This window comes from Sorghum bicolor, chromosome 1, assembly GCF_000003195.3.
Source record: "Sorghum bicolor cultivar BTx623 chromosome 1, Sorghum_bicolor_NCBIv3, whole genome shotgun sequence".
Lineage (NCBI taxonomy): Eukaryota > Viridiplantae > Streptophyta > Magnoliopsida > Poales > Poaceae > Sorghum > Sorghum bicolor.
The window spans coordinates 23,726,954-23,799,042 of record NC_012870.2 but is presented as its reverse complement, the minus strand read 5'-3'; the positions used below and the strand labels follow the sequence as shown (position 1 = coordinate 23,799,042).

Below are 72,089 nucleotides of genomic sequence, written 5' to 3'. Positions count from 1 at the left end.
GGATCATGGCGGGGTACGTACCAAGCAATGCAATGCACACGAGGCAGAGAGCTGGACTTGTTTAGTTCCAAAAAATTTTGGAAAAGTCGATACTGTAGTACTTTCGTTTGTATTTTAAAAATATTATCCAATTATGGACTAACTAGGGTCAAAAGATTCGTCTCGTTAATTTCGACTAAACTGTATAATTAGTTTTTATTTTTATCTATATTTAATACTTCATACAAACGTCTAAGATTCGATGTGACTGGGAATCTGAAAAATTTTGCAAATTTTTTTGGAAATTAAACAAGGCTGACAGGACATGTTTGTCCTCTCGTACGAATTGAGCACATCATGGAGTCTAGTCTAGGGTCTTGTTTAAGTTGCGAAATTTTTTTGGTTTTGGTACTGTAACATTTTCATTTTTATTTGACAAACATTGTCCAATCATAGAGTAACTAGACTCAAAAGATTCATCTCGCAATTTACTGGCAAACTGTGTAATTAGTTTTTGTTTTTATCTATATTTAATATTCCATATATGTGCTGCAAGATTTAATGTTATAAAAAATCTTGAAAAGTTTTTGAGTTTTAAGGTCATCATGTCGCTTTGGACAAAGCCTAGCTCTAGCAGCAGCCGTAGTCATCATCATGTCCATAAAGCTGCGCCCATAGTTCAGGCATTGTTTAGTTCCCAAAACTTTTTAGATTTCCCGTCACATTGAGTATAGTGGCATATGCATAATACATTAAATATAGACAAAAATAAAAACTAATTATACAATTTATCTGTAAATCGCGAGATGAATCTTTTGATACTAGTTAGTTCATAATTAGATAATATTTGTCAAATAAAAACGAAAGTGCTACAGTAGCAAAATCCGAAATTTTTTCATAACTAAACAAGGCCTGAGTGGTCAGTTCGGCCACTTTTCCCGAGTCGGTCGTGCATGTTCACGTGACCACACCACCAAGTCTTGTCAGCCTTGTTTAGTTCCAAAAAATTTTGCAAAATTTTTTAGATTTTCCGTCACATCGAATCTTTAGACATATGTATAAAGTATTAAATATAAACAAAAATAAAAACTAATTGTACAGTTTGATCGAAATTGACGAGACAAATCTTTTGACCCTAGTTAGTCCATAATTGGACAATATTTGTCAAATACAAACGAAAGTGCTACAGTACCGATTTTTCAAATTTTTTTAAACTAAACAAGATGCGGGCGCGGGTAGGGTAGGACAGAGGGAGAGAAAGAGCTTTTGGTGGTGCTGGGCGTGCCCCGCCATGATCCACGGCGGGGTGCGCAAACCCGCCATCAGTCACGGCGGGGTACACGTCAGCGTACTCTGCCAGCCATGCGCCACGTCACCAGTGCACCCCGCCGCCATGCATGGCGGGGTCATGTGTATTTGCCCCGCCATGCATGGTGGCGGGGCCAAACGGCCTAGTTTTGAAATTTTTTTCGTAAACGGCCTAAATTTGAAATTTGTTTTAAAAATGGGCTAAAAATAAAAAAATATTCTCTCAGCAAGGTTGCCAAGATCAGCACAGTTGCCAAAATCTATATCATTTTTTACATCATCAATGAATACAAGAAGGTCACTTCTTAGCTTCTCACAATCATAATCACTGAAGTCATCTTTATAGATCTTAGCAAGCTGAACCAATTTCTCCATCTCAAAGTTGGCAAAAGAACCATTCGGATCAAGACAAGCAACACATCTCAAGAGTTCAGTTGATCTTTCTGGAAACCGATTATTTAGCTCACAAAGAATCTGATCAATCACAGCAATGAAAATTCCATGATGAAAATGATGGTAGTATGTCACTAATTTGGCACCACGGAATTTGGAACGACCTCTAACTGGTATCATATCTTCCATATTAGGAATGTCTATCTTCTTTTGGACACAAAAGCTTTTTACCTCTTCAAAAAGATCATCCCAACCATTTTCTCTCATGGCATTCATATTTCTCATCACAGAACCAATCAATCCTATTGCACGAACAATGTTCTGATTTTTCCTTTGCAAACATTGTGAGAGTTCTTGAGTCACCCCCAATACTCTAATCATAAGATGTAATATGAACACAAATTCAAATGACTCCATTTTTGTGATCAATCCTGAAGCAATAGTTTTCTTTTCCCCATCGGTTCCATCTTCACTAACATTCTCTAACACCTCAAGTACAGAACCCCACATGAGCATAAGACGTACCAATGTTTTGTGATGTGTTCCCCATCGTGTATCACCAGGCCTAGCAAGACTAGTTTCTTGGTTTTTCCCTCTCCCAGGAAAAATAGCACCACTATCTAATTGTTGAACAATTTGGTCATGATGATTTTGGAGGAGTTGATCTTTTCTTTTGCAAGAAGCACTAACATTATTGAAAATTGAAGTGACATAATTGAAGAAATCAAAAGTTGAAGTGCAACACTTGGCTACAGAAACTACCACAAGCTGCAATTGATGAGCAAAACAGTGGATGTAAAAGGCATATGGGTTTTCATTCAATACTAGCCTTTGCAATCCATGAAATTGTCCTCTCATGTTTGAAGCTCCATCATATCCTTGTCCTCTAATCTTGGAAATAGATAGACCATACCTTCTAAGCATAGTATCCAATGCTTCTTTTAGTGAATGTGACGTGGTGTCAGAAACATGTTCAATGCCAAGGAACCTCTCAATGACATTTCCTTTGTCATTGACAAACCTACATGAGAAAAGAAAAAATATAGTTACTTGACAACAACAAGACAAGATCAATGAAATACTCAAATTATTAAGAAATGATGTATACCTCACAACCACAGCCATTTGTTCCTTAATAGATGCATCACGAGCCTCGTCAACAAGTACTGCAAAGCAACGATCTCCTATTTCATTCTTAATTAACTCACTTGTCTCCTCTGCACAAGCCCTAACCAAATCTTTTTGAACTGTTGGGCAACTCATTTGATTATTGGCTGGAGCATTTTCACCGGTCACAAGTGCGGCCTTTGGATCCTTCTTCCTGTACCATTCAAGCATCTCTAAAAAATTCCCTTTGTTTCTTGATGTTTTAGACTCATCATGTCCACGAAAGGCTAGAGCTTGTAAAAGGAGAAATCTAGCAATGCCTAACATAATTTTTAAACGAGATTTATATGCCTCCTCTTCTGCTGTGCTTGTCACATGCCACACATGTTGAACACTTTGTCTCTGATTTTTAAAATCAAGTGCACGCTTCCTTGCATTAGCATGAAAGCCATCAATTGACTGAGCATGCTCTTTCAAAGAAGCCTTTGCATTCTTCCAATTTCTGAACCCAACTCTAGTGAATGTATCATTGCTATTGAACCCAGTTTGTTGTGGCTTAAAGAGATAGCAATAAAAACAATAGGCTGCATCCTTGGCTACACTGTACTCTAACCAATCAAATTGATCAAACCATGATCCAACAAATCCTCTTGCTTGACCTGTACCATTGAATTTTGTTTTGGGAAATTTATGACCAGTTGGCCTATATGGACCTTTCTGTAGATATGCTCTCCTAGCCTCATCCCTAATGTCATGATGAAACTCATCAATTGGCTTCCTATTCCCTGGATCATCAACTATCTCTCTCAAATCAAGTTCAATCCGTGGTCTTTTCTGCTCAACTGTGCTATTTGATGCATCTTTCTTACCAAAGTATCTTTCCATCCTAAGCAATTGGATATGAATTAAAAAAATATGAAATTTTGTAGACAGTAAAGAGAAGGAATTAGGTAGATTTGGATCTTCTTACCTTCAACTGCAACTCTGCAAGGGCAGCCAGTGCCCGGCGGCCGGCTGGGAGGTGTGCAAGAACACAAATTTAAATCGGCTGTTCGGCAGAACCTGGATGGTGACGATTAGCAGCCGATGGCATCGAGGCTTCAGGCTTCAGTGCTTCATGACTTGATCTCAATCGCGAGCAGGCTTCAGTGGAGTCGATGAGTCGCAGGCAAGTTAATAATTACGAGCAGGCGAAGGGTCTAGCCGCCGGCTGCTCAATGCCTCGATTGCTCCTGATGGCCAGGGCTAAGCAAACTAATAGATGGGCTGTATTCTTCTCAGGGGGGGCTATTGGGCTTCAAATGTTTTTTATGCCATTTTTATGAAACATGTTTCACTTGCTACTGGGCCTCGGCCCGTGCTGCAGCCCGGGCAGCACGGGCCGTGAATCCGCCCCTGCTCATACTCATGTGATGCACAAATATATTTTTTGTTAGACTTGGGATTAATGCCCAAGATGTATTCTTGCCTTACTGAGGAACATTTTCTAGCAACATTTTATTGCATATAAACTAATACTCTTTGATCCATAAAACTATAAAAGTATTATCTAGCTGGAAATTGATGGCTAATGCGTCACCAATATTATTCTAATTTCACTTGAAAATAGGATTTATGAATTATTCTCATTGTAATGCTTGGATGTGTAATATATCTTTATCACATATTTCTCTTAATTGTTGCCAAGGATGTTTCATTATTTAATTATGTTTTTCTAACGATACTCCTTTTGTACTTCTGATCTTCTTTGCAGGCTATCTTGGGCTTTGTTTTGCTACTGGTGTACAACTGCTCTGGCCTATTCATTTCACTTCAAGTAAAAATGTCATCTAGATCTCGTAAAAAGGCTGCAAAAAGGGCAGATAAATCAGCCGCAGCACGTGAAAGATGGAAATTAGCAAAAGAACTTGTACTACGGCATGAGGTAAGAAATGCCTAAGTCTTTCAATACACCTGAGCAATCGGCTACATCATCCACTGGAGTTCTAAATGGCACTGAAGCTAATGCTAACAGATCCAAAAATCATGAAAATCTAACTCAGGTTCCCACTGAAAGGTTCGGGCATGCATATAATCAGGCAGACACGGATAGAGCTATGAAGATAAACAATGATAAATTAACATTCTCTGGAGTGGTGTCTCTTGCTACTGAAATTAGGCCACAAAGGCCAACACTTGAAGTGGCTTTCAGAGGTCTAACACTATCTATTGGAAAAAAGAAACTTCTGCAATGTGTTACAGGAAAACTTTCACCAGGTAGGGTAACAGCTATCATGGGCCCTTCTGGAGCAGGAAAGACTACTTTTCTCAATGCTGTATTAGGTAAAACGTCTGGGTACAAGAAGGATGGGATAGTCCTTATAAATGGGTTACCTGGATTAATGCAGTCATATAAGAAGATCATTGGTTTTGTGCCTCAAGATGATATTGTCCATGGGAACCTGACTGTCGAGGAAAATATGTGGTTTAGTTCATGTTGCAGGTATTTGATAGAAAACACAAAGTTTAATTGCTTTCTGAGTCTATTCCTTTTTCTGTTCCACTAATCTGTTTTAGCACAACCTTTATCAAATAAATTATTACTATTACCTTTGTCAGTGCCAAGAAGTACAGCTAGTTTTAATTAATTTTTACCTGTAAGGGAGTTTTTAACATGCAATGTTCTTCTTAATGAAAAACCGCCTAGTTCATCCTAGGTTGGATCTTGTTTTTTTTAACCTGCAATGTTCATTTTTTAAACTTGCCATAAGAAACAATGAAATTGCATTTCAAGGCTTATCAACAGAGAGAAGACCTAATGTGCTGTTATGGTAGGAAATACCTACCAGAGGAGGCCACGGGTATAGTCCCGTGCTGCCGTGTCGTAGTGGCCACGGTCACCAGGAGTCCCGCGCCGTGGTGACTACGGTCACCAGGAGTCTAGATTAGTTTTGGAAATCTTGGAAGTCCTAGAGTTTATTTCCTATTCCGTATTTTAGTAAGAGTCGGTTTGTAATTGCCTTTATAAGGCCATCCTATTCTGTCAATAAAGATTAGCCTGGGATTGTGATTATTATAATCACCCTTGGGCGCCCAGCGCCTAAATCCATCTGCTCGCCACGCTCCAGCATCGATCACGGCAAGAGCACGCCGAGATCGACTCCGCTCCCTTGCTACGCACTCTCCTCCCTATCTCCTACGAAGCAAGGCTCGACGGCGTAACATGTGCATGCTATAATAATATTGTTTCTCATGGTTCATCCATGCCACATGTTAAACACAATATTCATTTGTTTTAGATATATCATAATTTTTTTTAAAAAGGTTTATGATCAGTATTTAAATTTCATTTCCTGTCTTTAGATGCATAAAGTAGTCATGCTACATAGCTCTAAGCTTGAATTGATTACTACCTCCACCAGATATAGTTGATGTTTCCGACAGCACATTTTCACTAATTGCAGGTCAAATTAGCTGTCCAAAATGTCATCTAATTCTGACCTGAATAGCCTATGTGATGACCAGCCTTATGTGTTTGCTTTGCCAGTATAAAAGAAATGCAATGTAGTTTATCTCTCTTGGAGCAGGGCATCTGTACAACTGTACCTGCATCAGGGGTCTCTCTTGGAGCAGGCTTTGCCTCTCCTTTGTACTTCTTTCTCTCTTAATGAAATGACAGCTCTGTGTTGTTCAAGAAAAAAAATGCAATGTAGTTGATCCCAGTAACCCTTTCCATATATATTGTTCATAAAGTAAATCGTTTATTATAACAATCAGTATTATTTTGTGGAATAGGTTAAGCAAAGGCATGTCAAGATCTGATAAGGTTAGGGTTCTTGAACGGGTTATTGAATCATTAGGGCTTCAAGAAATTAGAAATTCCCTTGTTGGGACAGTGGAGAAGCGGGGCATTTCCGGAGGACAAAGGAAGCGTGTTAATGTTGGGATTGAAATGGTTATGGAACCATCTCTTCTGATATTAGACGAGCCAACTACTGGCTTAGACAGTGCTTCTTCTCAGCTACTTCTAAGGGCACTTCGACATGAAGCACTTGAAGGTGTAAATGTTTGTGCAGTGGTTCACCAACCAAGGTATGTCGCAAACATTAAATCATCAATTTGTCTCCTTTCTGTATGAATTGATGTGCTCCCTATCTTCAACTAAACTCGATTCTGCTTGCATGCAAAGCTTTCCAATAAATATGTGTAACATCCATTGGTCAATGGGCCTGAAAAAAAGCTTGCATTCCTTGTCTGAGATCACCTATTAGTTCGTGCTAACACCTTGTGATCAGATACCCAAAAAGGGCTGAATTAAAAACTTAAATAATATTTTCTTTGCTTCCTTTTGTATTTATTGACATATAAGCTTGACAATTGTTAATGTTGTACACAGCTATACTTTGTTCAACATGTTTGATGACTTTGTCCTTTTGGCAAGAGGTGGCCTTATTGCTTATCATGGACCTATATATGAAGTTGAAACGTACTTCGCAGGTCTGGGGATCAAGGTGCCAGACCGTGAGAATCCTCCAGACTATTACATTGACATTTTAGAGGGAATAGTAAAGACAAAAATGAGGGGAAATGTCACTCCTAAACACTTTCCACTCCTTTGGATGCTACGTAATGGTTATGAAGTTCCAGATGATTTGCAGAAGGACCTTGAGAATATCAATACAATTCGTGAATTATATACTGTTCGGTCCATTAGCGAACAGTCTTCAGAAGAACAGTCAGAAAATACAGTTTCTGTGCACCGTAATCTGAGTCCATCAAATGAATTACTGGAAAGGAAAACACCTGGTGTGTTTGCACAATATGGATACTATTTGGGGAGGTAAATTGTTTTCTGTGATATTTCCTGCATGTTTTGTGAATCAATCTGTGACTATACTGTCAAAATGTTTCAGGGTAGCAAAGCAACGGTTGCGTGAAGCTACACAGCAGGCCGTTGATTACCTAATATTGTGTATTGCTGGCGTATGCATTGGGACAATTGCTAGAGTTCGAGATGATTCATTCGGTGTAGCTTCTTATGGATATACCATAATGGCAGTTTGTAAGTCAGCGTCTTTTGTTGTTTCTAGATTAGTAAATTTAAATAAACTATCAAAGGAACAAAAAAAAAACTGCTTTGTTGTGAAAAAAAGTGGTTACGATAGACTTATGGAGATCCTATAAAATTATCAATAGCTTTTAGTAAATATAAACTAACTTATATCACAGGACTTAATCTTTCTTTCATGATATATCAATATCATTGTAATTATGCTTCTCTAATTTGGATTTAAATTGAAAAAATATGTGTCTCCTGTTGCATCTTTGCTTGTCATATTTACTTGAGGTGGTTGGAGAGCGAAGATATTGTAGAAGTTGATTTTTTTTTTCAACTAACTAATGTTATGCTTTTTGTTCAGTATAGACTAGCCAGGGTCCAAAAGTGAACTTTTTTCCCTAGCAAACAATACAACACTGAAACAGGAACTATAAGATATGTATATATTTTCTCAAGCACGCAGGAGAATTGTGCATTATTATATTAAGAAGAAAAAATGGGAAAGGAACCCATACGAGACACACCCACTCACCAAGATATGTATATTTCACGAGCTGATGGTGGCTATAACACTTTTAAATGCACGTTTTTCAGGATAATATGTTTATCAGATATAATACAAGCACAAGCGAAAAAGGACAAAATAATACCTTTTTTCTGTCCATGGCTGTGTATCCTCTGTTCTTTCCTTTTCCAATATGTGCCTCTATTCACTGTCTTTATTAACTATAACAACTCATCAATTAGCAATAGGCAAGTCAGCCAAACTCATGTTCATAACAGTGCACTGTCTGTCAATGGGAATCCTACCATAACCCCATAAGTGTTAATTGTTAATTCAGTCACAGAAAATTTTAGCAAAGTTTATCCCTTTTTCCAATCTATTGGTTATAATTACAATGGAATTTTTTTACCCTGCAACTGTAAGATATGTTACAGTAACATGTTAGCTAATGCTAATGTGCTTGTTGCAGCACTGTTATGCCAGCTTGCGTCATTGCGGTCATTTTCACCTGAAAAATTGCAATATTGGAGGGAGAGACAATCCGGCATGAGCTCTCTAGCTTACTTTCTTGCAAGAGATACTATTGATCATTTCAATACTGCCGTTAAGCCAATCATCTTTCTCTCAACATTTTATTTCTTCAACAACCCACGGTCGACTCTTAGAGACAATTATTTGGTTTTGCTGGCCCTAATTTATTGTGTAACCGGCGTAGGTTACACTTTTGCTATTTGGTTTGAACTCGGATTAGCGCAGTTGGTAAGTAGGGCATCTTTTTTTTTTTTGGTAATCATGATATTAACTCTACAGAAGGTGGCTAATGACTACACTGTTGCAGAGTTCTGCAATAGTACCTGTTGTGCTGGTCCTGGTGGGCACTAAACCAGACCTTCCGCGGGTTATAAGGGAATTGTGCTATACAAAGTGGGCTCTACAAGCATTCATCATTGCAGGAGCAAAAGAGTTAGTATTCTGTTTCTTTAATCAGAAGTAATCCTGTTATCCTGTAGTTAAAGAACTTGTTTATGGCATTGTTAATCAAATGTGTGCATAGCAGGAAAACTATTATGATCGCCTTGTTTATTCATGCACAAGAAAAAAGTCCAGAATTCTCACATTCAAAATACACTACTACATCCATTTTTTTACATGTCGCATTAGGTTTGTCCTAAGTGAAACATTCCTAACTTTGACCATCAGTTTTAAAAAATCCATGTAGTTTCACAACATGTGAACTGTATATTATGGTATTTCTTATAGTGAATCTAAAAACATAAATCTTATGTTTAAACTATACAATATTTTAAAAATTTATTGTAAAATATAGAAATGTTTGACTTAGGACATAACTAATACGACATGTAAACAAACAGAGGGAGTAGCTATGAACCACTTCATTTAGCCAAGATCTCATGTTTGTGAACTTCAGGTGTTACACAGCCTATATTTTGACTCAACTGTCATCATCATATAACCTGAAATTATTGAACTAGTTCTCAAAATGTCTACGGGTCATTCAGTGTATGTATGTTTGTCTTTGGTGAAAAAAAATTGGAGTTAGAGTTTCTCGAAAAAGAAAATTGTTAAATTACTCCCCCCATTCAAAATTATAAGACGTTTTGGCTTTTCTAGTTACATAGCTTTTGCTATGCACTTAGATATACACTATGTCTAGATATATAGTAAAAATAATGTATATTGAAAAGTCAAAACGTTTTATAATTTGGAACGAAGGGAGTGCAATATTTTTTTGAAGTTCTATGATTTCCTTACTCAACCACCATTACTAAACTTGTATAAGCAATGTCAAGCTTTCCCATCTTTTTCCTAACTCAGTTTTGTCTTCAGGTATTCAGGTGTGTGGCTGATCACTAGATGTGGAGCATTGCTCCAAGGGGGCTATGATATCAACGAATTTAATCTTTGCATCACCATTATTATGCTCCACGGTGTGCTCTTCCGGCTTGTTGCGTTTCTTAGTATGTTAAAGTTGAAATAGATGTAAGTGTACATATGTTTTTTTTTCTTTTCACTTCACATCTATGTTACTGCTCCCTCAATTTCAAACTATAAGACGTTTAGGCTTTTCTAGACACATTACTTTTATTGTATATTTAGACACAATATATATATCTAAGTGTATATTAAAATCTATGTATTTAGAAAAGCCAAAACTTCTTATAATTGGGATAGAGGGAATAATACATATTTTAACGATGTTTTTTTGATCGAAATATGTGCACTGTGTAGGTGTTGCCATCTTATGGACAAGAGGGATAACGTACACCTTTGATTATTTTATTTGGTATATATTGATGAAAGAAGGCTATATCTCATGTAGGAAGCTGCACTCAGGAGTAGAGCAAAACAGATATATACTGATTTTTTTGTACCTACCGTTGTTGTCCATAAGCCCGTTGGAATGGAATATGAAGCAATATTTTTCCTACTGTATATATGGACACGTAATTTTTTTTATACATTTATTAAAATTTACCCCCACCCCCTCTAAGTGGTACTCCCTCCATCTCAAAATAATTGTCGTTCTTGTTTCTCGATAAATAACTTTGATGAAATATATATTAAAAAATATTAATATAACATAAATAGTATTATTGGAAACATTTTTAAATCTAGTTTTTTAACAAATTTATTTGAGGATATAAATATTATATGTATTTTCTACAAATCAGGTCAAATTTATGATACGGAAACTGAAACGACACCGACTGAAAACAACATTTAATTTAGGACAGAAAGTAGTAGTGGGAGTAGCAGTCTTAGCCTGAGTCGTGTAATCTCTGAATTCGCGCTTACTGGATCGAAGTCTGCTTTTTGAGAATCCATTTCAGTGGTGTTTTTATTATTTTTATTTCATTTGTTTGGGAGAAAGGTAGTCGGGTACCCCAGAACTGCAAAAGTAGACCCCTTCGCCCAAAAAAGAGTAAAATCCGCCACCTATCTCTAAACTTGTACTGCAGTGTCATCTCGCTCTCTAAACTTGTAATCGACCGTTTAGGTTCTCAAATTTGCGTTTAGGTTCTCAAATTTGTTCGTTTGTGTCGTTTTGGTTCCTAAATTTATTCAGCTGTGTCATTTCAGTTCGTAAACTTAGAAATTATCTGTCTAGGTTCTCAAATTTGTTCAGTTATGTCATTGCGGTTTCTAAACTTAGTTTTGAGTCTCATCTGAATTAAAACAAAACGATCTAAAAATTCTATATTAAAAATAATTCATAACTTTTTCATATGAAGTTGAATAAAGATAAACTTTATATCAAAATTGTAACCCTCAATCCGATCTACAACTTTATAGTTAAATTTTTTTTATTTGAAGCTGTTTAGTATCACAAAATTTAATTTTAAAATTTAAAATCTATAAAGTTTTAAAAAATATTTTAGGACCCTAAATGATTTTATTCTAAAAAAATTTTAACTAAAAGTTGTAGATCGCGTTGTTGGCTACAATTTTGATATAAAGTTTATCTGCATTTGAATTCATATGAAAAAATTTTGAGTTATTATTTGATAGAGAGTTTTTTAGATTCGCCATGTTTTGACTTAGATGAGACTTTAAAACATGTTTAGGGACCGGAATGACATAACTGAACAAATTTAAGGATCTATATGGGAGATTTCCAAGTTGAAGGACCAGGATGATACGACCGAACAAGTTTAGATACATAAACGGTCATTTTGCGAGTTTAGAAACCGAGATAACACAACGGAACAAGTTTAGAGACCGATAATAGACTTTACTCCCCTAAAAATAAGGAGAGCTACATGTAGATGTAGACAACCTGCCAAAAATAATTGGACCGAGCATGGCTGACATGAGGGAGAGGACACGCGGCAGGACAGAGGGGAATTTGATCCACCATTCTCATGGCCGCACCCACCTTGGCTGACCACGAGGTCCTAGCGAGGAGCAAGGTTCAAGTGTTAGCAGAGGTCGTCGTCTTTCTCTCAATCTGTGGGGGGTATAAACCCCTATATTTTCATGGCTAAATATGGGCTGCACCATCGGAGGTGGCCCGGCCCACAATATGAAGGTGTGCAGCATATGACGCTGGTCGGTGTGCACCGCAAGGCTACAAGAAGGTATTGTACCAAATATGACTCTTTACTTATAACTCTAGTCCTTCATAGTATATAAGGAGGGGCAGAGGTCCCCTTGAGAACAAGTCAGAGATCACATTACATCTCATATCAATACAATCAGACGTAGGACGTAGGTATTACTCCCTGACGGCAGCCGAACCTGGATAAATCCTTGTCTGTGTCTTACGTCACCATCTAGTTCGTAGCTTGCGCACCTGTCTACCGACAATCTACTACCTTGGGCATACCCCTAGGTAGACTGTCAACCAGCTTTCGTCGACAGTGGAGCGTCAGGTAGGGGTTTGCGTACAGCTTCCCAGGCGAACCAGATGGTCATCATCTCTGACTCCGCGATCGTGGCGAGCGGTCTCATGTTCACCGTCGGCCAGATCATTTGGACCACTGGCTTCAACGGTTTCACCGCCACGACCATGGAGGAGGTACAGATCCAATCTGCGCTGATCACTTCTTCACCGACGTAGGTTGCGGCTCCAACCACGCTGGCTACGGTTCCGACCACTCCAGCAATGTCTTTGACCACACCAACAACGTGTAATAATGATTGCCTGTTCGGTTGCTTGGCCTACTTGCTCTGACCATCTGTCATGTCGTAATAATGATTGCCGTGAAGAACGACGCTACGACAATCGTGACCACCTTTATGACAACACGTCAGAAAGCTTGAGGACCAGACAATTTTGTCGCCACCGAACAGGCTTTCGTCCAAGGATAAGTGCACTTCTAATATTTTATTTATTTTTAGCATAATACTTTTAACATTATTATCCTTCAAAATAACTTTTTGATTAGCTGACTAGTTTTTTCTCCTACACGAGTTTTCTAGGGCCGGCACTGTCTCTGACTCTCCCCACACGTGCACGAGATCTACCCTCTACGTTATGGGTGGTTGGCACTAGCTCTCTGTCGAGGCTGGCAATCCTACGCGTGCCTAGGTTCCGTACCTCATGCTCCAGATTGTTGACCAGACTAGAGCTGGTACAAGCTCTAGGATAAATTAACTACTCATGTTAACTTTAAATTTAACAAAAAAAGCTAAAATCTTACACTAGTGCTGATTTTTTATCTAGAGTTTATTTATACATCATATACTACATATTCCCTATATTTATTTTCAGGAGTTTGGCCCAGTCAACAAGCTACGCTCGAGGACTCATCGATCATTCCCTACGCTGAGCTCGGGGACTGCTCCGACCATCAAACACATTTACGTTCCCAACCACGCTCAGAGATTTGTCGACTAGTCTCTATGCTATGCTCGAAGACTGTGCCGACCACCGAGCATGTTTACGTTCTCAACCACGCTTGGAGACTTGTTGACCAGCCTCTACATTGTGCTTGGGATCTGTGCCGACCACCGGGCATATTTACGTTCTCAACCACGCTTGAGGACTTGTCGACCAGTCTCTACGCTATAGTCAGGGCTTGCTTCGATCACTCTCCGACCACAGCTTGGGGACTACTCTTCTCAGTTACATATAAATTAGACTCATATACAACTGAGGGGCAATTTTAATTTTTAGACTTTGCTACAAGGCTCATACTTCGTATTCCAATAAGCTCGGGGACTACATCGGTACGATGCACCTGACAATGCATCTCAATATTAGAATTTCTACACGGACTTTTCTTTTTAGACCCTGGTACCACGTGTCTACGTCACCTACTACCAGGCTCGGGGACTAAGTGGGCACACTTCACCTTACGGTGAATATACTTGTTTTTTCGAACTATTCACTTTTCGTAAAAGTAGAGTGGACACACTTCATCAAGAAGGAAATCTTTTTTCTCAAGAGCATCATGCATTATTCGGACAACCTGCTTCTTCGGTGTCAATGGTGGCTGACTGTCTTCCGAACTACTGTCGCAACTATTCGAGCGACTTTCCGTGCTGGTCGAAGACGTCAAGCCTCACTGGTCGAAGAAGCTCAAGATGGCGTTGAAAGCCCTAGTTTGGTTTTGGATAATTGATGAAACCCTAGTACTAACCTCTATGCTAAGTATGTGTAGACTTAATGAGGTTGGTATATGCTAAGTGATGGAGCAAGAGATGATCATGGTGAAGATGGTGATGACCTCAAGATGATCAAGTGCTCAACTTGGAAAAGAAGAAAGAGAAAAACAAAACCCTATGGAGATCAAGACAAAGGTATTGCTTAGGGTTTTGGTTTTGGTGATCAAGACATCATAGAGGGTGTGATCACACTTAGGATAGACAACCGTACTATTAAGAGGGGTAATCTCGTTGTGAAAACGGTTGTCTAAGTGCCACTAGGTGATTGGATTTCTTGCATGAGCATTAGGACCTAGTGAGCTAACTAAGTAACCCTTGAAAAATGTTTTGAAATATGCTAACACACGTGCACAAGTGTGGAAACACTTTGGTGTTGGCACATGGAAGCAAGAGAAGTAGTTGAAATCGTTTCGTGCAGCGCTTTCAAGCCGGACGCGTCCGGTATGAGGTCGGACGCGTCCGAGTTGAGGCACCGGACGCGGAAACAGTTTTCGCGTAGAGTCCGGTGTGCTCCGTCCGGTGAGGTCGCTTTCTCGGTGAAACTCTCTGAGTTTGCGTCCGGTGTGACACCGGACGCGTCCAGGTTAGCGTCCGGTGCAAACTCTTCGTGCAGAGCTCCCTGGGTTTACGTCCGGTGCACACCAGACGCGTCCGGTGTGTGAGTCCAGTGGTGTGACCGTTTGCGTCGCTCCCTGAGTTTTGGTCCGGTGCACACCGGACACGTCCGGTATTTTCAAAAGCGAGCGTCCGGTGCCTTGTCAGCGTCAGAGGCAACGGCTACTTTTCTAACGGTCAGGAGCACCGGACGCTGGTCTAGCTCATACCGGACGCGTCCGGTGTGAACTAGGACGCGTCCGGTGTGAACGCTGACTGTGGGGTAAACTGCTAACGGCTAGTTGAAGCTTGGGACTTCTATTTATATGCCTTGGCTGGTTCTTGCTCACTCTCTTGACTCTCTAACTTGTTGATACACCTTGTGAGCATACTCCCACACTTCCCACTCACCTTGTCCAAGATTTGTTCATCCAAAGTGAGATTGGGAGATATCCTAGTTGCATTTCCTTAGAGTTTGAGCATCTAGTGGCACTAGTGATCGTTGAGCAGCGGGTTTGCTTGTTTCTCTTGGTGGTTGCCGCCACCTAGACGGCTTGGAGCTGTGGAGAAGCTTTGGCACGAGTTGGTGATTGTTCGTGGCCATCTCCCGGTGATTGTGAGAGGTTTGTGCCTACCTCGGTGGAGAGCCAAAGGCAACATTAGTGGATTGCTCGTGTCATTGAGCTACCTCACTTGTGGGTAGGTTCTTGTGGTGTCCTAGTGAGGACGAGGTTCGTGCTACACCTCTTAGCCACCGAACCACCAAGTGTTGGTCGACACAACGGGGACATAGCGTGCCGCCAAGCACGTGAACCTCGGGAGAAAAATTGTTTGTCTCCATTGTGTTTGTTCATTGGATTTCTCCCGGTGATTGGACTTCATATTATTGATTGGTTCATCCCCTCTACGTGGCGGTATAAAGATCAAACCATCTCTCTTACATTCCCGCAAACTAGAGTAGCTTACTTTCTTGTATAGAAACTTTAATTAGCTCTCTAGTGTAAGTATTGACATAGCTCTTGTGTGCCTAGTGATCATATCAACTAGAATTGTTAGATAGGTGGCTTGCAAACACCCCATTAGAGCTAGAGCAAAAAGCTACGCTTTGTTATTTACTAACCACTTGCTCTAGGGAGTTTTGTATAATTTTTAAATAGGCTATTCACCCCCCTCTAGCCATATTAGGACCTTTCAAGTGGTATAAGAGCCGTGGTCACCGTTTTGTGAAGGCTTAACAACCTCGGTGCTCAAATTATGGCTCAAATAGTGTTCAACCATGTTGGGGGCAAACCACCGTTCTTTGATGGCACAAGATCTTTTGACTATTGGAAGAGAAAGATGAAAATGTATCTTGGATCAATAAATGATAGAGTGTGGGAAGTCACCGAAAATGACTTTGTGATTCTTGATCCGGCTAACCCCATCGACAATGAGAGAGCCAACAAGCAATGCAATACTATGGCTCTCAACACAATATACAATAGCATTAATTCAAAGGTGTTTGAGCAAGTCAAAGATCTTGAGAAGGCTAGTGAAGTGTGGACAAGGCTTGAAGAAACATATGAGGGCACTACAACGGTAAAAAGTGCCAAGTTGTACATGCTCAAGGATAAGCTTTCAAACTTCAAGATGAAGGATGATGAATCAATACCGGAGATGTTCTATAGGCTCCAAGTCATCATCAATGATCTCAAGGGCCTTGGTGAGAAAGTAAAAGATGAGGACTTTATTCACAAGTTCTTGATGTGCTTGCCTAAGAGGTTCAAGACATTGAGAACCATCATATTTAGAGGAGGATTGACGGGTGTATCTCCCAATGAGGTACTTGGAGATGTCATGACCGAAGATCAATACAATGACAATGATGATGATGAGGTCATGAAGAAGGACGACGATGATAAGAATAAGAAGAGTGTAGCATTCAAAGCTAGTTCTTCATCCAAGAGCAAGAACAAGGGCAAGGCCAAGAAGGAAGAATCAAGTGATGAGGAGTGCTCCAATGATGATAGTGATGATGAAGCACTAGCACTCTTTGTCCGCAAGTTTGGCAAAATGATGAAGAAGAAGGGCTATCACACAAAAAAGAGAAGAGATCACTTCAAGAACAAAGAGCATGTGAGGCTATGCTACAAGTGCAAGAGCTCCGATCATATTATGGCGGATTGTCCTTACAATAGTGACAATGATGAGCATGACAAGAAGAACAAGAAGGAGAAGAAAGAAAAGAAAGAGAAGAAGATGGTCTTCAAGAAGAAGAAGGGTGGATCCTATGTTGTGACATGGGATAGTGATGCTTCTTCGGATGATGATTCTAGTGATGATGACAAGGCATCCAAGAAGAAGGCGCTTGCAAGCATTACTATCAACAAGCCATCACTCTTCGACACTCCTTCATGCTTCATGGCCAAGGGCCACAAGGTACAATATGATAAGAGTGAAAGTGAAAGTGAACATGAACATGATAGTGATAGTGATGATGAAAATGAATTCACTAATGAACAACTCATGGACATGCTAGAGCAAGCCGATTCACTTATTCACTCTAAAAACAAGAAGTGCAAAGAATTAGCCAAGAAATTAAAAGCTCTTGAGCAATCCTTTGATGAGCTCAATGCTAATCATGAGAGGCTAGTGGAAGCCCATGAGAAGCTTGGCAAGGCTCACACCAAGCTTGAAAAAGCTCACTCCTTGTTATTAGAAGAGAACAAGGAAAAGGTTGTTGTATCATGCGATGTGGGCACAACATGTGACTTAATTAAAGAATCACCCAACCCACCTATTGTTGTTGCCACCAAACATGTGAAAAATTGTTTGTCTCCATTGTGTTTGTTCATTGGATTTCTCCCGGTGATTGGACTTCATATTATTGATTGGTTCATCCCCTCTACACGGCGGTATAAAGATCAAACCATCTCTCTTACATTCCCGCAAACTAGAGTAGCTTACTTTCTTGTATAGAAACTTTAATTAGCTCTCTAGTGTAAGTAGTGACATAGCTCTTGTGTGCCTAGTGATCATATCAACTAGAATTGTTGGATAGGTGGCTTGCAAACACCCCATTAGAGCTAGAGCAAAAAGCTACGCTTTGTTATTTACTAACCACTTGCTCTAGTGAGTTTTGTAGAATTTAGGCTATTCACCCCCCCTCTAGCCATATTAGGACCTTTCAGGCGTGTCGCATCACAATACATGGAGCTGGAGGACTAGCTATGGAGGTATAAACCCCTATACCCTCATGGCTAAATATGGGCCGCACCATCGGAGGTGGCCCGGCCCATAATATGAAGGCGTGTGACACATGACGCTGGTCGGTGTGCACCGCAAGGCTACAAGAAGATATTGTACCAAATAGGATACTTTACTTGTAACTCTATCCCTTCATAGTATATTAGGAGGGGCATGGGTCCCCTAGAGGACAAGTCAGAGATCACATTACATCTCATATCAATACAATCAGACACAGAACATAGGTATTACGCCCTCACGGCGGCCGAACCTGGATAAAATTCTTATTTGTGTCTTGCGTCACTATCTAGTTCGTAGCTTGCACACCTGTCTACCGACAATCTACTACCTTGGGCATATCCTTAGGTAGACTGCCGACCAGCTTTCGTCGACAGTGGCGCGCCATGTAGGGGACAACTAAAGATGGGGTAAGGTCCGAATCTTACCCTCGATCAGGATAGCGGGTTGGGGTGGGCGATAGCTAAATCCATGAAGATGAGGTGATTGAGCAATTCTTCGAGCAACTATGGGCAATTGACTCACCGCCACCTCCCGGTAGGGTTAGGGTTCCTTCCCCTAGCACCACCACCTTAGGTTCACCACAATCCCTAACGGCTAGCTTTACTAGGTTCGGAAGGATTTGATTGAAACAAAGCATATCGGACCGGAGGATCACTTCCTAGTGCACAAGTCAGATAGATTTGAGAAATCATTGGTGATCATTAGCTTTGCAAAGGGTATTTAGGGCAGAGGAGGCGAGAGGGAGACTTAGGCAGTGTTTGGTTGGGGGCATTAAAATTTAACATGTATTGTAGTATTTTTGTTTTATTTGACAATTAGTGTTCAACCATGGACTAATTACTAGCTCAAAAGATTCATCTTGTAAAGTTTTGTAAATAGTATATATTAGTACTCTATGCATGTGTCCAAATATTGGATGTGATGGGAGTTAAAAAAATCAGGAGGAACCAAATAGGGCCTTATGCAGATTTGCTTCATGAATCAATGGTAGATGGAGGTAGATGGGTGTGGCAACCTAAGCCGCGGCGCCACCATCCTCCATAGCGGCATCCGCCACCGCCGCATTAGGCTAGGAATCATGGATGGCAGGTAACACCTCAATAGCAATCTCCTCCCCCTCCTTAGCAACAACCTACTCTCCCTCCTCAAAGAGGTGCGCAGCAAGGTCAAGGATAAAGTATCCAGATTCCTAAGAATGCCCATTTCATCAGTTGACCTGAGATATCACTCTTTGACTTGCTACAATTGCAAGGAATCAGTGCACAAAATCCAAGGTGTGCTTTATCTATGGAATTGCTAGACATCACATATATAACGTGTGTCCTATGTGAAAAGTTGATCATATGTGGTAGTGCCAATCAAGCTCTAGGTTTCTACCATATAGAGGTTTCTCTAGTGGAATCAACTCAGTGGTTGAATTTGAATAACAATGGAGTTGTGAGAGTGAAGTCTGATCAGGTGTCTCCAGCAGAGTTGGAAGCTAGGTTATGTCCTTACTCAAGTAGTCAAGTGTAGAGCTAAAAGCCTACCGAGTGCTCAGCATTGGAGGGAAGAAAAGAGAAAGGAGATGTAAGCAAGCCCAAAGGCAAATATAATAATCTACGAGTTTCTAATTTGCTGGAAAAGGTGCAATTGAGTGCACGAGTCGATTTTATTATAGATAGCCAACATCTTTCAGCAAATCCTTCTGCCATAGTTTGACGAGACTTTGACTAAGCCAAGACTGTGGGATGCTTTGAAGTCCCATCTGTTATCGTCTTATGTTGTTGTCTGTCCATTTTTGTTTTGTTAGCTAACAGTGGAGTGGTATTTTATTCTACGGTTTGCCGGTTTGCCTATCTAAATCTAATGTTTGTCAGGGGTGAGGAGTGTTTTGGGAGGAAGGAAGCAATGGACATAGCCCTGCTATGTGATTGTTTCTAGTTGCGTACGTGGTAGTGTGGTAGACAACTTGAATGGATGTTTGTTTAGTTCGCGAATTTTTTTGGCATTAAGGACTATAGCATTCGTTTGTATTTGACAATTATTATTCAATCACGGACTAACTAGGCTTAAAAATTTCGTCTCGCAAATTATAGATAAACCGTGCAATTAGTTTTTGTTTTCGTCTATATTTAATGTTCCATGCATATGTCTAAAGATTCGATGTGACGGGAAATCTTGAAAATTTTTGGAAACTAAACGAGACCTTGTTGCTTCGGGTAATGAATTTTGGGCTCGCAATTATTGATGGAAAAAGTCTGTGGCTGACTTTTTTTCCTGTCATTTTAATAGAGAGTAATACAACATGTATTTGGTACTAACAACGGCACGTGGGGCATTTCATCCAAGGTTTTCTTTTTCGATAGGAAAAAAATTCGGCACCTACCAATAAATAAGATATTTTAGAAATTTTGGAAATTTCAAACTAAATTTAAATAAATTTAAATTTATTTTTTAAAAAAATTGGCGTCATTTTACTAAAAAATCTTTCTAATCTATCACTTATCATAAATTTATATAATATCAACAAAATAACATAATCTATCGCTACGGTAATACAACAGGTTGACGGTGGGCAAGCTACATATGCTAGTGCCATGGAATATGTGAGTGAGAAAACTAAATAAATTTAAAGAAATTTAGGGCTTTGATAAGAGTAGGAGATATGATGGGTCATTTTAGTGTGGTTTGAAGTAATTTTGAAGCGAAAGATGAATTTGACCGAAAAATTTAACCAATATATTTTTTTCTGAACCTTAGCAAAAAATGCGAAATTTTGGAAATTCCAGCAAAATTTCGCTGAAAAAGAAAACCCTGATTTCATCCCGGTAACATTTTCAAATTTCCATTTTTCACTAAAAAAGAAAACTGTGTTTGACACTTGGGACCAATTTGGAAGTGTTCAGTCCTTATTATTCATCTTCTTAAGCATGTAGCTGCTTAACGTTGCACCTATAAACCTTACATAGGTGCCTTCACACAGTTCACACAAACAAGAAACAACAGTGAATGACTGAAATCAGCTGATCGTCACTTGTTATTAGTTCGCTACTCTGCAGTTCTTGCGGATCTCCCCGTCGTTGGCCGTGAGCGGGATGTTCCCCATCTTGATCATGGACCAGACGAAGTCACAGAAGAACTGTTCGCTATTACTGCTGTAGGTCTCCACCAAATCCTTTGTGTTGGCGACGCCTTCAGGGCTGGAGAAGAGACCCTGATCGGAGGACAGGAGGCCCTTCTCCGTCAGGAGGTTCTTGTAGTAGTTGTTGTCGAACACGTAGGGGGACGTGACGTCGAGCGCAGAGGTCTGGTTGCCGTCGCCGCCTGCGCAGAGGCTCTCGAGGCTGTCGGCGAGGCTGGCCTCCAGCGTCGGGTCAACTGACTCCGTGGTCGAGAAGTTGGACAGCCGGTTGCTGAACAGCGCGCACCGGGCTCGCCCGATAGTGTGGGCTCCTGTTCATTTTCAAGTTTCAGATTCAGATCATGTGAGTTGTGCAGAATCACATCACAATGAAGGAGCTTCATCTCTGTCTCCCCCACAAAAAAGATGCATTTCTGGGCAACTCGGCGAGACTTTCACCTGATAAGACCACGACGTCGGTCGTGTTCAGGCCCACATCGTCGAACTTCTGAATAATCAAATCAATGGGTTCGAACGGCGAAGGCAAACCGTTGTCAGCTCCAGACTGATTGGCCACCAGCCCGTCCTTTCTCCCCAGAAGAACATTGTAGTAAGGCCCTCCACTCTGAACAACAGCCGTCGCACGCAGTGTTAGCCTTTTGTCTGAAACAACTGAATGTTCCGACAGAGTAAGGGGTAGAAGGAGGAGCTTACAAAGAGTACTCCATAGCTGGCTGCAAGGGCTACAATGTCAGCGCATGACACCACCTCGGGGCAGACGCGCTCGAGATCAGCCTTTATCGCGTCAATGACCTCGTACCCTCTGACTGAGTTCAGGTTGGGTCTTGCAAACTTCTCGCCATCGGAGCCATCCAAAAGGATCGAACCGTCACACCCCTGCATGCATGCATACACCATTTCAGTAACTTCATCATCATGAATTTATGGAGAAGAAGATTACTAGAAATAATAATTCAGTCTTGAGGGATGTAGAATTCAGCCGATCGAGTGTGACAGTTACATTGACAAAGCAGTCATGGAAATGTAGCCTGAGGAGGGAGGCACCCATCCTCATCTCAGCTCTCATGGCAACGAACACATGATGCCGCACAATATAGTACAGCTGAGGGCAAGTGCTGTGGTAGAAATTTGGTGTTAGCTCACACCTCGCACCCCGGCTACCGAGGCACAGCGCAAGAACCGAACATACAAGCACCCAACGGCAGTAAGAGTTCTCCATTTCGATCTTACTCAGTTATTGCTTGTTGTCTTGTGTCTTGTCTACACACTATATTGGGCTCTTTGCACACTCCACAGTTTCTTGCCATGTTCTTATATAGGCGGTAAAAAGTGATCCATCACGGAATATACTACCTCCCCGGGTAGGCTAATTCGGCGCGATAGTGGATGACTGCTGGCGGATGCACAACATGCATGCAATGCAATGGTCTCCAATCTCCGGCGGCTAGAAAGTTTTTTTTAAAAAAACAATGATTGGCCTGCACACTGGGAAGGTGGCAATTGGGCTATTGGAGCACTGACAAGGGCTCTTTTGCTCCGTTTTCTGATTCTGAATGGTGAAGTCACTAGTGTGATGACTAACTGATGGTGCTGCACTTAGCATGCTTCCCAGTGCTTTTTGTCTCAAGTCCAAAGTGGTAGTCGGGAGTGGAGACCCAACCAGTGCATGTAATCTTATTGTAAAATGCATGCAGTTTCGTGCAGGATTTGGATCTTGGAGATGACTGCCACAGCCCACGGTAGAGATGAGATGATAGTTGGTGTACTATTGATCAATTATCTAGCAGCCAGCAATAGTGCCATGTTTGCATTGTGGGGAAATTAATCTGGACTCTGCAGTGTTTCAGATGACGTTTCCTATTGTAGATATGCATAGGTGCTGTGAGTTGGATCTGCATTACCAGTTAATTGATGTACAGAGAACCACAAATCGTGCGGCTCTTACCAATCTGTAATGCACTAGTCAAACAGAGAACAACAATTTAGTTTATATGCCATCCTAGTGGATAAGCATTGCAGTCAGCGATAGGTCCAATCTGATTGACAGAATCACAGTACAACCAGGAAATTCATACCACTAGCACGTCCCTATGTTAATGGAAGAAGGAGAAACTGCACATCACGTCATCTATGTATAAGCGGAACGTGTATGCTACACTGGTGCAACATAAAATTCTACCGAGTTCAACAAATAGTCATGTGAGTAGTAGATCATAGATCATTACCACTAAACACACACAGTGCAGCAAAAGAAGAGTTGGTGGAGCCCGATAACATCATGCGCATAGTGGCGAAGCTACAAGCAAATGAACTCTGGTGCACTGTTTAAGTAACTTTCAAAAATTTATTAAAATATACGGTGAAAAAAGGACATTTAATGCTAGAAAATTTTTTTACCGTGCCTGTGCACCGGGTAAATTGAACGTGGCTTCACCCCATCGCATCAATATAGAGAGAGTATACAGTCTTCCTCACATCCTAACAGCAGCCTTACGTCCATCTACATGTTAGCAAAATCTATGTATTTATTTATTAGAAAGTCAAAATATTTTATAATTCGAACGGGAGGGACTAGTTATCATATTGTTTACTACACATCAATTTGTTAATGAAAGAAAGAAAAACTACACAACACATCACCTCTGTATAGGGAAATGGATGTGCTAGAGCACACCGTTCCTCCACCGTGCCTCGTAAATTTTGTAGTTTAGTTTGGCATGCATGATTTGTGCACGTGTGAAAAGGGTGTCTCCAACAATGTTAAAGATCATATAGAATATTTTATTCAATAAGGAGATATAGTGATAAGCTAGCTAGCTCTTCATATAGAGAGTTCAACCGGTCTATGGTAGCCCATGATAATTTATAGAGATATATCACCTATGAATACCTATCCTCATGGTTTACACGACCGATATTGATTTTTCAGTTAAAGCTTAGTAATGGAAACAAGCTATTATAAATATTTATTAAAAAGTTTATTCAAAATAGTAGGAGAAAAACTAATGTAACCTAAATTCTTGCACAAATCAAGAGAATACCTAATCTAACTGTAACACAAATGTGAACTAGTTAAACTAAATCTAGAAACTACTTAATCTAATGTAATTACTATCTAGATCTACCATCTACATGCTACTATATATTAAAATCTAATACCTAGGTAAATACTACTAATTGTACCTATGAACTAATATGAACGGTGGAATCTCTAAGACTCTAACTCCTACCTTCTTTCTCCTCTCCTCTCTTCCTCTTTTTTAATAAAACTGAATTTCTGCCAAGTTTTTGGCCTTTTTATAGTGGAGGAACCACAAAAACATCATTCAAAGGAGATAGCTTACCGCAAGTTCATCCCACAAGAGGTGCATGGGAGGGCCGCTGACACATACTGTTTGTGCAGTTCAACCTCAACATCCATAGAATGAAAATGAAATAAAAAGCATCCATGGAGCGTGTTCAAGTGGTTCTACCGATAGGCACCATAATGTATTTACACTCATACTGAGATACATGGTATCAGTTCATACATCCTATTGCCAAAGGTACAATAAAAGATGTGCAAAACTAGTCTCCAGATAATGTGGGTTGATTTAATGGAATTTTGCGTGGCCCCACCATACCCGTGGTGAAACATATGGAGACAAATCGCGATGCATTTACTCCCTTTGTTCCAATATAAGTTATTTTGACTTTTTTGATATAACAATTTTACTATATATCTAGATGTAACGTATTATGGCAGCATATGCCTTGATTCACAAAACTTACTGCATTTTCATAAAAAAAATGAAAGCAAGAATATAAAAATTCCACTTTAGTACGGAAAAACTGAAATAACAGATCAGGTAGGCCTGCTCGAGCAAGGCCTGTTGTTGCTAGGATTTTGGGCTTATGTTCCAAGTCCGGCCCAGCTCAAAATTAGCCTCTCTCTCCTGCCCGTCCTTGCTCCCACGCACGCCACGCCTCCCCTGACTCCGCCATCAAAAACATCTCCAAAACCCCACTCCGCAATGAGACCCGCAGCCGCAACAGCCACCGCTACCGCCGCCGCGCTCCGTCTCCGCGCCGCCGCTGCCTCCCTCTCGCCTCCTCTCGCCGCCCTCCTTCCTCACCGTAGATCCTCCCTCGTACTTCCTCCGCTGCGCCGCTTCTGCTCACCTGCGCCTCCCCACGCCTCCGCCGCCCCCGATTCCCAGCCCCCGCCGCGGTTGCCTTCTCCCATCATGGACGCGCAGTTCGAGCTCTTCCGCGCGCAGCTCGACGACTCTTCCACCCTCCGCGACCGCATCCGCGCCGTCGTCGCCGAGATCGAGTCCGCCTCCCGCGTCGCCACCGCCGCTCTCCTCCTCGTCCACCAGCCCGTCCCCCTCGCAGGTTCAAGTCCCCTTCTCCCCCATTTCACTTCTTCTAGGGTTTCTCCACACCCACACTGTTGCGCGTAATCTCGTTGCTTACTCCGGGACTGTTTACCCTCTTCTCTCTTCACGCAGACGTGCTCGTGAAGGCCAAGGCGCAGGTGGAGGTGATCAAGGGGCTGTATGCCCGGCTGGCGGAGGTCCTCAAGGAGTGCCCTGGTCAGTACTACAGGTGAATTGTTTCATCCATATTGGCGCATCTATTTCCAGGTTGTTAGCAATCGGGTTTTGGAAGGAAATGTGTCATGTCTCGTGTTTGGACGGTTGTGGCTTAGGTACCATGGTGATTGGAGGACCGAGACACAGATGGCGGTGTCGATGCTTGCGTTCACGCACTGGCTGGAGACTGGGGGCCTACTCATGCATGCTGAAGCCCAGGAGAAGCTAGGATGTATGTCAGGGCCCTGTCCATTGTTGTAATAGTTGCATTGTGGTATTTGGTAATTTAGTATAGCGTCTCACGGCATCTAAGTTCGTTTTCTTATCCTGGCTTTTTCAGTGTCCTCTGGGGAGTTTGGCCTTGATGTTGAGGACTACCTGACAGGTTAGTGTCTCTGTAAGTTTGTATACTACTTCTTCACTGTGCTTTTATACTTTGTAAAAGATTGATGCTAGCCAGTCTTGAGTAGTTTGGCACAAGAATTGTACATGGAAAAAATTTCCTATAAACTCCTCTGGATTCAAGGTTTCTTAAAATCCTGATGCATCTAGACATGCTTACCATGTTACTGGCATCAGTTACATATTGCTTGAATTGCAAGAAATACTGCACGATTATCATACAACTCTGAACTCATTTGGTTTCTAGATTTATTGCACCTACGTCTTGTAAAATTTTGTGTGCAAAATGTGATGTGTACTTACTTGAGGACTCGCTTGTTTTGCAGGACTCTGCTTCATGTCCAATGAATTTGTAAGTTCATCAACTCATCAAAGAAAGCAATAATTCTGGTGAATGGTGATTTTATTTTGTTAAAATAGCTCCTTTTCTGTTATGCTTGTGACTGTTTGAAACAACAAAAAGTCAAAAACTTCAATGAGCCCCCGTGTTGGAACATATCACTATTACAAAGGAATTGAGAAAATCTGAGGACTAGAACCAACCAATTATGCCATGAGCCATAATTAAATGCCATCAGTTGGAACTCTAGAAATTATTCATGTGTACCTGTGGAGATAAGTCCAAAGGGTTAATTATATGAATTCCACCTATCGTATTCAGGACTAATCATTTAAAATTTAAAATGTCAATCGTGCAGTAGAATTACAAAGCCATGAGGTAGGACTAAGGGCACTCACAATACAGACTCTATCATGGAGTCTAAAGTCATTTATTACCTCGAACAATGTGGATTTGGAGTCTAAATAAGACTTGGAGTCTTATTTTTTCTACCTCTTTCTTCAATAAATATGGTGCCACATCAGCAAAATACCATAAATAATATGTAATTAATTGTCTTGGACTCCATGATAGAGTCTTGCATTGGGAGTGCCCTAAAAACTACTCTGATTTTGTTGCATGATTTCCATTTTATGTTCAGTTGGGCTAATTGCTGCATGCCAGTTTCCATACAATTTATGGAATTGAATCTGGTACACAATGGCTTTCTTTTATCATGCATAGGAAACACACCATTAAACTCCAGTTTAGTTGTAGAGAGTTTGTAATTGTGATGATATTTTGTGTTCATACTAGGTAATGGCCCATGCGTTGCTATGGGCATATGGAATTTCAAATTAAACATTTATTCTAAGCGTTTATCATACTAAGGCCATTTTATTTGCTTGGGCAATAGATAATCTGCCCATTTTAAAACCTGATAAATCAAATACCTTAAATTCGTTCAGGAGTAAATTGCACTAGCGGTCCTTAAAACTTTTTCTGAATTCTCATCTGGGTCCTAGTACTTGCAAATTGCACTTTCAGCTCCATAAGAACGTGAGCCCAGCCTGGCTCATATATAGGATGCATGCCCTAGCCAGCCAGGCTTCGCACATGCAGGATGTTATGGTGGCGGCTAATCGTTGCGAGGGCGGCTGAGATTGCGAGGGGGAGAGGGGGCTGGCCAGGGGCCTTGCCTACGGCCGGGCAAGAGAGAATTTTTTTTCCCTTCTAATTCTTTTCTGATTAGATTGAAACATCTCATCTCCTTATATAGAGAGGTTTACTTCACCCCTAAGAAAGGCTTACTTGACTCCTATGGAAGGCACCTTCATCTCTAATTAACCCTAACACTAATGGGCTATACTGCCACTCTAGGCCTGATAGGCCCGTGACATACGCCTCTATCACAGGACCTCTTTGTTTGGTTGCCTGTTTCACTATATGGAGTTATGGACAATGCATGTTTGGTTGCCTGGATTGCATGTGAATTCGAACAGGCACATACTAGCTCATTTTGTTTTGTTGGCTGTATACAACATGGTCCGGTTACCTTCTGCATAAAGTGGTGAGGATACCACTAGTCCACCTCCAGGTCTATCATACGGAGGGCCAATTTGCATTAAATTGCAGAACACATTTGCATCATGTTCCAAATTAAAATGTTGATGACAATGACTTGAACTAAGATTATGTGATTATGACATATTTATATGTGAAACCCCTGTCCTTGATCTTGCTATTGATTTCTCCTACCCTATCTTTTCCCTGTCTTTTTCTTGATGAAAGAAAGCTGCCCAAGCTTGTTATCTCGTTCATGGAACATAGCATAATTGTCAAAAAGGCATACATCATTAGCAATAGAGATCTGCTCATAATATCATAGCAAACAAGTAGGGAAAATGAACACATCATATGCAATGGAACAATGCTCAAGTACAACAGAATTAGTACTCATCATATGCAATGGAGCTGTGCTCAGGTACAATAGAATTAGCAAGCTTGTTTATTCATCACATTTTAGGCTGCTGAGTTCTGCTCTGGAACAACAGAAATAGCAGAGATGAAGACATTATTTGCAATGGTCATATGCATAGGGAGAGGAACTGCAAGAAAACTGAAAATCATAAATGCATCACTTCACAAAAGAAAGATCAGTTATATACTTATATGATCGAACCATCAATCACATTGCCTCATCATTTTACAAAACAGTAATATAGGAGCATATCATCATTGCACAACTCCATTGTGTCAATTTTTTTTAAAAACAGTAATACAGGAATATGGTCATTGCACAACATCATTGGATCAATTCAAAAACATGAATATAGGATCATACTAGAATGCATACAGGGAGGGAAATGAGGAAAACAGTTGTAGACTCGTTACTGTGAGATCTCGAGCAACAAAGGGGATTGTGTGGAGGGAAGCAGATCCACACATGAGAAAACTCAATTGATACCAAATTATCTATTGGAAACAAGAACAAATCTTCCTAGAGATAAGGAATTGCCTTTTTTACCTCCAAACAAAGTAGCAGCACGAATCGAATCCTCAAAATCACAATGGAAAACAAAGAAATATTAGATCTACAGATGATTCATGGATACCTGCTCTGTGTGCCATGAACCAGTGACGAATTGAGCCCAATTTATGTTTTCATTTTTTTTACGAAAATTGAATTGAGCCCAATTTTCTTTTGGAAGATTGTTGTTCTTGCACCTGTTTTGAAGGCCAATTGTGATTTTACCTATTCCTTTTTCAGCTTTGTGGTTTTACCCTTGTTTTTTGAATCCAAAGCCACCATTCGCGCCTGTTATAGACTCTGTTAGCTGAATGCTGGATAAATGAATGAAAGTAAAAAAAGGTGCTACTAACCCCTGAACTTATCCTAACCCTCCCAGCTTCCGCTGATGGTTGACTAAGCATGTGCGACTTGTTAAACTTAGATTGAAATATTTGCAAATATTATTTTTTTTTTCAAAAATGCTGTCCAAATATTTGATGTTAAAATCCATGTTTTCAGATCGTATTATCGAATCTAGTTGTTTGACCACCGATCAGACGACTAATCGCGATTAGTCGTCGATCAGGGTCGATTAGTCGGTCTGATCGGGCTGATCGGACATTTAGTCGTCCTTATGCCTAGATAACCTGATCGACCATGTATATACTATATATATGATGTAAATATATGAATTCATGGCATAATTTGAGGTAGCACCGTAGCACGCTTGAGGTAGCAGGCAGTTCATAAGTCACAACAGCAAAGGCGGACTGCTAACCTTCAGAGGAGTGGCTCATCTTGATGCAGGCGGGCGGATCCACTGGTGCCTGCAGCTCTCGCGGGTGGAGGTGAAGGCGCAGGCGGATGTGCGGACGCCGGCGGCTGCAGCTCTCGCGGGCGGAGGTGGAGGCGCAGGTGGACGTGCGGACGCCGGCGGCTGCAGCTCTCGCGGGCGGAAGTGGAGGCGCAGGCGGACGTGCGCCGGCGGCTGCAGCTCGCGCGGGCGGAAGTGCGGACGCCGGCGGCTGCAGCTCGCGCGGGCGGAGATGGCAGTCGCGGGCGGAGCTGGAGTCGCGCGGACGTGTCCTGGACGCCGGCTGTGAGGGAGAGCAGGAGCAGAGCTGGACGCCGGCTGTGAGGGAGAGCAGGATGCCGGCGGCTGCAGCTCCTGCCTCCTGGACACACACTCACTCATCCACTCCACTCACTCACTCTTGTTCTTTTCTTACCCTAATGGGCCGGCTTAAGGTGGGCCGAATTCTTCCTACAGGCCTAAATACAATATTCCTGTACTGGCTCAACTTATCGTCCTGCTACACTTATCGGACGACTAATCGCGACTAATCACATCTAATCGGACGATAAGGTTTCTGATCGACCTGATCGAATCGACGAAACTTATCGAGCACGCAGTTACGATAAGGACAACTAATCGCGATTAGTCGTCCGATCTGAAAACATGGGTTAAAATAGAGGATAAAATCAGAGTACTAAAAAACTTGGGTCAAATTCACATGGAAAAGTAGTATTTTTTAGCTGAACCGACACTGTTAACTCCTCTTAATGGAACATGGGTAAACTCTGCCTTTGTTTTGAAAAAATAAGGGCAAAACCACAAAGTTAAATAAACAAGAGAAAAATCACAACTAGACTTGAAAACAGAGGTAAGAAGAGAAGAGTCCTGTTCTTTTGCTTTTCTGATTTGTCCCCTGCAACTTCTTCCATGTGCTATATTCTTACTGACCAATTTGACTCATGAACCTGGTCTACTTGGGTCGTTGACCCAGATTAATTGGGGACCAGCATTCCAAAATAGCCCCCCCTTCACCCACATGTCAATATTCTAGACACCGTGACCCTGACCCCTGACCCGGTTGACCAGATTTCTTGTGACCGAGTTTGACACCTTTAAATCTTGAACACAACTTTAAACTTATTATTAGTAGTAGTAATAGATCACACAACTCTTCCTTTGACATGGAAGTGTATATTGATAAATGAATATATTTGATTAAATCTCGTGACAATCATTGCAAGCTGTTCCAATGGTTGACACTTGCACATTTCAGCAGTGGTTAGGGAAAAAAGTTATGCTTGGAGGAAATAATTCCTTCAAAGAACTTAAATGGTTTGATGTTTTGCCTCCTTTTACAGCCCCTTTCTACTGTGACTGGATTGGTCATAGCCATGGAGCTGAAATACATTCTCTGAGCTTCTATTTCTTTTGGGATCAATTGATATGCTCCCTAAATTGTGTTCAGTTTGTTCACTCAAATTGATTCTTCCATTTCATCATTTATTTTACATTATTGCATTTCCTCTAAAAAAGGGAGTAAATGCATGATTGCATATGCTAAATTCACTTTAAATACTAAATCAGTTTGTACTGCTAATATGACAATTGGAAAGGAAAAAACAAGTGGGTTGAGGGATCATGCATTCATGCTTAACATGTACTGGTTACTAAGATGAATTTAAGATTTTTCTGTGAGCTCAGGACCAATCCATTTTATTCTTTCCCATTGTTGTCTAGTATGTTCAATCCATTTTCTTTGCACGTTTAAAAGAACAAAACATACTAGTTGATTCATGACATCAAGGGAAACAAATAGAATCATATAGCACCGCTTCCTTCTATAGTTTCTTAATACCTACATTTCAAAAATTGGAACCTGCACTCTTTTAAGTGATTGTGCTGTCCCTGGTGTACATTTGGTGAACGCAAAACTGTCGATCATGGTTAGCATCAAACTTTACATGACACCACCTGCATTTCATACTGGATAGAGATATTGTGTGGTTGTTGCATGGATGAATTTGTAGAAAAAGTTGTAAGTATCACCAGCCAAGAACTGGAATTAATGGCTATGATGATTTTTTGCAGCCTAGATTTGTAGTAAATCGCGTTACTGCTGGTGACTATGACTGTCCTAAAAGGGTTTTGGGCTTCTTGACTGATCTTCATGCTTCATTTAGGATGCTGAACCTGCGCAATGACTTCTTGCGTAAGAAATTTGATGGTGAGTTTATCTGTTATCAACTTTTTTAAGCTGTTAATTGAAAACAAGGCCTGATCTATTGTTGTATATTAATGCTATGGCCATGGTTATGCCTCCTCTCTGTTAATCATTTTGCAGGGATGAAGTATGATTTGAGGAGGGTGGAAGAGGTCTACTATGATGTGAAGATCCGAGGACTTGTACCTGTGGAGTTGAAACAAGAGACTCAATCGTAGAATCCTTGGTAACGTTAACATACTTTGTGGTTTGGCTTTTGCCATCCATAACGTGTTCATCTAGCTACAATGCCAAAAATTTCTGTTAGAGGTATGTGTTATGGACTGAACTGGTGTCTTGGGGGCACTCGCATGACCTTGGTCATTTCTTTTGCTGTGGCGCCACATGTTCATGCATTTGACGGTATGTGAGTTAGATTTCGTGAACTCCGGAGAGAATAATTTCTCTCTCACCTTGCCTTTCACAAATCTTGATGCTTATCTAATGGTGATATACATGTTTGGATTTTCATTCGGATTTGTGGTTTGTAAGCAAGGCAATGATAGGTGTGTTTAGTTTGAGGAATGGAACAATTCATCGTTGTTTCTATTTTTTAGTTTTAGTGGAATAGTGGGTTGATTCTTCGTCACCTCATCATATACAAGCTAATAACTAGTACAAGGATCATCAAGGATATGTGGATTCTCGAACCAAGGATTCTGTTCTAGGCCTTGTTTACTTCCACTCTAAAACCCAAAATTTTTCAAGATTTTTTATCACATCGAATCTTTAGACGCATGCATGGAGTATTAAATATGGACGGAGTATTAAATATGGACGGAAATAAAAATTAATTGTATATTTTGGTTGGAATTTACAAGACGAATCTTTTGAGCCTATTTAATCTATAGTTGGACAATAATTACTATAGATAAACGAAAATGTTACAGTGTCATAAATTTTTTTCCTTCAGAAACTATGTGCACAAGAGCACTTATGCTAGCGGGAAAATCAAGTTCCGAGTCAGCCTGTTGGCCGGGAGTGGGATGCATTTATCAATTTGCAGTGGTCAATATTATTACTGTAAGCAAGATGTTACTGTTCTTGCAGGGCGGTATTGACGAAAGGAAAACCAGTGTGTAAGACCCCTGAACTTGACTTGGAATTAGCTTAAAATCCATCTACAACTTTTCTAGACATTGCCCGTACACAGGCTGCATTCCATCCTGTCCACCAGCAAGCTGATCTTCTTGTCAGGTGACTCTGCATGTAGAGCATACGATGCGGGCAGCAATGCTATGCATCTGCGGGTCCAAAACACTTTTTTTTCAGGGGAAACATCCAAAGATCCATAATTCACCAAAAATGCTAACTCCAGTTACTTCGAGCATATGGTTCCTACAAAAATAATTGATCCATCAATGAGTTTTACAAGTGCCTAAAAAATTAGGATCATATTTATTGTGTTCTTCAAATAGTTACAAAATCTTGTTTCTAAAATATAGAAGACAATTTTACATTAGGGGTATCACATTATTTTTAAATTACCTCAAAAGCTGCTTATTGCTTAGCCCCTACAGAGACGTTTGTTTCCGTGGACGAGGGTGGCTCGTATGGCCGAGTAGAGAGGCTGAGGTTGGCATGACCGAGATGGTCACATGTTTGATGGCCTGGACTCCAGAAGAGCCAGGTTCTGTTGAGATGTTTTTTTTTGACAACTGCATATATTATATATTAAGCAGCCATTTTACACAAAGGTCCTCCAAGGAAGACCAAATTACATCTGGGTCCAAAGACTGGATAAGCACGACAGCTACAACGAAGGCGTTGACGACGACGGATTCGCCGGTGGGGGTCGTAGAGGCGCCGAAGGCGCATACACCCAGGTGGAAGGCCGCGCCAAGCGTCGGTTGAGGGTGGGACGACGGAGCCGGTGATGAAGCATGCGCCAAGCGACCGAAGAATAAGGTTGTTGCCGTCGCTAGGGGAAGAAGATGGAGCTCCAAGTCTGGATCCCGGTGGAGACGAAGTCGACGCGAGAACGCCACAAGAAGAGCTGTCTGGATCGGCGGGTGCGATGGCTGCATAGTAGAGGAGAAGGCGGAGGCGGGACGCGGTCGGTGGATGCGGGTCAGAGAAGCACAGATCTGGGGGGTGGCGCAAGGAAGCGCGAGGTGGAAGAGGAGAAGGGGGAGACCGAGCACAGATATGGGGGTGGTGTGAGGGTGGCGAGGTGGAAGAGGAGGGAGAGACCGAGCAGCGGAGTAGCAGATTTATTTTATTTAAACGTACCTTGGTAGGAGCCTCGTCGGCGACGGGAGCTGCAGCAGCAGTGACGACGACGGTGACGGCGAAGGCGACCACTCCATCGCGGGACTCCTATAGGCTGTACAGGAGGGAGGGAGGGTGGGGACCCCTTTCCCTACCCGGTGCGGCGAGGACGCGGGGACCGAGAGGGAAGGGGCCAGAGAGCAGCTGGGCGGCAGCGGCGGCGGCGAGATCTATTCGATGGGGGAAGAGGAAGGAGAGAGAAGGAGAAAACGCACTTCCGCACTACGCGTTTACCATGCCCCGCCCACGCATCACGAGGCCGTGTTCTGGACCCGGAGTCACCTGCTCGGTGCTCAGTGGTTCTGTTGAGATGTTGATTGGTAGCTGCACAAACAGCTATGGTGACCTTTCCCTTAGTGACATTCCATTGAGCACTGTGTGTGTGCCGCGGCGTCTGACCCCTTCTCCGGCGTCGGCACACTGCTTCGTCTTGTCGCCATGGCCATGTCCTACTGCCTGCGCGGCAGCGTACACCCGCGCCAGCGGCGGCCTCAGCGGCGGCGTGACCCGCGCTCATGGCCTGCTACTAGCGGTGGCCTGCGCTATGGCGGCGCCCGTGCCCACGGCCTGCATGGCGGCGACACCCGCGAGCGTAGCTTGGTGACCGCGTCTGCGCGCAAACAGACGAGAGACGAGGGGAGGAGGCAGCACGACGACGAAGACGAGAAAAGGGAGGAGCTTGGTTAGTCGAAGCTCACAGGCGGCGTGCAGAAGGTAGACGCGGAACAACAGCGGCGAAGACGACTACGTGTCCGCCGGTTCGGCGATGCCCTGGTGCACAGCCTGGCGTGGTGGACTCGCGGTGGAGGCCTCGAGACGTTGTCCGCGGGTCTGGTTCTGTCCTGCGGTGGTTGCGCCCGGTAGCGACGTCGAGGAGAGTCTCCCCTGCGAGAGCATGGTGCGACTTCGAGAGGAGGGAGGTGAGGCGGCACAGAGGGAGGTGAGAGGGGCGGAGGTGACAGGAAACCCTCACGTGGCTCCCATCGCACCAGCTCGGGCCGAAGCCCAGGAGAAACGAAAATCATTTTCGTTCCCGGCCCAGGGCCAGGCCGAGGGCTGCTTTACGAAGCGTGTGGGCCAGGCTTCAAACAATCCAGGTTGTAGCCCACTGGCCGTCTTCGTCCTTTTTTTGTGTGTGTTTTTGCTGTGAGAGGCCGTCTTCGTTCTTCAATTTGTGTACAGATTAAGGACTTGTTTAGCTCAACCTAAAAATAAAAAACTTTTCAAGATTTCCTGTTACATTAAATCTTACGACATATGCATGAAGCATTACATATAGATAAAACAAAAACTAATTACACAGTTTACCTTGTAAATCACGAGATGAAAATTTTGAGTCTAGTTATTCTATGATTAGATAATAATTATTAAATAAAAAACAAAAAATACTATAATATCCGGAAACCAAAAGGTTTCGGAACTGAACAAGGCCTAACGCATCATGCATGCAATAAATGGACATCACTCTGACATAAGAGTACACTCCTAGTCTTGGGCAAAAAAAAAGGAGTACACTCCTAGTAGTTCTCAAGTCAAGTCCACGCACGTTAAAGTAGGCAGGTGCTTGCACAAACCAATAATTTTATGGGTAAAAAGTTCTTAGGTAAGGCCTAACGCATCATGCATGCAAAATCACATCTTAGGTCTTGTTTAGTTCCCAAAAAATTTTGCAAAATTTTTCAGATTCCCCGTCACATCAAATCTTTAGACGCTTGCATGAAGTATTAAATATAGACGAAAATAAAAACTAATTGCACAGTTTGGTCGGAATTGACGAGACGAATCTTTTGAGCCTAGTTAGTTCATGATTGGACAATATTTGTCAAATACAAACGAAAGTACTACTATTCCTATTTTGTAAAATTTTTTAGAACTAAGGCCTTGTTTAGTTCCAAAAAAATTTGCAAAATTTTTCAGATTTCCCGTCACATCGAATCTTTAGATGCATGCATGGAGTATTAAATATAGACGAAAATAAAAACTAATTGCATAGTTTGGTCGGAATTGATGAGATGAATCTTTTAAACCTAGTTAGTCTATAATTGGACAATATTTGTCACAAACAAACGAAAGTGCTACGGTACCTGTTTTGTAAAATTTTTTATAACTAAACAAGGCCTAAACAAGGCCTAGACATCACTCCGACATAGGAGTACACTCCTAGTTGGGCAAAAAAAAGAGTACACTCTAGTAGTTCTCAAGTCACGTCAAAGTAGGCAGGTGCGTGCACAAACATTAGCCTTGTTTAGTTTCCAAAAAATTTTGTAAAATTTTTCAGATTCCCCGTCACATCAAATCTTTAGACGCATGCATAGAGTATTAAATATAGACGAAAATAAAAACTAATTACACAGTTCGGTCGAAATTAACGAGACGAATCTTTTGAGTCTAACTAGTCCATGATTGGACAATATTTGTCAAATACAAACGAAAGTGCTACAATGTCGATTTTGTAAAATTTTTTGGAACTAAACAAGGTTCTGTTTAGTTACTCACCCAAAATTTTTTCATCAATCTCATCAAATCTTTAGACACATGCATGGAACATAAAATATAGATAAAAAAATAAACTAATTACACAGTTTGGTTGAAAATCACGAGACGGTTTTTTAAGCCTAGTTACTCCATGATTAGCCTTAAGTGCTACAGTAACCCACATGTGCTAATGATAACTTAATTATACTTAATAGATTTGTCTTGCAGTTTTCTGACGAGCTATGTAATTTGTTTTTTATTAGTTTCTCAAAACCCTTCCCGACATTCTTCCGACACATCCGATGTGACATCAAAAAAATTTTCATCCTCAATCTAAACAAGGCTTAATTTTATGAGTAAAAGTTCTTAGGTGTCACATCAAATGTTTTATGAGATGGTAGAAGAGGTGTTTCAAAGCTAATTACATAACTCGTCTGCAAACCACGAGACGAATTTATTAAGCCTCATTATTCTGTTATTGACACATGTATATTACTGTAGCAATTATAACTAATTATAGACTAATTAGTTTTAAAAGATTCATCTCACACTGTGCAATTAGTTATTTTTTTATTTATATCTAATGTTCCATGCATGTGTTCAAATATTCGATGGGATGGAGTGAAAAAATTTGGCCTTGCTTAGTTCTGTTTTTTTTGGTTTTGAATACTATATCACTTTTGTTTTTATTTAGAAATTATTGTCCAATCATGGACTAACTAGAGTCAAGATTTATCTCACGATTTACAGGCAAACTGTATAATTAATTTTTGTTTTTGTCTATAGTTAATGCTTTATATATATGCTGCAAGATTCGATATGATGAAAAATCTTGAAAAGTTTTTAGTTTTTGACGTGAACTAAACAAGGCCTGATAGAAACTAAACAGTGCCTCAGTTGTCACTCGTGACTCCTTCCAAGCATGTGTGCGGAAAACGAATTTTACTGGTTGTTCGTTCTCACTCCGGTCACATCGAAACGTTAATTTTGCCAGATTTTAAATTACTTTTCGTCGTGTGTGGTGCTCCAATTTTTCTCGTGCTTCTTTCCACTAATTCTGTAGTTGGAATCTGGACCCCTCCACCACCACGGGTTACGACTTTTGGGTATCATGAGAGAAACCGCTTCTGTCATCAACAACAACTGACTTGGCTTGCTAGTCGCAAGTGCCATGGACTCTGGCAACCACATTACTCGGGTGCCATGAGTAATAATTTCGATGGTTAATTAGTGGACGTATTATGTATACGTAGCTGTAAATTACAGGCTTGATAATGCCACAGCCTGTAATGCTGTGTGCCTGCACCCCTACTTATCGGAAATCAAACAACAGGCTTGATGTCCTGTGTGTCTCCCATTACCGGAGACAACTCTATGCCGAGTGTCAAACGCTTTGCCTAGTGTTTTATATCGGGCACACTCGTCAAACTCAGGCAGGAGTGATGACGCTGACCCGACAACAATACCTATAGGTAAATATAGAACATTAATACTGATTTCTTTTGAGATCAGGTAGGCTTAATTTGACCTTGTTATATGTCATATACTTGATGACGTGTAGGCGATTTCGTCTTAGTGTGCCTCGTACCCCAGATGCTGGGCATATATATGGTGAAGTGGTGCGACCCCGAGTGGGAGGAGACGCACAATGCTTGCTGGGAGCGGCATCTGATGATGCCAGGTGTACCACACTATCAAAGCAGTCGCAGCCTTAGCAGATACACACAAACATGGGTATATTATTTCATTTCTTTATTCCAACACTCAATTCTGCATGATTTCTAATAATCTTACTATTTGTCTCGTAGTCGTCGTTACATGGTGGCCAGCCTTGCTCCCAGCCTTGCTCACATGTATGATATATATTTATCTTATCTTACACATGTAATCCCTTCTACTTTCTGCAGAATCAGTCGGCGGCATCGAATGAAGTGCCTCATGCTACAAATCCTTCACCAAATCAGTCTCGTTGACCGTGATGATGCTTGGAGTTGTTAATAGAACTTTTATTTGCACTTCTTATGATGAATGATAGAACACTTGGATTACTTGTGAACTTATTGTGATATACTATGACTTATGTGACGTTTGTGATGTGTATGTGATGTCTATGATATATATGTCATGTTTATGATGTCTGTTATTTATATTTTTTTGTTTATTTGGATGGAATAAAAAAATAAGTCTAATTATACAGTTTACCTGTAATTTGCGAGACGAATCTTTTGAGCCTATTTAGTCCATGATTAGACAATAATTACCAAATACAAACGAAAGTGCTACAATACCCAAAATCTAAAAAATTTACCAACTGAACAAGGCCTAACAATCCTTCAATGACACAAACACAACTCGACAAGTATAATACTAGTAACAAAGGTGATCCTAATAATTCTAGAAGCCTAGTCTAGCACTTCAATACAACCCTCCTACACAATTCTAGTGAGCAAGCAAACAACTAGCTACACTAGGTCACTCAAACTAACCAAGGCTTACTAGACAACTATTCAAATAAGTCTAGTAAGCCTTAGCTAGTTCTAGTTCTAGTTCTATTACAGAAGCTATATTTCTTAAAATCCAGCTAGATTGGTCCTTCTTAGCTTGGAGTATACGCCACCTTGTCTCATGCCTTCAAGCAGACCTTGGGCCGGCCCAGGCCCATGCTTGGTAGTCAACCTCATCAGGAATTCCTAGGATCATGACCTGATAGGTTACCGATATGAAACGGCACGAAGGTGGCCCGATCTTCACGACAGTAGATCAAAAGAAAAAGGATAACTTGCTGCGAACAGCGGGTAACTAGCTTATACCTGACAAAGGTTGGATGCGACCAAGCGACGGGGAGAGAGGCACCGAAACCACGAAGACTTCGACTCGATCTCCAAACGACCGCAGAACCATAATCCGGAACTAATCCACACAATACGGCGCAGCCGAACGGAAGCCGTAGAGCACGAAGTAGGGAAACCCAGAGGATTCACTTCACAAGTCCAAGAAGAACAAGGAAGAACAAAGGTTGAGTAAGGCACTCAGCAGCGCGGCTGCAATATCATATAGTTTATCAAATGATCAAAGGTTCCTAATAGCTTAGAGGTAGGGGATATTTATACTAGGAACAACCCTCCTAGATAGGTATGAAAACGAAATAGAGTTTCTGGGTGAAGGCAACGGAATGGATTCCCGAACTAGCTTCGCGTGACTGTTAGCCTCCAGAGCAGTTTCCAATAAACTGACCATAACTTTTTATTGGGAAGTCAAATTGATGAACCGTTTCTTGGGTGTGAAACTAGACTCGAAGTGCTTTCCAGAAATGTATGCCATGTACCTCGAAATGTTGTAGATTGGTACAGTTTTGCACGGCAAGTTGCACCAACATTCTGTCATGGCAGACTGTTGACCTTCTGAGCAGTCTGTACTAATTCTGGTCTGCAGGCAATATGGAGTATCAAAACTGGTCGCCACTAGATTCATTGGAAAGTAGACTCGACAAGCTTTCCAACAAGTCCTCATGGGCCTTCATAGCTTTTGTGATTAAAAAGTTATGAAGATTTCTTTGCACTGGTCCGTTTTTGACTTCCACTGGTCCGTTTTTGACGTGTCTTCTAGGACTTGCACTGGTTCGTTCTTCAAGGTCCGATTCATCCTTCTCTTCTTCTCTATACCTGAGTACAATCAAGGTAGAACACTTAGGTAGTATATAATTCTCATTAATGTTAAAATGAATGTCACAAAGTAGCGCGTGGACCTCTTGTTGTAGCTTCTTTGCACGACTACATGTAACCGGTCCATCGATGACTTGGGCTGGTGTCGGTGTAGGTAAAACTTGAGTGGTTGTAGCTTGACTTGGAGCTTGTGACATCTTGCTTGCTGGCATGGTCATATCATCCTCCCCCCCTTCAAAAAGAGTCGTCCTCGACTCTTCCAATCCAAAGAATGGAGAAAGGTCAGAGACATTGAAACTTGTACTCACACCATAAGTACTTGGAAGATCAATTTCATAAGCATTGTCATTGATCTTGCGAAGCACTTTGAATGGACCATCAGCTCGGGGTTGCAGCTTGCTCTTGCGTTGTTCAGGAAAGCGATCCTTGCGCAGGTGCACCCAAACCAAGTCTCCCGGTTCAAATAACATCTTCTTACGACCCTTGTTGGCGTGCTTCTCATATAACTTGGTCATCTTCTCAATGTTTGCTTTAGCTTGATCATGAAGCTTCTTGACAAATTCTGCTCACTTGCTTGCATCAAAGTTCACACATTCCTGCATAGGCAAAGGCAAAAGATCGATGGGAGCAGTAGGTTTGAACCCATAGACAATCTCAAATGGACAAAATTTTGTGGTCGAATGTACTGCCCTGTTGTATGCAAACTCCACATGAGGCAAGCTTTCTTCCCACAATTTCAGATTCTTCTTTAGGATAGCTCGCAGCAATGTTGATAATGTGCGGTTCACAACTTCAGTTTGTCCATCCGTTTGAGGATGACACGTTGTGGAGAACAGTAGCCTTGTCCCCAGTTTTCCCCACAAGGTTTTCCAAAAGTAACTCAAAAACTTGGTGTCACGATCAGACACGATGGTACGTGGCACTCCATGTAGACGCACAATTTCTCTGAAAAACAATTCAGCAATGTGTGAAGCATCATCGCTCTTATGACAGGGAATAAAGTGTGCCATTTTGCTAAATCTATCAACCACAACAAATATGGAATCCTTTCCCCTCTTGGTTTGTGGTAAACCAAGGACAAAGTCCATAGAAATGTCCTCCCAAGGGACACTAGGGATAGGTAGAGGAGTGTATAAACCATGAGGATTCAAACGGGACTTAGCTTTATGGCAGGTTTCACAGCAAAGAACATGCCTCTCCACATCTCTTCTCATCTTAGGCCAAAAGAAATGGTCAGTCAGCACTTGTTCTGTTTTCTTTGCACCAAAATGGCCCATAAGTCCTCCTGCATGAGCTTCCTGCACTAGCAAAATGCGAACAGAGCAATCTGGAATGCAAAGTTTATTAGCTCGAAATAAGAAACCCTCATGCAAATGGAATTTTTCCCATCCCTTGCTGCCACAACACTTGGAATATGGTTCAGCAAAATATGAATCCTTAACATATAGTTCTTTTATACTTTCTAATCCAAGAATTTTAGTATCAAGTCGTGAAAGCAAAGTATGACATCGAGACAAAGCATCAACTACAATGTTATCTTTCCCTTTCTTGTACTTGACAACATAAGGAAAGGACTCAATGAACTCACTCCATTTTGCATGTCTTCGGTTCAGTTTTAGTTGGCCTTTAAGATGTTTCAAAGATTCATGGTCTGAATGTATCACAAATTCTTTAGGCAAAAGGTAGTGTTGCCAAGTTTCCAAGCTTCTAACAAGAGCATATAATTCTTTATCATAAATTGAGTAATTCAGAGTTGGACCACTTAGCTTTTCACTGAAGTATGCAATCGGCCTCCTTTCTTGCATGAGAACGCCACCAATTCCTATACCACTTGCATCACATTCAATTTCAAATGTCTTACCGAAATCTGGAAGTGCAAGAAGTGGGGCTGTTGTCAACTTCATCTTCAGTTCTTCAAATGCCTTCTCTTGTGCTTCTCCCCAATTAAAAGGCACTCCTTTCTTTGTCAACTCATTGATTGGAGCAGCAATGGTGCTGAAATCTTTCACAAATCGCCGGTAGAAACCAGCAAGTCCAAGGAAGCTACGCACTTGACTTGCATTCTGTGGAGGCATCCACTCACGAACAGCTTTGATCTTATCCTCATCCACCTCCACACCATGTCCTGAAACAACAAAACCAAGAAAGACTACCTTGTCGGTGCAAAATGTGCACTTGTCAAGGTTAGCATACAATTTTTGCTCACGTAGGACAGCAAGCACACTTTGGATATGCTCAACATGTTCATCAAGAGACTTGCTGTAAATTAATATATCATCAAAGTAAACCACAACAAACTTGCCAATGAAAGATCTAAGCACATGATTCATCAATCTCATAAACGTACTTGGTGCATTAGTCAATCCAAAGGGCATTACCAACCATTCATACAACCCAAACTTGGTTTTAAAAGCTGTCTTCCACTCATCTCCTTCTCGCATTCTTATTTGGTGATAGCCACTTCTCAAGTCAATTTTAGTGAAAATTGTTGCACCACTAAGTTCATCAAGCATATCATCAAGTCTAGGAATGGGATGCCTATATCTTACTGTGATGTTATTAATAGCTCTACAGTCAACACACATTCTCCATGAACCATCTTTTTTTGGAACTAAAAGAACAGGGACTGCACAAGGTGAAAGACTTTCCTGCACAAACCCTTTTCTCATCAATTCTTCCACTTGTTGCTGAATTTCTCTTGTTTCCTCCGGATTGGTGCGGTATGCAGCTCGGTTTGGAAGTGAAGCACCGGAAACAAGGTCAATTTGATGTTCAATTCCTCTCTTGGGTGGCAGCCCTGGTGGTACCTCCTCTGGAAAGACATCCTCATATTCCTGTAACACATTAAAAATAACACTTGGCAAAGTAGAGGATAAGTCGTTAGGGGAAAGAAAATTTTCCTTGTACAGGAGTACAACGAATGTGGCATTGGGTTCACTCAATTCTTTTAAATCCCCTTTCCTAGCCATCATAACTAATCCCTCTTTTCCCTTTGTCTTGGTCATTTGTGGCTGTGGGGTTTTAATTGGCTTTGGAAACACTCCCTCACTATTTTTGTGGGTCACTCGCAAGTGGTTCTCGCTCTCTCGCTGTTTTCTTTTTAGATCATCATTCAAAATCTCATCCGGTGTCAAAGGGAGCAAAGAAATTCGCTCTCCTTTGTACATGAAAACCAGCTTGTTGGTTCTTCCAAAGATCTGAACATCACGATCATATAACCATGGTCTACCTAGCAGCAGCTGGCATGCTTGCATAGGCACCACATCACACTCCACATGATCATTATACCTCCCCATAGAGAAAGGAACTGTCACAACATGGCTCACACGCAGCGCACCACAATCATTCAGCCACTGCATCTTGTATGGATTAGGATGACGCCTTTGTTTTAGCTCCATTCTATCAACCAATTCTTGGCTAGCAATATTGTTGCAGCTGCCATTGTCAACAATAATTCTACACAACTTCTCTTTGATCATGCCTCGAGTGTGGAAAAGATTGTGTCGCTGCCCATTCTCTTCCTTTGCAGCAGTAACACTAAGCACACGAAGAGAAATAAAGCAGTTGTTATCACCTTCATCGGGTTGGATCTCATTATCATGGTTCTCATGATCCTCATCATATCTTGGACCTTCTTCCTCTCGATCACTTTCAGATTCCCATTCACCATTCTCTTTCACAATCATGGTCCTCCTACTAGGACATTGTGCAGCAATATGTCCACGACCATGGCACTTGTGGCACACAATTTCTCTACTACGTGCAGAGGAAGTAGTAGCTGAGGAAACAACAGTTGGGGCTGCTACACTTGTAGTAGGTCGCTGCTGATATGCAGGGGATGATGCTGTAGAAACCACCATCTTTGAAGGAGCATTAGATGAAGAGGGCCTAGTTGCAGCACCTTGGGACCGTCCCCCACCAAAAGAAGTGCTGGACTGCTGCTTGCGCCATGGGGCTGCAATAGAATGACTTGCATAAGATTTTCCACGTGTCTCTTGCTGAATTTTTCTTTCAGTACACATAGCTTGATCAACAAGGTCTTGCAATGTACTGTATGGAAACATCTCAACAAAACCAGCAATTTCCTCATTGAGACCACCCAAAAATCTTGCCATTTTTGACTCTGGATCCTCTCTAATTCCAGTACGCACTAACAGCAGCTCCATCTCCTTATAGTACTCATCAACCGATCTCTTTCCTTGCTTCAATATTTGTAACCTATTGCGAAGGTCATGCTGATAGCTTGATGGTACAAATCGCCTTCTCATCACTTGTTTCATCTCTTCCCATGTGTTGATATGTTCACGGCCCAACACAAGTTGATTCTCTTGTATCTGATTCCACCAAGTCATAGCATAACCAGAGAACTCCACTGAAGCAAGATTGACACACCTCTGATCAGAGAGATTATGCACTCTAAAAATTTGATCACACTGCTCAGCCCACTCAAGATATGCATCTGCATCCTCTCTTCCAGTGAATTTTGGGATACTCAACTTGACACGAGCAATGCTGTCCGGTTCTTCCCTATTACGACGTCCATGATGATGCTCTCTATCTCCATGATCAGCATGCCGCCGATGATAATGGCGCCGCCTATGCAGCCCATCATTTGCAAAGGGATTCTCATCAGACCCCTCTTCATGACCAAAGTTATCAAATTCTTCATCATCAAAATGAACTCGATGGCCACGACCACGTCCATGAGCTCGTCCTCCATTTTGGCCATGATGACCAGCCCGCCTACCACCACCACGACCATCTCTGAAACGGTCATGTCCTCCATTAGAATTTTCAGCACCAGATTCTTCAGATTGATGCCGAGGAGCCCTCTGCCCATCCGCAGGTATGCGTGCATCAAGCATTCTCTCCATGGCCTGCAAGAGTGAGTCTGCCATTTGGCGCAACTCAGCCCGTGCAACAGGGGGTTCTTCTCCATGACGATTACCATGAATACTTGAGTTGGATCCTGTCATGTTAGCACTTAAGGCAAAATATAGTGGAATGGGTAAATTTGTGGAATCACACAACCTCACCTCTTACTTACTAATGCTCTTTCCTATTCTCAAGGACAGTGAATTGTGCTAGTGTAGCGGCTCAACAGAAGTGATTCCGAGGTCGCAAGGATTACGAGTCGAATGTCCTGATTTCAGTTTTAGGTGGAGCTATAGGTGGCTAAACAAGGGAGGCCACGGTACTGAAAATCAAGTGATTTGATGTGCTCACAAGATGTAATGTTCCTAGAATATAAATCACCAAGAATCTGAATGTGTAAACTGAATTTTCAGTGAGGAAACCGCAATACAACCCCTTTCCTCTTCTTCTACTTTTCCTGTTCTTTCTCTTTTCTTTTCTCTGTTTTTTTTGTCTTTTTTTAACCCTTTTTTTATACTAACAGGGGTGCGGATAGCAAATGAAACACAACTCAATATATGTAAAGAGGGTGACTAGCAACTTGATGAACATAAAACACAAGATAACAGTACCGTCAAAGGGCTTTAGGATTTTTTATGGCTTTTTCAGTGGACTATAGGTGATAAACAAATCAGTAGCAAATGATTGATATACTAAAGATAAATATATGGATGTTTGTAAGATCTACCGTGACAAAGAAAGCTTTGATACCAATTGATAGGTTACCGATATGAAACGGCACGAAGGTGGCCCGATCTTCACGACATTAGATCAAAAGAATAAGGATAACTTGCTGCGAACAGCGGGTAACTAGCTTTATACCTGACAAAGGTTGGATGCGACCAAGCGACGAGGAGAGAGGCACCGAAACCACGAAGACTTCGACTCGATCTCCAAACGACCGCAGAACCACAATCCGGAACTAATCCACACAATACGGCGCAGCCGAACGGAAGCCGTAGAGAACGAAGTAGGGGAACCCAGAGGATTCACTTCATAAGTCCAAGAAGAACAAGGAAGAACAAAGGTTGAGTAAGGCACTCAGCAGCGCGGCTGCAATATCATATAGTTTATCAAATGATCAAAGGTTCCTAATAGCTTAGAGGTAGGGGATATTTATACTAGGAACAACTCTCCTAGATAGGTATGAAAACGAAATAGAGTTTCTGGGTGAAGGCAATGTGAAAAGACCCCTCGGAATGGATTCCCGAACTGGCTTCGCGTGACTGTTGGCCTCCAGAGCAGTTTCTAATAAACTGACCATAACTTTTTATTGGGAAGTCCAATTGATGAACCGTTTCTTGGGTGTGAAACTGGACTCGAAGTGCTTTCCAGAAATGTATGCCATGTACCTCGAAACGTTGTAGATTGGTACAGTTTTGCACGGCAAGTTGCACCAACATTCTGTCACGGCAGACTATTGACCTTCTGAGCAGTCTGTACTAATTCTGGTCTGCAGGCAATATGGAGTATCAAAACTGGTCGCCACTAGATTCATTGGAAAGTAGACTCGACAGGCTTTCCAAAAAGTCCTCATGGGCCTTCATAGCTTTTGTGATTAAAAAGTTATGAAGATTTCTTTGCACTGGTCCGTTTTTGACTTCCACTGGTCCGTTTTTGACGTGTCTTCTAGGACTTGCATTGGTTCGTTCTTCAGGGTCCGATTCATCCTTCTCTTCTTCTATATACCTGAGTACAATCAAGGTAGAACACTTAGGTAGTATATAATTCTCATTAATGTTAAAATGAATGTCACAAAGTAGCGCGTGGACCTCTTGTTGTAGCTTATTTGCACGACTACGTGTAACCGGTCCATCGATGACTTAGGCTGGTGTCGGTGTAGGTAAAACTTGAGTGGTTGTAGCTTGACTTGGAGCTTGTGACATCTTGCTTGCTGGCATGGTCATATCATGACCTATCAAGCCCCTAAGCTTTTCATATTTGATCTTGGAAGTTGTCTTGAATCTCTTGAAGCTTGGCTGAGTAGAATCAAGAAGCGTTTGAGTACATTCTGTGAGAAGCCATGAAGTGCTCTTGAAGTTTTTGACTGGTGTATACTTTCTTGCAAAGTGCACTCTCTGAGTGTAACCTCTGAGTAGGGATGAAATGGTACAAATATTTTCCGACCGTATTCGAGTTCGAATTCGTTTAAAGAGGTTTAGATCTATCCCTATCTGAGTCCAAATGTTCAATATCTGATACCGTATCTGTACCCGAATATTTAAATCGTATATTTATGATGTCGACATCCAATCGTATCTTATCCGACATTGTTGACATTATCCGTATTTGAATCCGAATTCGACTAAAAATATGAAAATAAATATGATATTAGTGATATTCGTTCATATCATATCCGTTTTCATCCACCTCTGAGCCTTTTGTTGTTTAGCACAAAGAGTTAGAGGATCTTTTCTGTGACTATCTAATTCCTTTTTGAGTAGTCGCAGTCGATTATAGTATCTTTGAGATATTCTCAAGGGTGCAACCGAGTAACCTCCTCTGTGCTCATCCATGAAGGACTCCTTGTTGCTGAGTGGTTAGTTGCTTGTAAATTTGTCTTTTCATTTTTGAATCCGAGGCTCAGAGCATTGTTGGAGTGAAGCTGATGGATACGCTGATCTCGCGTTAGAGTTGGCCATGGATGAGCACGCCATGGGCGAATACACCCTTCGTGGTATTCCTAGGAATACCCAACTTTTTTATGCACTAAGTATATATAGGTATATTTATATATATGTATATCAAATATATTAGCATTTCTATATTTAGAATATAAAATTTCTCTCTCATTCTTTTTAATCCATTCTTGTATTCATTTTTCCACATAGATTCTATATTAGCTCGATTACCGAAATTATTTTATTTTGTTGTTTCTGCAAATGAGAACCTAATTATTTATCTTCAGATCACATACATATTGACTCATGCCACCAAATATTAGTACAAATCCTATCTTGTTTCTAAACTCTTTTCCAAGATAAATTGAAAGATGCACAATATTTTTTCATGTGAGTGAACGAGGCATGAGTTGGAGACAATTCTATAATCCTCATTTCTAAATCTCTAACCCTATCCGACGAGGCATGACGTGGTGGCGGTACTGCTGGTTCCCAGTGTCCTAAGCTCCTGGCAGCACGGGACATATAGCGCGGGCGCGGCCTCTATCTCTATGCTATGCCTACATGGCAACTGACGAGGGCCCACATCGGTTAGGTTAGAGAAATCAACTAAGTGACGACTCACCAAACACTAACAAGGGAATACCCAAGACTCAAATTCTGGCTCCACCACCGCCGCAGCACTCGTTTCGCCGTATGTGCCTCATGCGTACATGCGTGTATATATATATATATATATATATATATATATATATATATATATATATATATATATATATATATATATATATACACGGATGGCTCCAGAACTAAATTTGGCTTTGCATACAGATGCGTCCTGTACTCCTCATCTGCTTGCACGTGGCTGTGTTGAACTCGGCAACTCGCGCTGGTGGCTTATATCTGGCATATGACGCCGGATGTGGGGATCTGCTCCGTACGCGTGTACGCTGTATACGTATTCCTCCTCTGTGTTGCCTGTGTGTGGCCGATGCGTACACGCCGCCGGCACCCCTCGCCGAGTAACTTATGATGATCAAGAGTGTCCTCGCCAGACTTTAGAAGCTTGCGTCTGTTGTCCGACGACTTGAATACGTACGTCACCCGCCGCCCTGCCGGCAACACGTAATCTCTCAGTCTCACAAATAATTACATTTCTTTAACTTCTATAATTTATATTTAACTATTCGTTTTATTTAAAATTTTTTAATAAATATTATTTATTTTTTCATGATTTATTTTATTGTTAGATATATTTTTTATGATTTATTTGTTTTAATTATTTGCATAAAAAATTTAAATAAGACGAATAGTTAAATATGAATTGTAGAAGTTAAAGAAATATATTTATTTATGAGACCGAGGGTGTAGTATATTGTCTGAGTAGAGCCTTGTTTAGTTAAAAAAAATTTACACAATAGATGTTGTATTATTTTCGTTTGTATTTGACAAATATTGTCTAGTTATAGACTAACTAGACTCAAAAGATTTATCTCGCAAATTATAAATAACTATGTAATTAGTTAAATTTTTTATTTATATTTAATGCTTCATAAATATACCACAAGATTCGATAAGAATCTGAAAAAATTTACAAAATTTTTTAGAACTAAACGAGGCCTAGATGGATGTAACCGGTGGGCTGTCTGACGGCAACTTGTCACGGCTCGCTTGTCTGATTAGCCGTGTTTAGTTCACCCCAAAATCTAAAAAGTTTTCAAGATTCCTCGTCAAATCGAATCTTACGGTACATGCATAAAACATTAAATATAGACGAAAACAAAAACTAATTACACAGTTTGTCTGTAAATCGCAAGACGAATCTTTTAATCCTAGTTATTTTATGATTGAACAATATTTATCAAATAAAAACGAAAGTGCTACAATAACGAAATCCGAATTTTTTTTTGAAACTAAACAAGGCAAATATGCAGTCGGTGCGCTCATGCATGTGTGCGGATAGCTGCAGAGTCGATGCTGGTGAAAACCGTAATCGGCAACAAAGGAAATTATTTCCCATATGGAAGCTTTAATCCGTGCATGCATCAACATAGAAGTCTTAATATCTTGAACTGAGCATACTCCACGCATTACTGCGGAAATTGCAGATTATTAAATTGTGTGTAGTATGATGATATAGATTATATTTATTTGTTTTGCTGACGTGGACATTACATTTGTTATGTGTGTTATTGAATTTTAGTTTTTTTTAGGTTAATTATTGAATTTTAGTTGTATATGTGGTAGTGCATTCATGTTGAGATAAATAGTTATTAATATTTTATTTAGTAGATTTTAATTAAATATGGTAGTTCATTATTTAGATGGATAACTTGCATACTTAGAAAAACAGCTAGTGAGATTTAGGATTATAAGAGTTATGGATATCGTGGCTGGCTTTGGCGTGCTTGCTTCTTTGCACTGAACGTGCATTGGGGGGTTTGTGTGGATCAAACGTGGCCATGCATGTGCAAGTAACTTGATTATTTGTAAATTGGCTTCGTAGATGCACGAACCGCTACCACAATCCTAAATTACCTAGAGTGCTAAAAATCATTAAGAAAAGAGTTTAAACTGTCAAGAAAATAATCAGTGGCCACAAATCCTTAAACAAATTCACTCACTCAAGGATAGGAGATAAGGGAAATGAATCCACGCCATTCAGATAGGTGGTGGACTGGTGGCATCGTCAGGACTTCAGAGAGGGAGATAAGTATGCAGTGTGGTGCGCAATTTGGAGAATAGCCGGAGGCGGGAATTAAGGTCTAATGTGCCTAGCGACGTGTCTAGCAACGAGTCTAGCGAGTCAGCAAATCGCCAAAGCGCTAAAGTCGTGTTTAGTTTTTGAAGGAAAAAATTCCGTGACACTGTAGCACTTTCGTTTGTTTGTAGTAATTATTATTCAACCATAGACTAACTAGGCTCAAAAAAATTATCTCGTAAATTTCGATCAAACTGTGTAATTAGTTTTTATTTTCGTCTATATTTAATACTATATGCATGCGTCTAAAGATTCGATGTGACAGGGAATCTTGAAAAAAATTTAGGTTTTGGGGTGGAAATAAACAAGGCCTAAGGAGGAGGAGGAGGCTTTTTTCAAACTCAATTCCTCTAGAATCTATGACTTTTTTCAAGGTGGGAAATCCATAAAGATATCATTTGAATAACTGATTTAGTTATTTATATGGAGGGTTTTCTATTTCTGGGTGTGCCTTCTCCTTATTTTCAAATTAAACCTTAGTTCAAACAACCACAGATGCAGTCACACGCACAAAAAAAACATCCACAGATGCTTCCAATAAGCTACAACGAGCATTTTTTAAAAAAAGTTTAGGTGTCAAATTGATAGATCTTTCAATTATTTATCATTTTTAAAAGTTTTATGGTTACTTATATTATGAAAAAACCAAAAAATTAACAACTACCTCGAACATAAACAAACGCGCAAGAGAAAAACATTCGAAACACGAATATTAGGTGCTATTTTATTGTAATCATTAATTTCTTATTAATATACAGTTATAAAATTCCAGTCTCTGCTGATCAGACGGTGATCATCTGCCCAGCCAAAAATTTGATTTAGGGGATCTTTTTTTATTGTATTCCATATCTTTTGTCCTAATCTTCTTTCCTCGGGAGCGGTATACTTAAAAAAAGAATAAAGGGTTAATTTGTTCTTGATAGCCATTTCCTTATTAACAAGTGAATGGGATATACTCTAGACCAGAATCTGAAGAAAGTATCATTTCCACCAATTTGAAGTCCTTATTATGATTCCTTTTATGAGGAAAAATATCTAATGATTTAGATTATCTCATTACTAATCCTGTATGTACTTTAGTGTTTCTAATCCCTCACTAACATTTAATGGATTGCCTTATGATTATAAGTTTAAATTATAGTAATAACTCAAAACATTCTAGTAATGGAATTCCAGTGTCCCCAACATACACCCAAATTTAGATGTCTTTCTTTTGCCTTTCGTGCGGAAAATAGATTTACTACGGCATCGATTTCAGACAAACCCTCACCGTTTGGCCTTTGTTGGTTCTCAAATTTTAATCATATATACACTAATGCCTTGTTTAGTTGACAAAATTTTTGGATTTTGGGTACTGTAGCACTTTCATTTGTTTATGGCAAATATTGTCCAAACAGATTAATTAGGATCAAAAGATTCATCTCGCGATTTACAGACAAACTGTGTAATTAGTTTTTGTTTTCGTCTAAATTTAATACTCCATGCATGTGCCGCAAGATTCGATGTGACGGGAAATCTTGAAATTTTTTGGGAACTAAACAAGGCCTAAATTACTTCGTTACACCTCTTAATATGGAAGAAAACCTTTTTATTTGACGTACAGTGACCGCAGAAATACGATTGAGACTGCCATTTACTTGGTTGAGACATTCAAACGTCCAGCCACGATGATTTGACCTAGACCGTCCATTTTAATTTGCGCCACAATATAATACGATAATTATTTCAATAAAGATGCAATTGCTACTATAAATTTAGCCACGGGTCATGGCTGCTATCATGTCGAGCACGAGCAGGAGCAGAAGTGACACATCACACACACACACACACACAGAAATGAGATAGTCTCGAAAAATATATACACAGTTACTCCAGATAGCTAGCTATCCGATCCACAACAATATAATGGAGGAGAAGGTGCTCCTCGCCGTGGCCGTGGCCGTGCTACTCGTCGTCCTCTCCAAGCTCAAGTCTTTGCTCGTCACCAGGGCGAAGCTTAACCTGCCCCCGGGGCCATGGACGCTGCCGTTGATAGGGAGCGTCCACCACCTGGTCACCAGCCCGTCGATCTACCGGGCAATGCGTGACCTCGCGCAGGAGCACGGGCCGCTCATGATGCTCCGGCTGGGCGAGGTGCCCACGCTGGTGGTGTCGTCGCCGGAGGCCGCGCAGGCGATCACCAAGGCGCACGACATCACGTTCGCCGACCGCCACTTGAACGCCACCATCGGCGTGCTCACCTTTAACGGCACCGACCTGGTGTTCGGGACCTACGGCGAGCGGTGGCGCCAGCTCCGCAAGATCACCGTGCTGGAGCTGCTCAGCGTCGCGCGCGTGCAGTCGTTCCAGCGCATCCGCGAGGAGGAGGTGGCGCGCTTCATGCGGAGCCTCGCCGCGTCCGCCGGCGCCGGCGGCGCCGCCGTCAACCTGTCCAAGATGATATCTCGATTCATCAACGACACCTTCGTGAGGGAGTCCGTCGGCAGCCGGTGCAAGTACCAGGACGACTACCTGGATGCCTTCGACACCGCGGTCCGGCAGACGTCGGTGCTGACCGTGGCCGACCTCTTCCCGTCGTCGAGGCTCATGCAGATTCTCGGCACGGCGCCACGCAACGCGCTCAAGTCCCGGAACCGGATCACGCGCATCCTGGAGCAGATCATCCACGAGCAGGTCGAGGCCATGGACCGTGGCGAGAAGACGGCGCACGAGAGCTTAATCGGTGTCCTGCTCAGGCTGCAGAAAGAGGCCAGCTTGCCCATCGAGCTCACCAACGACACCATCGTGGCGCTCATGTTTGTAAGTCTTGCTTCTTCCGATGGATCCATGGATCATATCACCTTTGTTCACCATCTGGATCGTCGTTCAGCGTGTCCTGAGTGCTGACCTGAGCTTTGTTTCTTCTAGGACTTGTTCGGCGCCGGTAGCGATACCTCGTCGACGACACTGAACTGGTGCATGACAGAGCTAATCCGGTACCCGGCAGCGATGGCCAGAGCGCAGGCCGAGGTCCGGGAGGCCTTCAAGGGGAAGACCAGAATCACCGAGGATGACCTCGCCGGGGCAGAGCTTAGCTACCTGAAGCTTGTGATCAAGGAAGCTCTCAGGATGCACTGCCCACTGCCGCTCCTGCTCCCGCGGCAGTGCCGTGAGACGTGCCAGGTCATGGGCTACGACATCCCTAAGGGCACATCCGTGTTCATCAACGTCTGGGCGATTTGCAGGGACGCCAAGTACTGGGAAGATGCAGAGGAATTCAGGCCAGAGCGGTTCGAGAACACCAACCTTGACTACAAGGGGACAAACTACGAGTTTCTTCCGTTCGGATCCGGCCGCCGTATGTGCCCGGGAGCAAACCTTGGACTGGCTAACATTGAACTCGCTCTGGCGAGCCTTCTGTATCACTATGATTGGAAGTTGCCTGATGGAGTGAAGCCAGAGGATGTTCAGGTTTGTGAGGGTCCAGGATTGATAGCAAAGAAGAAAACAGGCCTGATTTTGCACCCGGTTACCTGTATCGCTCCAGCCGATGCGTAAACAAGCCCGTTAACATATATGCTTCTTGGGCCAGTATGGTACTGCATGGGCCATGATTGAGCGATATAAGGTTCGATGGAAAAATAAGTTGGAGGATTTGGATGGCTCTTGTCGCTTTCAAGGATACTGTAAAATGTTTATAAATACACTACTATTCCCTTCAAGCAGCAGAAGGTGACCTTTTGGGACGGCGTTGTTGTTTAGTCAATGTTTCTAGATGCTACCTTTTACATATTATAATGTATATATCTATATAAAGCATGGCAAATGAAATACTGTAGAGGTCCTCTAGTTATATAGCATTTTTAAGCAGTAAATCCTATTTGGTTTTCTTAGTCCTTTATTTTGAATCCGATGGTCTGGCAAATGAACACTGCTAGTGCATGGTATGATCCAGTGTTGATGACACCTACCCTGCACGCAATAAACGATAGTGCAACATAATCCCATCGCTAACTCCCATCGCTAGTAGGATGATCCTAACCTATCTCCACCTTGGTCTGAAAGAACTTATTCTACACATATAAGGTGTTGGCTGTACTTGATCATGTTCAAACCTTCTAGTTCTTATCCTTAGAGAACCAATACATATACTTGATGGGGATGTCATCCTTCACTATAACTTGGATGACCGTCTTGTACAGCCCCATGACACGAATTGACTCAACATGCACTCTCCAGTTAGATCTAGCAAGGTTGAGTCAGTTTGTGTTAGCTCCTGCTCGCTGCAATAGGAACCTGAACATATATCTCCTACTTCTATCGAAGATGAGGGAGAAGGGGATAGCGTCCTCTGGCAGGGAACCAGGGAGAGGAAGACAAATAGTAATAGAGCTCTGATATGTTTTTGGTTACCGAGCCCTCCTCCCTATGGTGTATTTAACTAGCTAGCCACTCTTCCCTCACATTGCAGGCCGAGTAGGTCCACTCAGACCCAACTATCCTGATGTTAGTTCGCCTAGGCCATCCACCTCTTTGGGCTTTGGAAGCACCTAGGGATCACCTAGGTGAGGGGTGCTGACATCCCTTCCTCCTTGGGCACCGGCTTGTCCCCAAGCTAGATCAGCTGGTAAGCAGTGCTTGATGGCATCTTCATCTTCCCATGTTGCCATCTTGATGTCCATGCCTGACCACTGAATAAGTAGTTGAGGGACGAAGTGGTTGCCGTGTTTATAAAGGCATCATTGAAGCACCTTTTCTAGAACTTGTAACAAGTCCTCCAAGTCTGGAAGCTTGGAGCAGACCAAGAACGATGAAGGTGGAGCGGCCTTCAGTAGTGAGACATGGAAGACTAGATGAATAGTCGATGTAGAAGGAAGTGCTAGCTGTAAGCGACGGACCCGATTTTGTCGATGGTCTTGAACGGGCCGAAGAACTTCAAGGAAAGTTTGTTGTGGGAGCATGGTGCCAAAGATGACTGAACATATTGTTGAAGGCACAGGTACACTTGGTCACCAATGTTGAACTCGTGCTCGGAGCGGTGCTTGTCTGTCTGCTACTTCATGCATTGCTGGTCGTGCAAGAGATGCTAGCGCATGAAGGTGAGCATAGTGTCCTATTCCGCCATCAAAGAGCTCACAGCAAGCACAAAAGAAACATCTTTGTCAGAAATACCAAAGTGCTTGGGAGAGTTTCCATAGAGTACCTCGAAAGACAATCGACCCACGGCAGAATGCTTGCTCATGTTATACCAATATTCCACCAAAGATAGCCACTGCAACCATTTTCTTGGGCAAGAAAGGATGAAGCAATGGTGGTAAGTTTCCAAACATCGATTTACCCACTCTGTTTGCCCGTCAGATTGCGGATCGTAAGCCAAACTCAAACAAAGTTTCACTTGAGCCAGGTGGAACAACTCTTTCTAGAATGAGATTGTGAAGACAGGATCTCTGTCAGAGATGATGTGTGTGGGCATGCCATGTAATTTGAAGACTGAATCTAGAAATAATTGTGCAACTTTTGTAGCTATGTGGGGATGGTGTAATGGGGTGAAGTAGACGTACTTACTAAGCGACCACCACCATAATGCAATTAGCAAAACCCAACTGAGGAAGACCATCTATGAAGTCCATGTTGGTGATTTGCCAGGAGTCAGTAGGTACAGTCAAAGAAGACAGAAGGCCGGGGTACCTTACATGGTCTAATTTGGCATGGAGACAAATTGAATAGGAAACAACAAAGGAATGATCATCCGCCTTCATACCTCTCCAAGCAAACAACTGCTTAATATGACCATGATTTACTGAGAAGCCTAAATACCCACCCAAGGTGAAACTATGCATAGCTATCATGACTCACTACTGGATCTTTTGTTAGAGCCAAGCCACACCTACCCCTTGTAATGAATCATCCTACTGGAAAGGGAGAATGGAGGTCAAGAGTTAGGATTAACAGCCAATTGTTGCAAAAGAGAGACGATGACTGGATCATCCGCATACCCAACAATAACTTTTGAGTACTAGGAAGGGGTGACAATAGAGATAGCATGAAGCTGTGATGGGGCTACAGGAAAGAGCATTTGCAGCTTTGTTGGAAGATCCAGGTGAAAGGTCTTTTGTTTGGTTTTGGTAATTGAGTGACAACTTAGGTGGACTAATAGTGTTTGTGTGAGATGCATAGGAGATTAGTACATAGGTGAATATGTGATAATGAGGAGCTCATTGCATATGAGATATGACGTGGAGTCATGTGACTAAGATGGAGAAGATCAAGACAAGACTTGGCTCAACAGACCAGTTGCAAGTGTGAAGGTGAAAGCCCAAGTTTGGTTTTGGTAATTAATGACACCAAGTTGCTAATGTCTTGTGTTTAAGTGATTTGAGTTAGGCATAGCAACACATGTGATGAAGGTGCATGGTGGCATGGAAAGGTGGCCACATGATCACAAAGGGATGAAGCATGAAGTGAAGATCATGGTGATAGACGAGGAGCAAAGTTATCAAAGCAAAGGTATGAACATAGGGTTTTACTTTTGCCGGTCTAAGATGAGTAGAGAAGTGATTGACTGGGTTTAGGATAGATAGCCGACTATCAAGAGGGGAAATCACGATCAGCTCTCGAATCAAGTGCTACTAGGTCCATATCTTGAGCATATGCATTAGGATCTAGTAGAGTGCTAACTTAACTCCTTTGGTGAAATTGTTTGTGAAAAGCTAACACACATGCACTTTGGTGGTGGACACTTGTTGGTGTTAGCACATTTGGAAAGGAGGTAGAGTTCCTAGGGTTGAGAGAGGTTTGGGTTCCTCTCTCTGAAAGCCCAAGTTTGGTTTTGGTAATTAATGACACCAAGTTGCTAATGCCTTGTGTCTAAGTGATTTGAGTTAGGCATAGCAACACATGTGACGAAGGTGCATGGTGGCATGGAAAGGTGGCCACATGATCACAAAGGGATGAAGCATGAAGTGGAGATCATGGTGATAGATGAAGAGCAAAGTTATCATGGCAAAGGTATAAACATAGGGTTTTACTTTTGCCGGTCTAAGATGAGTAGAGAAGTGATTGACCGGGTTTAGGATAGATAGCCGACTATCAAGAGGGGAAATCACGGTCATCTCTCGAATCAAGTGCTACTAGGTCTACATCTTGAGCATATGCATTAGGATCTAGTAAAGTGCTAACCTAACTCCTTTGGATAAAAATGTTTGTGAAAAGCTAACACACATGCACTTTGGTGGTGGACACTTGTTGGTGTTAGCACATTTGCAAAGGAGGTGGAGTTCCTAGGGTTGAGAGGGGTTTGGGTTCCTCTCTCCCTCCCGCCGAGCTTGCGAGGCGGAATTCGGCGCTTTTGAGAAAAATAAGTGTATATTTTCTATTGCGCCGGTGGGCAATTTGGAGAAGTCACGGGAGTGTTTTCTCACTGAGAAACACTCACCGGACGCTGGCCTCAGAGTCCGGTGTGCTTGACCCTGCTAGGGTTGAGCACCGGACGCACTCTGAGAGCGTCCGGTGGTTAGCGTCCGGTGTGCGGGTGTTTTGCGACCCTCTCTGCGCATGTGTCCGGTGAGCACCGGACGCTACCGGTGCTTAGCGTCCGGTGACCCTGCGGTTTGTGGAACTCTCTGCGCATGAGTCCGGTGTGCACCGGATGCGTCCGGTGTGGACTTGCAGAGCGTCCGGTGGTCCGCAGGTGACCGTTAGGATCTGACACGCGAGATTCAGGACGGACACGTGGCCAACCCCAGTGCACCGGACGCAGGGAGTCGAGCGTCCGGTGCCATCGTTTTCAGCCCAGTGAAAACAGCCAACGGCTAGTTTCTTTGAGGGGCTTATAAATAGAAGGTGGCCGGCTTTGGGAGGTGCTCTCTTGCACATTGGATTACTTGAGACATACATTGAGCTAGAGAACACTCCCTCCACTCATATCCTTGCTTGATTGCTAATCCTAGTGAGATTGAGTGAGATTCAAGTGCATTGCTTTGAGAGTTGCATTTAGTGGCACTTGATTCTTGAGTTTGCTGCGGATTTCTTGTGACTCTTGGGTGTTTCCCGACGCCCTAGACGACTTGGAGCAGCGGTGGTGTTGAGCTCGTGATTGGAGATTGTTTCGAGCCTCACCAAGTGATTTGTGAGGGGTTCTTGAGCCTTCCCCGCGGGAGATCGCAATTGGCTACTCTAGTGGATTGCTCGTGGCTTGGAGGATCCCCATCTTGTGAGTGGATGTGCGGCACCCGCTGAGGGTTTGACTTTGGATTGCCAATTAGCTCGTGATCCATCAAGTGGGTGTATCGCCACAACGAGGAGTAGCTTGCCGGGAAGCAAGTGAACCTCGGTAAAAATCTTGTGTCATCTCTTGCCGAGGTCTCTCTTGTGATTGTGTACGTGATTGATTTGATATATCTCTTCTCTATAACGTCGATATAACAATCACTCTCCTCTCTTTACATACTTGTCTACCTTGCTAGTATATAGTTGTTGTGTAGCCTTCTCTAGTTGTTGTGTTTTAGTGTTTAGCCTTCTTGCTAGACTTGTATAGGTGGCTTGCATAGCTTAGTTGTGCCAGTGCTAGAATAGCTTCGCCTTTTGTTTTACTAATTAACTTGTCTAGTTGAAGTTTGTAGAAAATTTAAATAGGCTATTCACCCCCTCTAGCCATTTGGACCTTTCAAGTGGTATCGGAGCCGAGGCACCATTTATTTAAGGCTTAACAACCTACGGTGAAGAAATGGCTCTTAGTTTGCATATCAACAACACTAAGAAGGCACCTTACTTCAATGGCACAAATTATACTTATTGGAAGGTCAAGATGACCGCCCATCTCAAGTCAATCAATAGAGAAGTTTAGAAGGTGACGGAAACAAAGTTTGCGGTTGCAAATGAGAATGCACCTACACCGGTTGAAGAAAAGAAGCTTCAATGCAATGACATTGCAATTAGTGCTCTTCATGAAGCTCTTGATGACAAGACCTTTGAGCAAATCAAGAACATTGAGGTTGCTCATGATGCATGGGCAAAATTAGAAGAAACTTTTGAAGGCACCAAAGGCACTAAGACCGCAAAAGCTTACATCCTCCAAGAGAAGTTCTCAAGCTTCAAGATGCAAGAAGATGAAAGTGTGCCGGAGATGTTTCACCGGTTGCAAGTTATTGTGAATGAGCTCAAGGCACTTGGGGAAGAAGTGAAGGATAGTCAATTCTCTATGAAGTTCTTGAGAAGCTTGCCCAAGAGATTTGACACATTGATCACCGTGCTAGTCAAGACAACACTTAGTGAATCAACTCCCCAACAAGTCTTCCAAGAGGTGATGACCGATGATGCTTATAGGGAAGATGATGAGAAGGATCAGTTGGTCAAGAAGAAGAAGAAGGATGGTGAGAAGAAAGATGATGAGAAGAAGAAAAGTGTGGCATTCAAGGCCTCCTCATCCAAGGGCAAAGCCAAGATAGAGTCATCAAGTGAAGTAGAAGCAAGCTCTTGTGATAGTGATGAAGATGAGGAGATGGCTCTTCTTGTCAAAAGATTTGGCAAGTTTATGAAGAAGAAGGGCTATCGCGCAAGAAGGAAGAAGAGCTCCTCCAAGAAGAATGACCATTCCATGAGGTGCTTTAGATGCCATAGCAAGGATCATCTCATCGCCAAGTGTCCTTATGATAGTGATGATGAAGATGCTATCAAGAAGGAAAGAAAGAAGCAAAAGAAGAAGCAAGAAAAGAAGGAAGGCTCAAATAAGAAGAAGGGTGATGCCCATGTTGCAACTTGGGATAGTGATGACTCCTCAAGTGATGATGAGAGCACCAAGAAGGCACATGCTAGCATTGCAATTCAAGGAAAAAGCTCCATCTTCGACACTCCTTCATGCTTCATGGCTAAGGCCACTAAGGTATCATCCGATGATGAGAGTGACCATGATAGTGATAGTGATAGTGATGATGATGAACCAACTAAAGATGAACTAATCACTATGCTAGAAGATTGCACTCATCACTATAAAGAAACTAGAAAGGAGTGCAAGGGCTTGCTTAAGGACAAGAAAACCCTTGATCAAGAACTTGATGAGCTTAGAGCATCTTATGAGAGTCTAAAGGAAGACCATAAGAAGCTTCAAAAGGCTCACACTAAGCTTGAAGAAGCTCATTCCTCTCTAGTCAACAAATGCGAAAATGAGCCAACTAAAATGGAAAAAGCTAAAACTTGCAACATAGGCCTAACATGTGATATCTTATGCAAGCCTATTGTTATTGCTTCTACTAACCCTTCATGTAGCACATCTACATCATCCTCATCTAGTAGTGATGGTTTCACTTGTGACACCACACTAAAAGTTGAGAATGAAATTCTCAAGAAGGAGGTGAAAGAGCTCAATCACACCTTAGCCAAGGCTTATGGTGGTGAGGACCGCTTGCTTATGTGCTTGGGTAGCCAAAGAGCTTCTCTCTATAAAGAGGGATTGGGCTATAACCCCAAGAAAGGCAAGGCCGCCTTTGCTCCTCACAAGACTAGTTTTGTGAAGAACAATGGCCATTATTGCAAGGCTTGCAAGCAAGTTGGTCACCTAGAGCAACAATGCATGAACAAGAAACCCAAAGCTTATGTATCCTCAATTAAGCTTAATTCTTTCTATGTGCTTACCAAGGATACAAAAGGTGTTCATGCTAAGTTCATTGGTGCACCTTGGATGGGCTCAAAGAAGAAAGCCATTTGGGTACCAAAGAGCTTAGTTGCTAACCTTGGAGGACCCAATCAAGTTTGGGTACCTAAAAGGAATTGATCTTGTTTTGTAGGTCAATTACAAAGCCGGAGGAAGACATTGGGTGCTTGATAGTGGGTGCACTCAACATATGACTGGAGAGTCTTGTATGTTCAAATCAATTGATACAAATCAAAATGGTGGCTTTGATTCTATCACTTTCGGCAACAACAAGAAACGCAAGGTCAAAGGGCTTGGTAAAATTGCTATCTCAAATGACATGAGCATATCAAATGTGTTGCTAGTTGAGAGCCTTGATTTCAATCTCTTGTCAATTGCACAACTTTGTGACCTTGGTTTCAAGTGCATCTTTGGTAGTGATGATGTTGAGGTGGTTAGTGTTGATGGATCAAACTTGATATTCAAAGGATTTAGGCATGGTAGCTTATACTTGGTTGATTTCAATGATAGTGACACTCAATTGACATCATGCCTAATTAACAAATCAAGTTTGGATTGGTTGTGGCATAGAAGGCTTGGTCATGTTGGAATGAAACAATTGAACAAACTATTGAGGCATGACTTAGTTAGAGGCTTGAAGGATGTCACCTTTGAGAAGGATAAACCATGTAGTGCTTGTCAAGCCGGAAAGCAAGTTGGAAATGCACATCCTAAGAAAAGTGAAATGAGCACATCAAAGGCATTTGAGTTATTGCACATGGATTTATTTGGGCCAACAACATACACTAGCATTGGTGGCAACAAGTATGGCTTTGTGATAGTTGATGACTACACTAGATACACTTGGGTGTTCTTCCTCTATGACAAGAGTGATGTTTGTGATCTATTCAAGTCTTTTGTCAAGAGGGTGCAAAATGAGTTTGAAACCACTATCAAAAAGATTAGAAGTGACAATGGTAGTGAATTCAAGAACACAAGAATTGAGGAATTGTGTGATGATCTTGGCATTGGACATCAATTCTCTCCAACATACACTCCTCAATCCAATGGTGTAGTTGAAAGAAAGAATAGAACTTTGATTGACATGGCTAGATCAATGCTTAGTGAATACAATGTTAGTCATTCATTTTGGAGTGAAGCTATCAACACGGCTTGCTATTGTAGCAACCGTCTCTATTGCCAAGGGAAGCTTGGGAAGACACCATATGAGCTATTGAATGGAAGAAAGCCCAACATTGCATACTTTAGAGTGTTTGGTTGCAAATGCTACATTCTCAAGAAAGGCACTAGATTGAGTAAATTTGAGAAGAAATGTGATGAAGGGTTCTTACTTGGTTATTCCACCTCAAGCAAGGCATATATAGTTTGGAACTTGACAAGTGGCACATTAGAAGAAGTCCATGATGTTGAGTTTGATGAAACCGAGAGATCTCAAAGTGAAGCTCAAATTCTTGATGATGTGAGAGGAGATCAATTGGCAAATGCAATGAAGAACATGGATGTTGGTGACATAAGGCCAATGCGAGTTGATGATGATAATGACATTCACATGATCAATCAAGAAGTGCAAATTGACACAAATCAAGCAAGTACTAGTGGCTCTCATGATGATGATCAAAATCAAAATCAAGCAAGTGGAAGCAATCAACTCCCAATACTCCAACCTACAAGCATATCAAGGGATCATCCATTGGATCAAGTCATTGGAGGAATTCAATGTGGTGTACAAACAAGATCAAGGCTAGCATCCTTTTGTGAGCACTATTCATTTGTCTCATTTGAAGAACCAAAGAGAATAGAAGATGCATTGAGTGATTCCGATTGGGTAAATGCCATGCATGAAGAATTGAACAACTTCACAAGAAATCAAGTGTGGGAGCTTGTTGAGAGTCCAAAGAACTACAATGTGATTGGTACCAAGTGGGTCTTTAGAAACAAGCAAGATCAAGATGGTGTGGTTGTGAGAAACAAAGCAAGATTAGTAGCACAAGGCTACACTCAAGTTGAAGGTCTTGACTTTGGTGAAACATATGCACCGGTTGCAAGATTGGAGGCAATTAGAATATTATTAGCCTATGCTTGTGCCCACAACATCAAGCTCTATCAAATGGATGTGAAGAGTGCATTTCTCAATGGATACATAAATGAGTTGGTTTATGTTGAACAACCTCCCGGTTTTGAAGATGACAAGAAACCCAACCATGTTTACAAGCTCAAGAAGGCATTGTATGGTTTGAAGCAAGCACCTAGAGCATGGTATGAGAGATTGAGAGATTTCCTTCTTTCTAAAGGGTTCAAGATGGGAAAGGTTGACACTACCCTCTTCACCAAGAAGCTAGGCAATGACTTGTTTGTGTTGCAAATCTATGTTGATGATATCATCTTTGGATCAACCAATCAAGACTTTTGTGAAGAGTTTGGAAAAATGATGGCAAATGAATTTGAGATGTCCATGATTGGAGAGCTTAGTTACATCCTTGGTCTTCAAATCAAGCAAATGAAGAATGGCACTTTAGTGAGTCAAGGAAAGTACATCAAGGACATGATCAAGAAGTTTGGGTTGTAAGAAGCTAAACCAATGAGCACGCCTATGGGCACAAATGATCAATTAGGTAGTGATGCTAGTGGCAACATGGTAGATCAAAAGCTATACCGATCTATGATTGGAAGTTTGCTCTATGTCACCGCATCAAGGCCGGATGTGATGTTTACTGTGTGCAAGTGTGCAAGATACCAAGCTTCACCTAGAGAGAGTCACTTGAAGGCAACCAAGAGGATATTGAGGTATCTTAAGGGCACTCATGATGTTGGATTATGGTATCCCAAGGGGTCTTACTTTGAATTGATTGGATATTCGGACTCCGACTATGGCGGATGCAAGATTGATAGAATGAGCACAAGTGGCACTTGTCAATTGCTAGGAAGGTCTCTAGTTTCATGGTCATCAAAGAAACAAAATAGTGTTGCACTATCAACCGCCGAAGCCGAATACATTAGTGCCGGTAGTTGTTGTGCACAATTGCTTTGGATGAAAGCTACCTTGAATGACTTTGGAATCAAATTCAAGAATGTGCCGTTGCTATGTGACAATGAGAGTGCAATCAAGATGACACAAAATCCGGTTCAACATTCAAGAACCAAGCACATTGACATAAGGCACCATTTCATAAGAGATCATCAACAAAAGGGTGATATTAGCATTGAAAGCATTGGCACCGAAGATCAACTAGCCGACATCTTCACAAAGCCACTTGATGAGAAGAGATTTTGCAAGTTGAGGAATGAATTGAACATACTTGACTTCTCCAACTTGAGATGAGTGCACTCCCACATTTCTATATGACATGCCTCTCCTCCAACAAAGCAAGGTAAAGTTGGTTGACATTGCATTCATCCTTTGCTAAGGACATGATTAGAACATATAGACATGTTTGCATGACAATAGGCTCATTCATGAAAATCAAAAGAATTTGATGTATGTATGGTACCACTATTGCTTCTATGATTGATTGATCTAGTGGTAGCATATGACATGTTGGCGAGCTTGCAAGCCTAGTGTTGAATCTAGAATATGAGCTTATGATGTGTAATTCAACATGGTCAAGATAACCCTTATACTTTATGAGGTGTGAAAAAGCTTGTCCTTGGATCAAACCGAATTACATGATCTAGGCAAGTGATCTAGATTGAACCATAATTTGACCCTCATATTGATTGACTTAATTCTCACTAAAATTTGAACCTTTGTGGTCATTGATGACAAAGGGGGAGAGAAACAAAGATAAAGTCATAAAGAGGGAGAAAAGTGCTTAAGGGGGAGAGAGGGAGAAAAGTGCTTAAGGGGGAGAGATAACTTTTGGAAAATTAAATTAAAACATGAGCACACAAAAAGGGGGAGCAAGCTCATGAACCATTTGTTGCATTTGAATGTGCACTAACATAATGAAGTGTTGCATTGCAAACTTAAAAATACTACTCTTGTTTGTTTGGTGCTTGCTAGAAATAAGAACTTGAATGGTGCTTTGAATTCTAGCATAGAGTTTTATTTTCTTGTAGTATCTAGACATATAATGTGATCTCACGAGGTATCTTGAGTTTTTGATGTATGTCTAGCTATATTGGTGCTAAGGATGGTATATTGGCAACTCCGATTGGTATCACGCTTCAAAGGTCCATTAAAATACCTTAGCATCATTTTGGTAGTAATAAATCTCCCAAAATGACAATTCATGCATATGTGCAAACTAGAACCAAACTCATGGAAGCACATATGTAGGGGGAGCTAGTACTACCAAAACCAAAATTGAAATGTTTGTCCAACCTTGTCTCATGATTAAAATGCTTTGGACAAGCAATTCAAGTTCATTATGATTTCATTTCATATCTTTGTGATGGTTGTCATCAATTACCAAAAAGGGGGAGATTGAAAGCCCAAGTTTGGTTTTGGTAATTAATGACACCAAGTTGCTAATGCCTTGTGTCTAAGTGATTTGAGTTAGGCATAGCAACACATGTGACGAAGGTGCATGGTGGCATGGAAAGGTGGCCACATGATCACAAAGGGATGAAGCATGAAGTGGAGATCATGGTGATAGATGAGGAGCAAAGTTATCAAGGCAAAGGTATAAACATAGGGTTTTACTTTTGCCGGTCTAAGATGAGTAGAGAAGTGATTGACCGGGTTTAGGATAGATAGCCGACTATCAAGAGGGGAAATCACGGTCATCTCTCGAATCAAGTGATACTAGGTGTATATTTTCTATTGCGCCGGTGGGCAATTTGGAGAAGTCACGGGAGTGTTTTCTCACTGAGAAAAATAAGTGTATATTTTCTATTGCGCCGGTGGGCAATTTGGAGAAGTCACGGGAGTGTTTTCTCACTGAGAAACACTCACCGGACGCTGAGTGCGGAGGCACCGAACGCTGGCCTTAGAGTCCGGTGTGCTTGACCCTGCTAGAGTTGAGCACTGGACGCACTCTGAGAGCATCCGGTGGTTAGCGTCGGGTGTGCGGGTGTTTTGCGACCCTCTCTGCGCATGTGTCCGGTGAGCACCGGACGCTACCGGTGCTTAGTGTCCGGTGACCCTGCGGTTTGTGGAACTCTCTGCGCATGACTCCGGTGTGCACCGGACGCGTCCGGTGTGGACTTGCAGAGCGTCCAGTGGTCTGCAGGTGACCGTTAGGATCTGACACGCGAGATTCAGGATGGACACGTGGCCAACCCCAGTGCACCGGACGCAGGGAGTCGAGCGTCCGATGCTCACTTAGTAGCGTCCGGTGCCACCGTTTTCAGCCCAGTGAAAACAGCCAACGGCTAGTTTCTTTGAGGGGCTTATAAATAGAAGGTGGCCGGCTTTGGGAGGTGCTCTCTTGCACATTGGATTACTTGAGTGATACATTGAGCTAGAAAACACTCCCTCCACTCATCTCCTTGCTTGATTGCTAATCCTAGTGAGATTAAGTGAGATTCAAGTGCATTGCTTTGAGAGTTGCATTTAGTGGCACTTGATTCTTGAGTTTGCTGTGGATTTCTTGTGACTCTTGGGTGTTTCCCGACGCCCTAGATGGCTTGGAGCAGCGGTGGTGTTGAGCTCGTGATTGGAGATTGTTTCGAGCCTCACCAAGTGATTTGTGAGGGGTTCTTGAGCCTTCCCCACGGGAGATCGCAATTGGCTACTCTAGTGGATTGCTCGTGGCTTGGAGGATCCCCATCTTGTGAGTGGATGTGCGGCACCCGCTGAGGGTTTGGCTTTGGATTGCCAATTAGCTCGTGATCCATCAAGTGGGTGTATCGCCGTAACGAGGAGTAGCTTGCCGGGAAGCAAGTGAACCTCGGTAAAAATCTTGTGTCATCTCTTGCCGAGGTCTCTCTTGTGATTGTGTACGTGATTGATTGGATATATCTCTTCTCTATAACGTCGGTATAACAATCACTCTCCTCTCTTTACATACTTGCCTACCTTGCTAGTATATAGTTGTTGTGTAGCCTTCTCTAGTTGTTGTGTTTTAGTGTTTAGCCTTCTTGCTAGACTTGTATAGGTGGCTTGCATAGCTTAGTTGTGCTAGTGCTAGAATAGCTTCGCCTTTTGTTTTACTAATTAACTTGTCTAGTTGAAGTTTGTAGAAAATTTAAATAGGCTATTCACCCCCCTGTAGCCATTTGGACCTTTCACTCTCCCTCCCGACGAGCTTGCAGAGCGTCCGGTGTGTTGCAGGTAGCCGTCAGAAACTGACACACGGGATTGAAGAAGGACACGTGGCCAACCCCAGTGCACCGGACGCAGGGGGTCGATCGTCCGGTGCTCACTTGGTGGCGTCCGGTGCCCCCAATTTCAGCCCAGTGACAGTGGCCAACGGCTAGTTATTTGAGGGAGCTTATAAATAGAAGGTGGCCGGCTTTGGGAGGCCTACTCTTGCACTTTTGATTACTTGAGACATACATTGAGCTAGAGAACACTCCCTCGACTCATCTCCTTGCTTGATTGCTAATCCTAGTGAGATTGAGTGAGATTCAAGTGCATTGCTTTGAGGTTGCATTTAGTGGCACTTGATTCTTGAGTTTGCTGTGGATTTCTTGTTACTTTTGGGTGTTTCCCGATGCCCTAGACGGCTTGGAGCAGCGGTGGTGTTGAGCTTGTGATTGAAGATTGTTTCGAGCCTCACCAAGTGATTTGTGAGGGGTTATTGAGCCTTCCCCGCGGGAGATCGCAATTGGCTACTCTAGTGGATTGCTCGTGGCTTGGAGGATCCCCATCTTGTGAGTGGATGTGCGGCACCCGCTGAGGGTTTGGCTTTGGATTGCCAATTAGCTCGTGATCCATCAAGTGGGTGTATCGCCACAACGAGGAGTAGCTTGCCAGGAAGCAAGTGAAGCTCGGTAAAAATCTTGTGTCATCTCTTGCCGAGGATTCTCTTGTAATTGTGAGTGATTGGTTGGATATATCTCTACTCTACAACGTTGGTATAACAATCACTCTCCACTCCTTTACTTACTTGTATACCTTGCTAGTTGTTTAGCTTGTTTAGTTTAGTCTTCTTGTTTAGGAGTGTAACTAGCCTTCTCTTGTTGTTGTGCTTTAGTGTTTAGCCTTGTACTAGTTTGTATAGGTGGCTTGCATAGCTTAGTTGAGCTAGTGATAGAATTGCTTCGCCATTTGTTTTACTAACTCACTTGCTTAGTGAAGTTTGTAGAAATTTTAAATAGGCTATTCACCCCCCTCTAGCCATTTGGACCTTTCAAGTGGTATCGGAGCCGAGGCACCGTTTATTTGAGGCTTAACAACCTTCGGTGAAGAAATGGCTCTTAGTTTGCATATTAACAACACCAAGAAGGCACCTTTCTTTGATGGCACCAATTATGCATATTGGAAGGTCAAGATGACCGCTCATCTTAAGTCAATCAATAGAGAGGTTTTGAAGGTGACCAAAACAAAGTTTGAGGTTGCAAATGAGAATGCACCAACACCGGTTGAAGAAAAGAAGCTTCAATGCAATGACATTGCAATTAGTGCCCTTCATGAAGCTCTTGGTGACAAGACCTTTGAGAAAATTAAGAACATTGAGGTTGCTCATGATGCATGGGCAAAATTAGAAGAAACATTTGAAGGCACCAAAGGTACCAAGACTGCCAAAGCTTACATCCTCTAAGAAAAGTTCTCAAGCTTCAAGATGCAAGAAGATGAAAGTGTGCCGGTGTAACATCCCTGATGTTACGGATACTAAAACTTGATCATGTCATCATAAGCATTGCATAGCATAGTTGTTAAGCACATCATGATGCATCAACTTAAAATAAGTTTAATTTGGTTGATTGTGCTTAGGGAATTAAAGTGTGTTTATCTTGTGAAGTGATGCTTGTGATAGTTGTTTAATCCCTAGTTAAGGGGGTGGTAATTAAATAGCTAAAAAAACCCCCTAATTTCAACCCTAGTTTTTACCCTTTTTTGTGTAATTTAAAAACTAAGCAAAATTTGAGGTTGAGTTCAAAAGCAGAGTTGTAGATCTTGTCAAGATGTACAACTTTGGTGTTTTGAGTTTTTGAAGTTCCAATACAAAATTCAAAGTAATTTTGAAAATACAGATTTCCAGAAAGTGTCCCCTTTTCCAATTTGAATCCCCAATTCAAAATCTATTTGGAATCTTGAAAAGTGACCAACATGAAAGTTGTAGAGCTCATCAAATTGAACAACTTTTATTTTGGGAATTTTTCAAGTTATTGAGAAAAATTAAAAGTAATTTTGGAATTTCTATTCTGCCCCAATTCAAATCAGTTTTGCCCCCAAATTGGAATTTTGAATTTCAAACTGTTTTTCTTTTTCTTTTTGATTTAAAGGTGCCTTATGTTTGAATTTGTGTGAAAAATTATGCACTGATTCAAAAATCATGGGAATTTTTATGCACGTTCTATGAAATAAGTAGAACACAAGAAAAATATTAAGTTTCATTTTCTGATATTTTGAACATGTATAAAAATTTTGTTCTTTAGCTAATAAGTAGAATTCCCATGATTTTTAGGAATTTATTAATATGTCCAAAAATCACCAAAACTTGTAGGGAGTCTTTGAATATTATTCCCTGGCTTCACACAAAATTTGGTGGCATTTGGATAATGTTTGAATAAAATATTATTATACCCTTAATTAGTAATTAAATAATAATTCTAGAATAATTAGATAATAATTAGTTAAATTCTCAAAAGTAGGATTTAAGTGATTTTGGGATTATGTGATGACCTGAGGTCATTAACCTTAATGACCTTTGGCATTTAATTATTGTTTAGCATTAATGCTTAATTACTGTCATTAATACTTAAATAAGAATTAATTAAGATAAAAGGATCAATAATTAGTTAACTTTAGGATAATTATGAATTAAGAGGAATCTTAGTTTACAGATGCAACCTCTTGGGTAAAGACACTAAGATGATAAACAACTTTAATTACTGTTGAACCTGTCCTTGCACCAAGGAGGAGAGTTGTACTCAACTCGGTCCTTCTTAAATTTTGTCATACGCATATCATGAGCATCCATCATTTTGCTTATAGTACACGTGACCGAAGGAGCGACCGTTGAACCGAACCCCGAGGTCGGTGCTCCGTTCGAAGAAGTAGGATCCGAGACTTGGGAAGTCTTCGAGGGTCCCTCTCAGCTCTGCAACCAAGGCAAGCCCCGGATGCATTAACCCCTCCTTGAATGTTTTAAATCTTTTATCACTGATGAATTGAAAGTGCTGCATTAGGTAGTTGAGAATTGGGGTAACCTACTTGCTGCACTTACTACCTTGATATTTGTTATCTTGTCCTTGGCACCTGTTTATTTTAAAATTGCGTAGTGATGATTAGCCCTGCTACTAGATAGGTTTCCAAACAAAGTTTGAAGGGTTATTGTGGAATACACTTATGATCGATGATGTTTCAATTTGAGACCGGTCGGTGGACTTGCTTTAAGAATGGAGTCTTAAAGTAGTGTCTCCAACTGTGTCGGTTAAGGACCGGTCCGTTGATGGCCTGCTGGGTTGAGAATTTATAGTACTAGCCACTTGCCCTCGGTAAGCCCGGTCTTGTGATCCCTCGATGCGAACAGCTACTCGCGCACTGGGCGTGGAGCGATGGTGAGAGTAGTGTATACCCACCTTATGGATCTGAGATGACCGGAAAACATCTAGATCGGCTGTAGGATGGTGGAGTATTGTGCTCTCGGGTGCCGCGAACCTAGTCAAATTTGGGGAGAGCTTGATTTGGGTTGACATATGCAAGATTTGGTTCTACATATGTCGGGTGGTTAGGAACTCCAGCTGGATTGCTAAGCGGTTCGAATCGTCATTGCTCCCCGATTGGGAGACTCAATCCACTGACCCTCATCGTAGTTAATTATGCAACTAAGTGATAAAATGAAAAAGGGGGAAATGTCTCATGAGGTTTGTTGACGGTCCTTAAGTATCAAATTTAATTATCAAATAAACAAACAAAAGGATCCAAATGAAATCAACATCTAGAATTAGGGTTTTATCTGACAGAATTCCACGAGTTTTGGTGTTTATCTATTTCTGCAGGGGGTTATCAGGAAATATGGAAGAAAGGCCCACACGTCGATATTACATAGAGATATCAACGTGCCGCGCAATTATCTTACATCTAGAAGACTCCATAAGCCACGAGACCGAAGCGGAGACAAAACAGGGCCAGAGGCAGGGCGCCCGCCCTGTTCCCCTGGGCGCCCGACCCCTCCCTGAGTCCAATCAGGACTCTGCTTTGTGGGAGATCTCCACCGACCTAAAGGATGAATCTAAACCATACAATATATGTCGGTTTGATCCAACGGCTCATATTCACTTGAAGAGACTATAAAACCAGACCCCCTGGCCCCTGGAGGGGAGAGCCTCTCAACCCTAATTCATTGTTCCTCAAGGGAGAAGAAGCCTCTGATCAAGATTAGAGCCACCACATCAATTAGACATCTAGATTAGCA

The 72,089-nt window shown here is 41.8% G+C and overlaps 4 protein-coding genes across 5 annotated transcripts in view; 3 read left to right on the top strand and 1 right to left on the bottom strand.

Moving 5' to 3' along the window:
• Positions 1–10,832, top strand: part of LOC8071392 (ABC transporter G family member 25) — a 17,619-nt gene extending 6,787 nt beyond the window's left edge. Inside the window, exons 8-16 of the mRNA XM_002467123.2 lie at positions 4,541–4,711; positions 4,830–5,269; positions 6,562–6,858; positions 7,163–7,606; positions 7,680–7,828; positions 8,800–9,089; positions 9,169–9,293; positions 10,179–10,331; positions 10,581–10,832. Of these exons, the coding sequence (XP_002467168.2) occupies positions 4,541–4,711; positions 4,830–5,269; positions 6,562–6,858; positions 7,163–7,606; positions 7,680–7,828; positions 8,800–9,089; positions 9,169–9,293; positions 10,179–10,329 (2,067 nt within the window). The 3' untranslated portion in view covers positions 10,330–10,331; positions 10,581–10,832. The remainder of the gene's footprint in view (positions 1–4,540; positions 4,712–4,829; positions 5,270–6,561; positions 6,859–7,162; positions 7,607–7,679; positions 7,829–8,799; positions 9,090–9,168; positions 9,294–10,178; positions 10,332–10,580) is intronic.
• On the bottom strand, positions 21,166–22,723 carry LOC8059311 (peroxidase N). Its single transcript, XM_002464515.2, has 4 exons — positions 22,427–22,723; positions 22,120–22,302; positions 21,865–22,030; positions 21,166–21,737 (listed from the first exon to the last, which is right to left on the bottom strand). Exons 1-4 carry the CDS (start codon positions 22,643–22,645, stop codon positions 21,325–21,327), a joined length of 981 nt encoding a protein of 326 aa, XP_002464560.1. The 5' UTR covers positions 22,646–22,723; the 3' UTR covers positions 21,166–21,324.
• Positions 25,392–32,839, top strand: LOC8059310 (translin). Of its 2 annotated transcripts, none has more exons than XM_021451561.1 (7): positions 25,392–25,803; positions 25,920–26,016; positions 26,120–26,235; positions 26,344–26,388; positions 26,732–26,757; positions 32,213–32,256; positions 32,374–32,839. In XM_021451561.1, the coding sequence occupies exons 1-6, from the start codon at positions 25,440–25,442 to the stop codon at positions 32,231–32,233; spliced, it is 669 nt and encodes a 222-aa protein (XP_021307236.1). In that variant the 5' UTR covers positions 25,392–25,439; the 3' UTR covers positions 32,234–32,256; positions 32,374–32,839. The 2 variants fall into 2 exon arrangements, with proteins under 2 accessions (XP_021307236.1, XP_002467167.1); XM_002467122.2 differs by having other exon boundaries at positions 25,401–25,803; positions 32,121–32,256.
• On the top strand, positions 52,782–54,876 carry LOC8059309 (ent-cassadiene C2-hydroxylase). Its single transcript, XM_002467121.2, has 2 exons — positions 52,782–53,795; positions 53,904–54,876. Exons 1-2 carry the CDS (start codon positions 52,902–52,904, stop codon positions 54,531–54,533), a joined length of 1,524 nt encoding a protein of 507 aa, XP_002467166.1. The 5' UTR covers positions 52,782–52,901; the 3' UTR covers positions 54,534–54,876.

Coding starts and splice junctions, on each gene's coding strand:
- LOC8059311 (XM_002464515.2), bottom strand. CDS start 22,645: ATGGAGAACTCTTACTGCCGTTGGGTGCTTGTATGTTCGGTTCTTGCG. Junction 22,303..22,426: donor TCCATGACTGCTTTGTCAAT/GTAACTGTCACA, acceptor GCATGCATGCAG/GGGTGTGACGGTTCGATCCT. Junction 22,031..22,119: donor CCAGCTATGGAGTACTCTTT/GTAAGCTCCTCC, acceptor GCTGTTGTTCAG/AGTGGAGGGCCTTACTACAA.
- LOC8059310 (XM_002467122.2), top strand. CDS start 25,440: ATGAGACCCGCAGCCGCAACAGCCACCGCTACCGCCGCCGCGCTCCGT. Junction 26,389..26,731: donor TGTTGAGGACTACCTGACAG/GTTAGTGTCTCT, acceptor CTTGTTTTGCAG/GACTCTGCTTCATGTCCAAT. Junction 32,257..32,373: donor CTTGCGTAAGAAATTTGATG/GTGAGTTTATCT, acceptor ATCATTTTGCAG/GGATGAAGTATGATTTGAGG.
- LOC8059309 (XM_002467121.2), top strand. CDS start 52,902: ATGGAGGAGAAGGTGCTCCTCGCCGTGGCCGTGGCCGTGCTACTCGTC. Junction 53,796..53,903: donor CCATCGTGGCGCTCATGTTT/GTAAGTCTTGCT, acceptor TGTTTCTTCTAG/GACTTGTTCGGCGCCGGTAG.